This window comes from Trichosurus vulpecula, chromosome 3, assembly GCF_011100635.1.
Source record: "Trichosurus vulpecula isolate mTriVul1 chromosome 3, mTriVul1.pri, whole genome shotgun sequence".
NCBI lineage: Eukaryota > Metazoa > Chordata > Mammalia > Diprotodontia > Phalangeridae > Trichosurus > Trichosurus vulpecula.
The window spans coordinates 13898617-13970705 of NC_050575.1; the positions used below are offsets into that span (position 1 = coordinate 13898617).

The window sequence follows — 72089 nt, forward strand, 5'->3', positions numbered from 1 at the left end:
AGTGACTTTATGAGAAATCAGGATATTATAAAACAGAACCAAAGGAATGAAAAAATGGAAGACAATGTGAAATATCTCCTTGGAAAAACCACTGACCTGGAAAATAGATCGAGGAGAGATAATTTAAAAATAATTGGACTACCTGAAAGCCATGATCAAAAAAAGAGCCTAGATATCATCTTTCAAGAAATTATCAAGGAGAACTGCCCTGATATTCTAGAGCCAGAGGGTAAAATAGAAATTGAAAGAATCCATCGATCGCCTCCTCAAATAGATCCCAAAAAGAAATCTCCTAGGAATATTGTCACCAAATTCCAGAGCTCCCAGATCAAGGAGAAAATACTGCAAGCAGCCAGAAAGAAACAATTTGAGTATTGTGGAAACCCAATCAGAATAACCCAGGATCTGGCAGCTTCTACATTAAGAGATCGAAGGGCCTGGAATGCGATATTCCGGAGGTCAATGGAGCTAGGATTAAAACCTCGAATCACCTACCCAGCAAAACTGAGTATCATGCTCCAAGGCAAAATATGGATTTTCAATAAAATAGAGGACTTTCAAGCTTTCTCAGTGAAAAGACCAGAACTGAATAGAAAATTTGACTTTCAAACATAAGAATCAAGAGAAGCATGAAAAGGTAATCAAGAAACAGAAATTGCAAGGGACTTACTAAAGTTGAACTGTTTTGTTTACATTCCTACATGGAAAGAGGTCATGGATGATTCATGAGACCTCAGTATTAGGGTAGCTGAAGGGAATATGCATATATATATATATATATATATATATATATATGTTTATGTATATATATATAAGTGAATGTGTATGTATGTATATATCTATGTGTATATATATGTGTGACACAGGGTGAGTTGAAGATGAAGGGAAGATATCTAAAAGAAATAACATGAAATTAAGGGATGAGAGAGCATCATACTGAGAGAGGGAGATAGGGAGAGATAGAATGGGGTGGATTATCTCACATAAAGGTGGCAAGAGGAAGCAGTTTTGTGGGAGGAGGGGAGAGGGCAGGTGAGGGGGGAATGAGTGAACCTTGCACTCATCAGATTTAGCCTGAGGAGGGAATACCATACATACTCAGTTGTGTATCTTACCCCACAGGAAAGAAGAGGGAGGAAGATAAAAAAAAATAAAAGGGGGGGGATGATGGAGGGGAGGGCAGATGGGGTGAAGGTAATCAAAAACAAACACTTTGGAAAGGAGACAGGGTCAAGGGAGAAAATTCAATAAAGCGGGATGGGTTGGGAAGGAGCAAAAGGTAGTTAGTCTTTCACAACATGAGTATTGTGGAAGGGTTATACGTAATGATACACATGTGGCCTAGGTTGAATTGCTCGACTTCTTAGGGAGGGTGGGTGGGAAGGGAAGAGGGGAGAGAATTTGGAACTCGAAGGTTTAACATTAGATGTTCAAAAACAAAAAAAAACGTTTTTGCATGCAATTAAAAAATAAGATACACAGGCAATGGGGCGTAGAAATTTATCTTGCCCTACAAGAAAGGAAGGGAAAAGGGGATGAGAGGGGAGGGGGGTGATAGAGGGGAGGGCTGACTGGGGAACAGGGCAACCAGAATATACGCCATCTTGGAGTGGGGGGGAGGGTAGAAATGGGGAGAAAATTTGTAATTCAAACTATTGTGAAAATCAATGCTGAAAACTAAATATGTCAAATAAATAAATTTAAATTAAAAAAAAAAGAGAATATAAGAATAAATACCATGGGTTTATACTTTAAATACCTCCCCTGCCTGCCTCTGTCTTGATAAGTAGGAGGGAAGCAAGAGAGGCAGATATGAAAACTGGGAAGTTTTCCAATTTCTGTGTTAAATGAAATGTTTCTTATCATAGACTGAACTAAGCAACATGAAAAAGCAATATAGTACAGTGACAGTGTGTGTGTATGTATGTGTGTGTATTTGTGTGTGTGTGTGTGTGTGTGTGTGTGTATGTGTATGTAGCACCAGAAGCCCCAAATAAATGCCATATCAGCCAGTGGTTGAATGGAATCCCTGAGACACATGGTACATACTTTCAGATTGCCCCATGTGTATCTCTTACTCACCACTAAAAAGGTGAAGTCATTCATTTATCTGTCAAAATTTAAGTACCTGTTTAATATTCATTGCACTGTTTTGAGTGCTAGGGGGAGACAAGATAAATAAGAAAGTGATTTCTTTTCCTTCCAAGAGCTTAGAATCTGGTAGGGGATGAGACAAGCAGGCAAAAACATATAATACAACCAAGAATAAGGGACCATAAGTTATAACCAAATGTCATGGTGGCCAACTAAAGATTTAATGTTGGAAAAAGCTTTAGATATCCCATAGTCCAACTTCTTCATTTTGAAGAGAAGAAAAACAAGGTACAATAAACAAGATTTGAATGCAGGTCCTTTTCCTCCAGATACAGAGTCAAACTGTTATGAAGAAGGGGAGATTACTTTCACCTTGGGGCTAGAGGGTGAAGGAAGTCTTTACTGAAGATTTCAATGGAATTTTAAAATGGAATTCAAATTAATTTGATAATGGAATATTTAATGGAATTAATGCCCTTGGTACAAGTCAGGGTGGGAGGAGATTCTCTGAGATATATACGTTGTGAAGTGCTTCTGGAGTTCACTGAGGTTTCTATGCTGCTCAAAGAACTTCTGCTTCTGGAAATGAGGAAGGATAAGGATACAGACACTGGGGAAGGAAGTGAGAGTTGGATTGACATACTAACCCATCCTTTGTGGGGCAAAGCATGAAGGGGAGGAGTTTTGGATGATGCTATCTTTACCCTCTAAATCTCCTGGCTGCAGGAGAAGGCATGTTTTAGTTTGATTTGAGGCAGGTAAGGGAGGAGCTGGGGAAGAGTACACCCTAGTCAGTGCTTTGATTCCCTCGAAATTCTATACCCTGGGACAAAGTTTCAGTGGCTTCTCCTTAGTTATGTCTTTGTGTGATCTCTGGGTAGGATCTTGAAACAGGAAAAATTGAGACTTCAACATATTTGAAGGGCTGGGGTGTGTGTGTGTGTGTGTGTGTGTGTGTGTGTGTGTGTGCCTGGCCCAAACCTATCTTTCCAAGCTTATTATGCATTATACTCCTTCCTAAACTTTAAGGTCTAGTCAGACTGGCCTTCTCTGTATTATTCATACTTGCCACTCCATTTTCTATGCCTTTACATAGGTACTGCTTCAGTGCCATCCGCATGAAGCCTTTCCTGTTCCTCCTGGTTGCTAATGCCCCTCTCCCCAATTTACCTTGTATTTATGTTGTATATGCTTTTCAGTGGACACAGTTCTCTCCCCTAATAGAATGTAAGCTTCTTGAAGGCAGGGGCTGATTTACTTTTGTTTTCACATCACCAGCACCTGTCAGACAGCACCGGTGCCATACCCTTTGTCATTGAGTCTCTTTTCACTCATGGCCTACTCTTCATGACCCCATTTGGGTTTTCTTGGCAAAGATGCTGAGTGGTTTGCCATTTCCTTCTGCATATCATTCTTAAAGATGAGGAAACTGAGGCAAACAAGGTTAAGTGACTTGCCCAGAGACACACAGCTAGTAAGTGTCTGAGGCCAGACTTGAGCTCATGAAGAGTTGTCTTCCTGATTCCAAGCCAAGTATTCTATCCACTGTGCCATCTAGCTGGCATACCCTTAGTAGGAGCTTAATAGCTGCTTGTCGATGTTGGAATGATCGATTTCCCCCTTCTATAATATGCTGCTCTTAAAGTATAAGGCAAGACCCCTGCCCTCAAAGGCAGTTTATTGTCTAGTAATATCTAGAAGAAAAAAAAACCAACACAGTCAGCGAGTGCTTCAGGGCTGTCTTTAGCAATATGAATCTGACATTGTAAATGGGTTCAGAGAAGAGGGAAATGAGGAAGTATAACTTGAGCTGGGCCTTGAAGGGCAGATAATGATTAAAATACATAGAGGAGAAGGATAGCATGAAATTATCCTGAAGCAATTTTAAAGAAATATCAACGGACAATGATGGTTTCTTGCTCTGCCAGTCTCTGCATCCACGGACTGCTACTGAATGGCTGAAAAATCTCACTGCTAGATTTTAACCCTCCCAGTCCAACATTAAAAAAATGGTGGCATGAGTGATGGATTGCTCATTAAGTGACCTCACAAGGAGGGGCCCTCCTTATGACAAATCCAGCTTGGCAGGCACTGCTTTTTAATTAATGAAGTCTTCCCATCGTTGTTTACTTCTCCCCAAACATAGAGGGTTTAATAAAAGCTGGGCTGAGTTAAAAATACTTCAGATTGGGATGTGTGGGTGGAGAGGCACAACACACAAACACAAACCTTGGGGAAATGAATTCTGAGCTTTACCAGCTAATTGTATAGAGACCATTTCTAATCTCACAGGGAAATTCTTTCCCACATTTTTTTCTTTTTAATTGTTGGGCAGAATGTATTCCACTATGTGTGGGAAATCTAAGTCAATAGCTTATGAATTCATTTAATCTTGAAAAACCTCCTGGCACCTCCAGCGTGATCATCACCTATACACTCAGCCTGCCTGTATCTTTTAGATATTTCTAGAACAGTGACTTTTAAACTCTTGGTCCCCAATCCCCTCCCTTCCCTATTCATTCATTTCTTCAACATTGATGAAGCATCTTTTACGTGCAAGACAGAAAGAGGGTTGAGATAGAGCCCCATTTAGTGGGCAGAGAAAAGAACTTAAAGTACAAAAACAAACAAATGCATCAAACCTGGGTTTGGATCACAGCCCCTAGCTCTTCTGCTGTTGAATTGTTTCAGTTGTGTTAGACTCTTCATGAGTCCCATCTAGGGTTTTCTTGGCAAAGATCTTGGAATAGTTTGTTATTTTCTTTTCTGGCTCATTTTTGGAGATGAGGAAACTGAAGCAAACAAGGTTAAGTGACTTGGCCAGGGTCATATAGCTAGTAAGTGTCTGAGGTCAGATTCGTACTCAGGTCTTCCTGACTTCAGGCCTGGTACTCTATCTATTGTTCCACCTAGCTGCCAAAGATTAGACAGGAGGGGACTGTCCTTTGGGGGAATGGTTCAACAAATTTTGGCATATGAATGTAATGGAATATTATTGATGAAATTCAGAGGAAACTAGGAAGACCTTTATGAGCTGGTGCGGGAAGAGGTGAGCAGAATTAGGAAAGCAATTTATCCAATGATAACATTACAGAGAAAAGCAGCTTTGAAAGACTTTAGAACTCTGATTAATGCAATGACAAAACCATGAGTCTCAATGAATGAAGATCAAAGCTGCTCACCTACTGACAGAAAACTGATGATAAAAGCAGAAAGAGACATACATTTTCAGACATAGCTATGGTAGCAATTTGTTTTGCTGGCCTACGGAGATACGTATTAAGGGATTTGATATTTGTTTTTGTTTTGTAAAATTTGCTTAATGCATGGGGGAATCATGGGAAAGGACATATGAATAAAATATTTTCCTTGAACAATTTAAAAAAGTTACAAAGCAAAAAATGAAATCTTTCAAACTCTAAACGTTATGTATCCCTGTGAGTCTGTGATTCCAATTTGATGACAATGCTGATGTCATTTAAATGCCAATAAAATGATTTCTGATTCTTATTCTACATATCACATGTAATTTATTAATTCACAGTAGAAACTGACAATCACTGTTGTCTATATTTTCAGTCACGTGGGACTCTTCACAAAGATACTAAAGTGGTTTGCCATTTCCTTCTCCAGCTCACTTTGCAGATGGGGAAACTAAGACAAACAGGGTTAAGTGACTTGCTCAGTGTGACACAGCTAGTAAGCGTCTGAGGCTGGATTTGAACTCAGGAAGACGATTCTTCTTCCTGACTCCAAACCCAGCATTCTATCCACGGTGCCACCTAACTGCCCTTGCTGTCTATGAGCTATCTCCAAACTACCTGAGGAGCACTTGAGAGTCAAAAGTCAGAAGCTGACAGTTGGAAGTTAGAGTACCTGAGAGTAAAGATCAGTTATTGTCTTGAGAACTGGGTTCCAGATAAGTTTGTACAAATCAATTCTGTCTAGGCCTGTTTCCTTACTTGGAAAATGAGGGAGATGGACTCCATGGTCCTTTCAGCTCTGACATTCCATGTCCTATGATTCTAAGGGACTTTCTAACTCTGACCTATGACTCTGTGATTCTAAGGTTTTTAACCTCAGTAATCAATAGTGCTATTATTCTAAGGCCCCTTCTAGCACATTCACTCATTTACAAAATAAATGCAATAATATCCTCCCTACCTGTTTCATGAGTTCATTTTGAGGATCAAATGAGATAATGGATAAGAAAGTGCCTTGCAAAGTTAAAAAAAACTTATGGAGGCAAAAGTGTGATTATCTTTACTTTTATTGACAACTTCTTTATCACAATGTGGTGATACTATTATTAATTCTATTTTAGGAGCAACGGCCTCTAAAAATCGATCAAGAGGACATCAGAATGAAATTCTTTGGTGTCGATGGAGTGGGAGATGAAACTCCTAATTCAGGAAAAAGAGGGCCTTGGAGCTCATGTAGTCAGACTGCTTCACACTACAGAATCATAGAATAAGGGGTTTAGATCCGGAAGGAACCTTCTTTATTTTATAGATATTAAAGTATCTGTTCTTTGAAGGCAGAGACTGTTTTTGCCCTTCTTTTTTTTTTTTTCTCCAGCACTTAGCACAGTCCATGGCACATACAAAGTGCTTAATGAAAAAAAGGCTTCAAAGTTAATCAAGTTAATGAAAGGTTTACTTAGCCATAGTACTGGAAGGATTTTCAGTGACAATATCAGTGGTTATTCATCAGAGCATAGTTTTCCTATGCCATTTTGAATTATAATGTTCGTATGCTGGTCCAAAGCCTCATGGCGGAGCCAACTGTTGTTTTCTAGTTCTTTTGTGCCCAAGAGATCAAGGAAGCCACATCAGTGGCCTGAGCTTTTAGTCCCCTGAGCCAGTGAAGTCTCTCAATACCTTTTAAAGAAAAAACCAGCTAAGCCTACGTAATGGGGGATCGTGGGAAACATTCTTCCTACCACATGAGGTAAAAATGTATCCGCATTAAATTTTATCTTATTAGATTCAGACTAATTTTCAGCCTGTCAAGAACTTTTTGAACCTGGACTCTATCCTGAAATGTACTAGTTATCTTCCTCTTCCCATAGACTCTAATCACCTGCATATCTAATGATAATGTTATCTACTGTTCAACTTAAAAAAAATCATCTGGTCAAGTTCAGACTCATAGAACACTCCACTAGAGACCCCATTTAAGTTGGCATTTATGTATTAATGACTACTTCTTAGATCTGGCTATTCAACTAGTGCTGAATCTACCTAACTGAAGTGTCACCTAGTTCCATCTCTCCTTGTCCACTAGAAGAACCCAGGAGTCTTTGTCAAATACTTTTCTAAAATCTGGATGAATTGTGTCTGTACTTCCAATTTTTTATCTACCAGCCTAGGAATCCTGTTACCAACCTAAATTAGCAGAGTCTGGCAAGGTAATTTTATATACATACATATATATTATTTATATGTGTGTATATATATATATACACACATACACACACAATATACATATGTGTGTATCTATATATGTATGTATATGTATATAAACACATATAAGTATATATGTGTATCTATAGGTATGTATATATATACAAACATACATACATATGTCTTATTGATGTCTTTTGTTTTTGTCCCAGTAATTTCCTAATACTCCATCCACTCTCCTTAGAACCCTCTCCTACAAACAAAACAGTTAACAAGACAGACACATAAAACAGGTGCATCTGACACTTTATTCAACATTGTACATTCATTATCCCATGTCTCTTTACTAAGCCAAAAGTCTTTCGTGATCAACATGTTCTCTGAAACCAAGATGGCACTTGACTTGTTCTTGGTGGCATTATTCTGACTTTTTGTGATAACCACATGCTTTTCTAGATCTTCCTTAACCACTTTTTGGGCAATATGAACTAAAAATTTCCCTGGGATCAAAGTAAAATTCATTTGTTCACAGAATTCACTCTGTTTCCTTCCTTCCTTCCTTCCTTCCTTCCTATCTTCTTTCTTTCTTTCTTTCTTTCTTTCTTTCTTTCTTTCTTTCTTTCTTTCTTTCTTTCTTTCTTTCTTTCTTTCTTTCTTTTTCTTTCTTCCTTCCTTCTTTCCTTCCTTCCCTTCTTTCCTTCCTTCCTTCCTTCTTTCTTTCTTTCTTTTTAACTGTAGACATTTTTTTTCCCACCCTGTGGCTATTTTCCCACTTTTCATGATCTTTTAAACATCATTGATTGTAGCTCAGTAATCATATCCCCTGGGTCTTAAACAACAGGAAGAATTATTAAAAGCTAAATATTAAATGGGAGGATAAAGATCTGGCTCATCTCTGGCACATACTGGCTTTGCAAACCTGAGCAAATCACTTAATCTCTCAGTGCTCCAAGTAACTAAGACTATAAATTACAGAGGTATTGGGAAAGGGAATTTTCTTACCTGGGAGTGTCCTAAGCTAAAAAAAAAATCCCATATCTAGTCCCTATCCCTATCTCTTCCCTCATGTTAATTATGTGTGAAGTCCATTAAACTTGCTTTGCAACTGGCACAGTGAATAGAATGCTGCGCCTGCAGTCAGAAAGATCTGAGCTCAAATCCAGCCTCAGACACTAGCTGTGTGACCCTGGCCAAGTCACTTAACCCTATTTACCTCGGTTTCCTCATCTGTAAAATGATTTGGAGAAGGGGTGGCAAACTACTCCAGTATCTTTGCCAAGAAAAACCTATGTGGGTACCTGAAAAGTCGGACACGACTGAAGAACAAAAATAACTGCAACTATTTATATGTAAATAAATAAATTTCAATATATGAATTATAAATTTTTCAGTTATTTTCTCTGAGTATTCATCAAGATTCTTTATCTCTTCATTCCCATTTACTTATTATCTCATGTTCTGACTTTGCTTTTTACATTTTCCGTCATTTTTTAAATCTTTCTACATTTCTTTAAATTTCTCGTACTTGATAATGTTGATTACTTTATAATATTCTATTATGTGAATGTACCATAGTATATTTAACCATTCTATTGTTGGTTACTTCCAATTTTTTAAGCTACAAATAATACTATGAAAATTTTTGAACCAACAGCTCTGTATGTGTGTGCATATGTTGTGTTTGTGTGTGTGATTTTGCTAACACCCTCAGGCTTACTCCCAGTAATGGAATTATTGGGTCATAAGGTCTAATTATTTTGTGAACTTTTACTGTTTACTGACAGATTTCTCTATCCTGCTAGAGCAGAGTATAAAGTCCAAAAATAGCCTACATGTTTAGAATTACACCAGCAATGAATAAGTATGCCTACTTCTTACAAACCCACCTAGAGTTTCATTGTTTTTAATTGTTTGGGTCTTTTTTTTTTGGAAAATTTTGTGGCTATAAGGCAGTATGTTAGAGTCGTGTTAATCTGTATCACTTTATTAGTGAAACTGAGAGTTATAAAGTGACTATTCCTAAATATATGCTTCCTCCTTTCGCAGACTATCAGTATAGGAAAGACCTCAGAGGCTGTCCAATCCAACCATTATTTGAACAAGAGTCTCTCCCATAACATATCTGACATGTGATCCTCAGCCTTAGCTTGAAGTCCTCCCATGAGACTGAACCCATTCCCTCCCAAGGCAGTCCATTCCACTTTTGGATTGCTCTAATTGCTAGGAAGTTTTTTCTGAAGTTGCACCTAAATTGGCCTTGCAACTTCTACCCTTTACTTTTACTTCTGCCCTCCAGGGCCAAGAAGTCAAATCTATTTCCACATGGTGAGCCTTCATATATTTGAAGACAGCTCTGATGTTCCTAGTGAGTATTCTCTTTTCTAGGCTAAACATAGCAATTCATTCGACAGACATGAACTCAAGAACCTTCACCAACCTTTTTGCCCACCTCTGGATGCTGTCCAACTTACCAATATTCTTTCAAAACTATGGCGCCAGGTCTGACTAGGCCAGAGTAGATGGAACTATCACTGCCCTAGTCCTGGGCACCATGCATCTCTTAATTAAGCAAAACACTATATTTGTTTTCCTGGCTGCAAGGAAATACGATAACATTGTTGACCCATATCAAGCTTTCAATCCAATAATACCCCAAATACTTTTCAAAAGAACTGTCTTCTATTCAGCTTTCATTTGGATATTGATTTTTTGAACCCAAGTGAAAGACTTTACTTCTATCCCCCTTAAATTTAATCTTGTCTGATTTGGTTCACTGATCTAATCTAGAATTTCTTAAACTGTGGGTCATGACCCCATATGGGGTTGTGAAAAATTTGGCAACAGTAAAAAGTTTGTGAATGCACAGTGACAAAAATTTAATTAAAAACCAGATGCGTAAAGGTGTTTCTGGCAGAGCTTGCTGGTATTGCATCATGCAATTTCACTTGCAGCCTTGGCTCTGAACACAAAGCTCAAGTACTTTGTTCTGTGCATGGCATTGCTGGGTCAAAGAGTATGCACATTTTTATAGCCCTTTGGGCATAGTTCCAAATTGCTCTCCAGAATGTCTGGATAAGTTCACAACTCCACCAACAATGTAACAATGTTCCAATTTTCCCACATCCTCTCCAGCATTTATTATTTTCCTGTTTTGCCATGTTAGCCAATCTGACAGGAGAGATGTGGTACCTGACTTGTTTTGATTTGGATTTCTCTATTATTATCTTTTTTCTAAAAGCTCATTGAGCATCCTTTTATTAATATAGAATTTTGCCGGGAATTAGAGTCAAGCTCATTGACCTATAGGCTTTGGACTTCATTTACTTTCTCCTTTTTAAAATATTTTGATACCATTTGTCCTTTCTAATCATGTGGTACTATTTCACCACAGTCTTTGAACTATTATTAACAGTGTCTTAATAATCACATTAGCCAGTTTTTTTTCTCTGACATTCGCATGCTTCACATGTGACAGTTATAATACAGTAAGCAGTCTAAATTGTGCCACCTTTCTTAAGCCTACAGAGTGACAATGTGTCACAGTATTAATTATCCAGCAAGGGAGTGCACTATCTTAGTTGCTTTCCGCAGATGATGTGCCTATCTCTAATGTTTACTACCTTAAGAAACTCTACATAAATCATTTAACCTTCCTGGGCCTCAGTTTCCTTATCTGTAAAATAAAGGCATTAGACTTGATGGTCTCTAAGATCCTTTTAAACTGTAACTCTGATCTATTATCCATGAACCATCAGCCCAATTAACAGTTTCTCTCTGGTACATGCGTATAAAAGATATAGTTCATCTTTACCTTATGACTGTAATTCATCAGATGCAAAAAAGTGCTCTTTTATTATCTCTTTACTTATCTTAATTATCAACTCTTTATTAGTCACTTTTGTTCTGCCTTCTAATCCAAAGGTCATTCTCTTTTTTTCAAAGAAGAGAGAAACAAAAATAAGATTTGAACCATTTGTCAGTTATCATTGTCCCACATTGTGAAGAATGGACCTTTCTCTTTTTTGAGCCTCATTTTCAATAATTAAAAAAAATCCTTAATAATATACTTTTTTATCTTTACCTTTTCTTATCAGTCTTAGGTCAATCCAAACTTTATCACTCCTGAAATTGTCTTACCAGGACTACACAAGTCACAATTTTCTTTACTTCCATCATATGTATCTAAATCTATATAGCTTTTTAGTATATAAAATTAAAGATGAATCTTCTGCGCAGCTGTATGTTTGGGTTTTTTTTAGAGAGATCCTCTTTTTCCTCCTAATTGAAATTGCTTCTTTTTGAGTCTTTTGAATTTAATTCTTTCATCCATCTTGTGCTAGGTTCCCTTGCTATCAGACCTTATCTACCCTTTCTTTGAATAATCTCCACAAATCTGCTTCTCTTAAATATAGGATAAATGTCAGAGTATACCTAACTTTCCTCACTTTATATATCATAATTGCTAACCTGAAATCATCACTTCTCTCCTCCATGATTCCTATGATCTATAGCCACCCAGTCCTCTTTGTTGGTCAGAATCAGATCCAGGATAGCAGTCACTTGGCTCACATAGATATATGAACATTACACACTACAAATAACTGCAAATTTCTACTTGCCCTTCACAATTTCTGGGGGTATTGAGATGAGCTAGTTTGCTTAACTGCTTTTGATTCTTTGACAGGTAATTGATGTCTCCCTGCTACATCTAATAGGGGCTGAAGAAGTGATGTTTATGAAGGGGGAATATTCATTAAGGCAAGTACTGACTTTTAAAAATTCCTCTTTTGGGAAACAGTCCTGCTCAGTAACTGGTTGGCTTCATGTTAATGAGTCCATGGTCACAGTCCACACAGGCAAGTTAGCTTTTCATTGGTCTTTGATTAAAGAGTTTCATGTTATCCTTGTAGACAAGGTGATAGATATAGTTAGATGGATTCAGAGTTGGTTAAATGGTTGACTGAACTGTAATAACTGGTGAATAAATATAAGTTTGGATGGAGGTCTCTATTGGTTAACCTGTCTTTGATGCTGCATTGGCCAACTGTTTTTTTAATCAGTTATTTAGATGTAGGAATGAATAGTGTGTTTGTCAGATCTTCAGATGACATGAAGGACAAAATAATTAGTGTTTTGGATGATACTGGAAGGATACTAAAAGGTCTTGACAGGCTTGAATAATGGATCAATGAAATAGAATTAAATTTAAGGGGAGAAATACATAACATCCTACCTTGGGATTAAAAATTAACTTCAAGAATGCAGGAAAGAACCAGCATGACTAGGTTGTGTGTGTGTGTGTGTGTGTGTGTGTGTGTGTGTGTGTGTGAGACAGAGAGCCAGAAAGAGCCAGAGACAGATAGACAGACAGACAGACAGACACACACACACACACACACACACACACACACATACACAGAAAGAGAAAAAGACAGAAAGAAAGGTGGGGTGGGTAGGAGAAAGACAGAGACCTAAAAATTTTAATAAAATTCTCAAAAATGACTTAAGGATATAACATGGCAATCAAAATAAAATAAAAAGCTAATGCTATCCTGGGTGACATAATTACCAAACTAAGGGAAGTAATAATTATGCTGTACTGTTCCCTGGTCAGGCTACACCCAGCATGTCTTATTCAGTTCAGGGCTAACCAGTGTGTCCAGAAAAGAGTAAGCAAGATAATGAGAAGCCTGGAAAATGTGCCTTGTAAGGAAGAGTTAAAGGAAATGGAGTTAACCTGTAGAAAAGCTGGGGGTGAGGGGTGGGATGGGAAGGTAGGTGGGGCAGTGATAACTACATTTAAATTTGGTCATAGAGAAAAAAAGGGTTAGATTTTGTTTGTTTTGACTCCAAAGGTAACAACTAGGAACAATGGGTGGAAACCTCAGAGAGGTTGAGGTAAAATTAATATAAGGAATCACTTCCTGACAATTAGAACTATCCAAAAATGAACTTTCCCCTCTGTGTCCTGGCCTCTTCCTCAATTTCTCATTTCCTTTCACTTTAGTCCCTTTTATACACTCTATTTTTCACTTAGCCTGGGTCTTTTTGTTGATCCTCATACATGACACCCCATCTCCCAATTCCATGCCTTTTTAGTGGTGGCAGCCTTCAGTGCTCTCCCTTCTCAAATCACCTCACCCATTACCTCCTCTGGCTTCCTTCAAGACTCAAATTGATCCCATTTTCTAAAGGTCTATCCCACTTCCCCCAGCTTCAGGTGCCTTCCACTCTGAGACTACCTGTCATCTATTCTGTTTATATCTGGTTTGTACCTAGTTCGTTAAGTCTCCCCAATTAGAATGTAAGCCTCTTGAAGTCAAGGGTTACTTTTGCTTTTCTTTGTGTCTTCAAGGACTCAGCATGTGATTGGTTCACAAGTGCTTACTGAATAGATATTTATTGACTGACCTCTTTCCTCTTCACATGGCATGGAAGCAGCCCCTAGGGTTGGAGAGAGATTAGATTCACAACCTTATACACCTAGTGGTATTGGGGGAAGATTAGGTGGTTTTTCTTGGCGCCATAGATGCTGGGAATTGCTTGGGGTAACTGATGCTGATAACATTAAATTCCAGACCTAAGAGTAGAGAAGCTTGGTACCCTAACCTCCAATCCCCCACTCTCATGTCCCTAACTCATTTCTCTAATATTTGCTAGGAAGGACACAGTTTAAATAAACTACTAGCCCTCATATCCATGTTGTAATCCTACTTCTTGTCTGTGATATAAAATCTCAGACAGAAAAAAGAAACTATTCCAAGAAGGCTAGAATTTCTGTAATAATCCCCCAAAGCCTTCTTAACCTAAATGTGTGTTGAGTAAATGAAAGAATTATAATGGGGTAGCAAAACTCCAATACATGAAATAATTTGGGAACATATCTCTGGGCCTCAGTTTCCTCATCTGCAAAATAAGAGGATTGGATTAGATGGTCCTAAGTTCTCTTTAAGTTCTAAATATAGGATTCAATTATTTTATGAATTCTAAATGATCACATAATAGCAAAGTGTGAAGTTGAAGGTAATCAAGTATAGGCAAAGGGAAATCAACTGCATTACTGCAGACTTGTGTGGCGATGTGGTTAAAGATCTTTCCTATCCATTCAATGGGCCTCAGGCAGGGCCAGTTAAAAAAAAAAAAAAGATTTGTTTGTAGACAGGCCTACGCCCTTTACTTACATTCTTTGGATGACTGGGCATTAACCCCTTTGGCTCTAAAAATAATATATATACCCAGAAGGTAGCCATAGAACTCAGAATCTGTAGAGAATTCAGAAGTTGGAATTCAGCCCAAGGACAAGGAGCAGGAACTCAGAGTTCACAGAGCTACAGAGAGGGTGCAGAGTGGAGGGTGGAAATCAGGGAGCTGCAGAGACCAGGGAACTGAGGGAGGAAGAGAATGCAGGCAAGCCGACAGGATTCGTGAGTGTTTATTCCAGTAGCGGGGAAGGTTATGGGATGACTTGGTTTCTTGCTACTATACTGTGTTATAATTTCCTTGTTGCTACACTGAGGTAGGCTTACTGGTTTTGGAATATAATTACTGCTATATCAAATTGGAATTATTGGTCTTGGGATTTGATCCTCTGGTGTCTAAACAAATGTTATACTTCTTCTGCCTTCTACCTAGAGAATTTTTGGTATTTTGCAATTCTGAACCATACGGGCATGTTCATGGTCATCCTTGAGATCATGAATCTTGCCTTACTGATACAACCTGTAGCTAAATTTGCAGGCTAGTGGTCTTCAAAGAAAGATTTGTCAGTCCAATAGAAGGGATGGTAGTAAGGACAGACCAAGCATTGTGGATTATGGCTTCTGTTCTAACTAAAATTCAAATCATCTCTAGACTAACACAGTGTAATGAGGGTTTGGGCCATCCTTCTCTCACTCACCAGACACCATTCCCCATCATGCCAGATTCTATTACTTGGCTTCCTTTGTTCTCACTCACCGGCCAGCTTAATTCTTCCATTTGGATTCAGCCACTGTTTAAAAAATCACTTAGATTTATTTCATTTAATAATAGAGCAAGAAGAGTTTGATTAAAATGGCAAGTAATCATTGTTCCACTAAGGATTACATTGACCGGCAAAAATTCCCAGCATCTGTGACCCCAAGAAAAACCACCTAATTTTTTCCCAATCCCAATAAGTATGTAAGGTTGTGAGTCCAATCCCTCCCCAATCCTAGGGGCTGCTTCCAAGAGGAATGGAGGCAATATTATGATCCTCATATTCTGATCAACCTCTCAGAAGGTAGAAGGGAGTAAGTCACCCACTCACGGCAATGGTTCTGGTAGGTAGGGGCACTTTGCATGCCTTAGGTTGTCGCAGGGCCCTTGGCTTCTCCTACTGTACTCATTGCTTTGGCTCAAGAATACAAGAGCCCCAGGGGATCTGGGACTGACTATTCAATTATCATTCTCCCTTTTCAGGAGGGGGCCATGGCTCAGGCTCACATCTTTCTCACTTTAAATATTACTGAACTCCATCTTGGAGTAAGCTAGGTGGTGAAATGGATAGAGTAGTGGGCCTGGAATAAGGAAGACCCATCTTCCGGAGTTCAAATCTGGCCTCAGACACTTACTTGTTGTGTGACCCTGGTCAGGTCTCTAAAGCCTGTTTGCCTTAGTTTCCTCATCTGTAAAAAGAGCTGGAGAAGGAAATGGCAAACTGCTCCAGCATCTTTGCCAAGAAAACCCCAAAGGGGGTCACAAAGACCGAAGGCATGACTGAAAATGACTGAACCACAAAATTCTATCTTAATCCTAGCATCCCTTTATGTACCCTTCCAAGTGCTCCTTTTTAAAACCTGCTTCCCCATGTAGTATCCTAGCCACCCCACTCAGCTAATATCCCAGTCACTCCATTCTTCTCCTGATGCCAGTCCAATCTCTCCCATCAGTGAGGGAAGGGAGGCTGCTTTGGAGTATCCTGATCTTGGCGTATCTCAGAGAAACTTTCTAGATGCTGTGTAATTTCAGAGCTATGGGCTGGTGTTATGGTTGGTCCTTGGCTAGATAACAGAGAAACTTCTACTACCCCAAATTAAATCCAGAACACCTTGAATACTTCCCCAATACTTTCCACAGCTAACAATGAGTGTTGGCCAATTACCTGATTAGATAGCATGGTATGTTGGAAAAGCAATAACAAGCAAACAAAACAAAACACTTAGAGCACTGGGAGCTAGGTACTAAGTATTGCTTTTGTGCTTAATTTGTTTGTGTGACCCTGGGAACCTTTAACCATCTGGGCCTTGTGGGTCATATGAGAATATTATCCTCACTTTGACTACTGCATAAGGTTACTGAGCAGATCAGTTAGCAAAATGGATATGGAAGTATCTTGAAAAGTAAAATGTAGCTCATTAGTCACCCCTTAAGCTTAGTTCCAAATGCTTGCAATTGATACTTGAAGATTTCTGTTCTTTCTTTCTTCCTTCCTTTCTATCTTTCTTTCTTTCTTTCCCTCTCTCTCTTCCTCCCTTCCTTCCTTCCTTCCTTCCTTTCTCTCTCTCTCTCTCTCTTTCTCTCTCTCTCTCTCTCTCTCTCTCTCTCTCTCTCTTTCTTTGTGCATGGGTAACAGGATTTGAATCCAGGTTTTCAGATTCTATAATCAAATCCTGCCAACGATCATTTATTCTCTGTGTAAGCACCAGGTACTATTAGTTAGCAACCATTTCCTCATCTATAAATGGAAGAGACTAAACTACATGGTCTCTGTGGTCCTTCCAATTCTAGATCTATGATCCTATGAACCCAAGTCACTTCTTCTTCTTCAGCCTCATTTACAAATGAGGGTTTGTGCTAGAACGCGATGATTCCTGAGACCCTTGCCATCTCCAGACCTCTGATTCTACAGCGTGATGATTCTGGGAAATCATCCGAAAGGCTATTCCAAGGTGCTGATCCATGTAGGATCTGATCTTTTATCTTCTCTGCAAGGCTTACAAAACTTAACCAGTCTTAACCCAAAATCACTCAGGTCCCAAACTATGCCCTACTTGGTCACTGTTTGGGCCCTAGACTCAGAATGAATGCAAATAACAATTGTTTCTGTTTCAGCCAGAAGCCCTGAGGGTCTTCCTTTCTCTGATTTATTTTTCTTAAGAGGCCATTCTTTGCCTCATTTTTTATTAAACCTTAATCACTGAGTGGGCACTGCCTCAGTCAAACTGAGACTGGTTAAAGACCTTAGCTTGAAAAGGCCAAGATCTCCCACTGCATCCTGGGCCATCTCCAGTTGTACTGTTCCATACCTGGCCCTTGGATCCAGATGGCTCCAGAGGAAAAAGTAAGGCTGGTTGCTTTGCACAGCCCTGCCTCACTTAAATCCAATTCACTTGCATGTCATGGCATTACCTCCCTGATCTCATGGTCCTCTTTGAGAACAAAGGACAAATAGCAAACAAGAATAAAACTTATCACCTTTATCTCTTCTTTTTGAAAGTACAGAATGATCTAGCTACAAGGAACCTCAGAGGGAAGAATAAGGAGGCAACACACCAAAAAACAGCACACAGCCAGAGCAGATATCAGGAAAATTTCACCTCTGGGTAGTTATAGTAACTATCTATAAAAAGAAAAAGAGAAAGAGAAAAAAAACTGATAAATTTCATATGCAACTTTTTGAAACTTAGCAAATTAAGTGCAAAACCAGTGCAAAGAAGATTTTGATAAAGGTGAGGTGGTTTTGAAAAATTAAAACAATACCAGTTGAATGATTAAACAAGGCCATGATCTGTTAAAAAGAGCTAATAACATTGGTAAACCTTTAACCTTATGTTTTACAATTTATTTTATTTTTAATTTGTGAAATAAAGCTAGCATATTCATAACATAGTATAACAAATAGATGATTGCACATGAAACTGCAACTCTACTATGTACAACTTGCCATTCCTTTTAAATATACAACAAAGTTATCATGTACATTTCTCTTTTTCTTCTTTTTCCTTTTTTTCTCTTCCCCCCACACTAGATGGTCACCATTAGACACAAATAGGTATGTGTGTGTATATATATGTACGTATATATGTGTATATATATATATATATATATATACCTACACACACATATACAGATACACATATATACACACATATATACATACATATATACATATATATATATATACATGTGAAATTATTTTATATGTCTGTTTATCAGTTCTTTCTCTGGATGGATATACATGAGTGGTGGTCAAGAAGCAGCATTTTGGTCCACAGAGTTACAGGGGTGGCATGTGGAGCCATAGAGGGGTAGACTGACATGCCCCTTCAAGGAAGAGTGGCAGCATTTATTTGACCACAGTTCTATAACTGTGAGTAGGGAGCAGTGGGGAGGTTCACATATTACAGTAAAGTGGCTCCTAAGTATGTGTCCAGGGAGTAATAAAGTGAAGCATGATGGTGGCATGCCGGAAATAGTGGCTCAGGTGTAGAATTCACCAATCAGGACAACAGGGCCTTCAGTCACATATTCCAGAAATGAAAGAGTTAAAACCTCTCTGTCATGGTGTCTGGTCCAGGTGTCAAGGCAGCTGGCAAGATGATAGCTGGGGAATAGGGAATAAACTGAAGAATGCACAGGGCCTTCCTGAAATAGTGGGCCAGGTGAGACACTAAGCTAATTACAGGAAGATAAATTGAGCAACCTATAAATGAACTCCCATGGGGGACAATTACCCAAAGTGTCAGGTCCAGTAGCTTATACAAGTTAATTCTATCCAACACTTTGAAAAAAATCCATGTGTAATATAAACTGGTTTCAAAAATAGAAAAGAAAGGCACCGTACAAAACAATTTCTATGAGATAAATGTAGTCCTGGTACTCAAACCAAGGAGACATAAAAGAGAGAAAGCGAATAGAGATCAATATGAGGAATGGACATGGGGGCAAAAATATTACATAAAACACTGGCAAAAATTCCAGCAGTGTAGCTAAAATTATTTCTTATAGCCAAGTTATATTTATTACAGAAATGTAAAGATCATTCTACATTAGGAAAACAATTGGTATAATAATGTAATAATCATCGTGTTACCACTAAATCAGTAAGCCTTTATTAAGCAATGACTGTGCATCAAGCTAGAGCAGCTAAATGGCATAGTGGATAGAACTTCAGGCCTGGAGTCAGGAAGATTCATCTTCCTGAGATCGAATCTGGCATCAGACACTTATTGGCTGTGTGATCCTGGCTGAGTCACAACCCTATTTATCTGGGTTTCTTCATCCGTAAATTGAGCGGGAGAAGAAAATGGCAAACTACTCCAGTATCTTTGCCAAGAGAGTCCCAAATGGGGTACCAAAGAGTTGGACGCAACTGAAATGAATGAACAACAACAAGACATATGTCAAGCCCTGTACAAAGTTCTAGGGGTACAAAGATAAGAGTGCAACAATTCTTGCTGTTAGGGATTATTATTCTATTAGGAGAGACAACATGTACACATATAAATACATCCAAAATAGATATTAAGAAGATACCTGTGGAGGGAACACTAGCAAAAAGCAGGATGAGGAAATAGAAGGAAAAAAGAATGGCTAGCATCTCTGTAGCACTTTAAGGGCCGAAAAGTACTATAATATGTTATCTCCTATGATCCTCACAACAACCCCGTGATATAGGTGCTATTATTATCCCCCTTTTACAGGTGAGGAAATGGAGGTATTCAAAGGTTATGTTACTTGTCCAGGGTTGACATCAACTTTGAACATAGCTTTATATTGTTCTCCAGAATGGTAGAGCAGCTTACAACTCCACCAACAGTGTATTTATGGTTCTATTTTTCCACATCCCCTCTAGCACTTATAATTTTCTTTTTCTATCATATTAGCCAATCTCATAAGTATGAAATGGTACCTCAAAGTAATTTTAATTTGCATTTCTCTAATTATTAATGATTTAGAGCATTTTTTCATATGACTATTGATAGTTTTGATTTCTCCTTTGGAAAATGGCCTGTTCCTACTCTTTATACTCCTCTTATATACTCTCTCTATATATACTTTATACTCTTATATACTCCATATATCAGTTGTGAAATGACTCATTTTTTGATAAACTTGGATAGTGGGGCAGCTAAGTGGTGCAGTGAGTAGAGCACCAGCTCTGGAGTCAGGAGGACCTGAGTTCAAATACAGCCTCAGACACTTGACACACTTACTAGCTGTGTGACCTTGGGCAAGTAACTTAACCCCACTTGCCCTGCCTTCCCCCCTCCAAAAAAAAGCATCAATATAAAAAAAAACTTGGATATTATCTACATTCTTAAAGGAAAAGACAAATGAGTTACAGGAAGAATTAGATGGTAAAGCTATAATAATAGGAGATCTTAATTTAACCCTCCCAAATCTAGACTTAAAACAACAACAACAAAAAATGAGAAAGAAGTTAAGGACACGAAGAGAATTTTAGAAAAGTAGGTTAGATAGATCTCTAGAGAATACTGATTGGGAATAGAAAGGAATATTCCTATTTCTCAGGTGTGTATAGCACCTTCACAAAAATTAATCATGTATCAAGGCATGAAAAACTCACAAACAAATGCAGAAAAGAAGAAATATTTAGTGAATCTCATTCTGAATATAATGCAATAAAAATTACATACAATAAAGATTCATTGAAGCAAAGATTAAAAATTAATTGGAAACCAAATAACTTCATTGTAAAGAAAATGTGAGTCAAAGAACAAATTATAGAAATAAGCAATAATTTCATTAAAATAATGATAATGAGACAACATGCCAAAATTTGTGGAATGCAACCAAAGCAGTATTTAGGGGACAATTTATCTTTCTAAACTCTTTCATCAATAAAAGAGAGAAAAAGCAGATCAATAAAGTGAACATGCTACTAAAAAAGAGAAAACTTAGAAACACAACAAATTAAAAAACCAATTAGACAACAAAACAAAAAAATTGAATATCAAAAAGAGATTAACAAAACAAAAAATCCATTAAATCCATAAATAAAAAGTTGTCCTTTGAAAAAAGGATAAGCTAGATAAACCATTAGCTAATTTAATTAAGAAAAAGAAGATAATTAAATTATCAATATCATAAATGAAAAAAGTGAACTCAGAGCAAATTGAAAAGAAATAAAAGCAATTATTGGGTGCTATTTTGTTGAACTACATGGCAATAAAACTAAAAATCTAGCTGACATGGATGGATACTTACAAAATATCCATGTTTATAAGAACTAGAAATAGAATACTTAAATGACCCTATCTTAGACAAAAAGAAATTGAACAAGCTGTAAATGAATTTTCAAAGGGAAAATAATCTAGAAAGGGATGGATGTGTGAATCATATATTGATATGATTTAAGTTTAATACTACACAAACTGTTTGAAAAATAGATAAAGAAGAGATCCTTCCAAATTCTTTCTATGATGCAAATATGGTCTTAATATCTAAACCAGGGAAAGTCAAAACAGAAAAAAAAATCTACCAAAGTTTAGAATGAATTGACAAATGGGGATGGGCTATAAAGAGGAGGGGGAGAACTTAGGGGAATAGGTTACATTAAAGTAATTTAAGCAAAAATAATTCTATAGACAAAAATCATTATAATAGGAAAAGATGATTTTTAAAAAATACTAGAAACACAAATGGGGGAAAATATAAACCTAGATTTCCTCACTTTAAATGTGAATAAAAACCAACCCAATGATGAATAAGATAAATTGAAAAACATTCAGAAATAGAAGCAAGTCAGAGTAGTGGTTAGAGATCTGGTCTGGAGCCAACAAAACCTGTGTTCAAATCCCATTGCAGGTACATACCAGCTCTGTGAACCTGGTAAAATAATTTAATCTCTTAGTGCTCTAGGCAACTGTAAGACTATAAATTACAGAGAATGTACCAAAAATACATTGGCACAGAGTTTCCTCATCTAGTAGGTCCCTAAAGCAATGAAATCACAGGTCCGGTTCCCAAGAAGCTCCCCTGTTTCTTTGTGGAGGTGAGGGACCATGGATGCATATAATACAGACTTTTTCTGTAAGTTACCTTTTCTGAACTTCTTTTTTCCTTCTTTTTCATAAAGGATGGCTTTTTAGAAGGGGGTGGAGGAAGTCTTACAATGCAAAACATAGGTGATATAAAAACATTAATGAAATCTTATTTTAAAGTGGATCATGACAAATTAAAGTGCAAGTGGCCAACTAAGGCTTTTGGTTTTGAGGCAGGTAGGCTGGTGATTGAACTTGGACCCACTAAAACCAAATTGTCAGAAGCCATTGTTTTTATACTAAGAATCAAATGCTTGTTGTTTGTATGCTAAGAATCAAATGCTTGCTTCTGGTGAGACCCTCTCTACACACTGAGACAGTGGCTGTTACAAGCATCAAGGTAAGGCTTCCAAAGAGAAGGCATGCAAAGAGCGTCACCATAGGAACCGATGCCTGAAAATGTGGAGGCACAAACTGCCAAGAAGAGAGATAGACAAGGTGGGGGTTCACACAGTGACTATGTTGATCGCTTTGGTCTAAAAGTAGCGACATACTTGCCAAGTGACAGTCAGAAGGGCTGAGGAGCATTTTTAAAACTCTGAACATCTTTTGTGATTCCTAGTTGGTGGCAACTGGCCACATTTAGATAATAGGGTTGATAGTGAAGAAAAGGTAGAGAGGAAAATAAGTTAGTCAGCTGTGCATTTTAATTTCCCCTGGCTGAAGTGGAGATGCTAATGTAATATTCACTCTGAAATGCTTATGCACAATTATAATCTGGCACAGTGGACAGAATACCTGACCCAGATTCAAGAAGACTCATCTTCCTGAGTTCAAATCTGGCCTCAAGACACTTACTGGCTGTGCAACCCTAGCCAAGTCACTTGACCCCATTTGCCTCAGTTTCCTCATCCATAAAACGAGTTGGAGAAGGAAATGGCAAACCACTCCAGTGTCTTTGCCAAAAAGAAACCCAAACAGGGTAATGAAGAGCTGGACATGACTGAAACAACTGAATTATAACAACACAGTCATAATCATAGAATGTCAGGGCTGTAAGGGCTTTAGAATATTGGGTATAACCCTCCCATTTTTCCAGATGAAAAAAAATGAGGCTTATGGATATTAAGTCATTTGCTCAAGGTCGGAGGCTAGATCAGGAGTGGGGAATCTGAGACCTGGAGGCCACAGGTACAGGATTTGTTCTGTGAAGTTTGGATTCAGTCAAAGAGCTTCACTTGAGGACCTAAATGGCCACATATGGCCTTGAAGCCACAGGTTCCCCACCCGTAGGCTAGATAGTGGTAATACCAAGACTTGAAGCCAATTCTCTCAAAAGTTGGTGCCTTTTTCACTATAACACAAATACAGATTGTGGTCTGAGTGTCTGAGAATGCTTGTCTTACTAACGCCAAAGAAAGCACAATCTTAACTGGGGAGAATCTCTTAGGTCCCTATCCATTGACATTCTATTTTTTTTTGTCTCTTAACATACTACAAAATGAAGAGGTTGCACTTGATGACCTTAACTATCTCTTATAGCCCTAGCGCTATGAATCTATGATTTTATTCTACACTAGTCATTCTGCATTTCTCTGTTTTTGTTCAATTATCACTTTTGAGGAATTTAACTGTTCTCGATCCCATTTTGAAGTACATTCTGATGTATAGAAGGCAGGTAATAACATGAGAAGCTTCAAGTTCATAATAACAACTCTGAGTCATAAAGAAAAGGTTGTGATGCTTGATATCTTAAATTAGTCAGGGATGTATGACAGATTTTAGGAAGGTTTCCTTTAAAATTTCTTCAACATACATGTATACATGCTGTTTAACATGTTATCTTAAGTTATTTGGAAGATTTACTTATGTGGAACAGGACATTTCCCAATGACGCCAGACAAATGAAGTGTCACCATTCTTACATTAAAAATATATTAAGTGGCCAAGGAGTGATGAGGTTTCTGATCTCTTTCTATTTTCCTCTCTCCTTTTCTAATGAGTTTTCCTTTTTAAGACATGCTAACACTTTTCAGAGGATCTCCTAACACTTGGTATCAGCAGCTGGACCAAACAGTGACCTTTAAAAATAATTGGAAAGATGACTGTGTAATTACAGACTTGTGAACTTGACATCAATTACAACTCCAATGCCAAGCAACAAAATGAGAAATCTAATTTTGATTTCTACTGGCAAGAAGCCTGTTTTGCTCCACATCTCATGGAGGTGCAAGCAACATTAAGTTCAGAAAATGAACCAGGCCAGATGAGCCTTCATTCCTCAACTCTAATCCAATCTATTTTTCCTTTCTTGAAGCTTTCAAGGAGGAGCAAGAAAGGGGAGGTAGGATAGGAATCAATGAAAGTGTACATGGCGGGGCAGTAAGGAGAGGCATGTATTTCCTTTGTACCCCAGGGAACTATGTTGTAATGCAGATGGTCTATGATTCTTCCCCATGACGATTGGGATAAATCTATATCCATAAATACTTTTGTTCATATTACTTCATACTCAAGTGGCTTCTCTGATTGAACTGTTGAATGAATGTGCTGTCAAATTGTGAAGCCTAAGTTTACCCAACTGTCCTGCTTTCTTTCCCATTAAGGTGTGTGTGGGGTCACATCCTCCAAGGGAATAAATTTCACTTCCAAATTCAAACTTTGGGCTCTGAAATATATTGTCTTGTGGATATCTCTCTGATGGAGACAGCTCAGGACCCTGAACCCAAGAGCCTTGGGAATAGTAATGCTTTCAGCCCAGTGCCCTCAGCCATCATCCTGGGAAGAAACCCCTGTGGAGATGCAGCCTGGCAACTGCTCCTGCAGGCAGCTACACTTACAGCTACCGAAGACCTACGGGGAAAAGAGTTCTTGTTACCAAAGCTGATGGGGCTGTCAAATGGTTCAACATCAGGAACTGCTACGATTTTATCAGAGGAAATGACATTAAAGAAACATTAGCACCTGCTTTGGTGCTGCAGCCAAGGACCATTGACAGTTTCATTTCACTTGCAGCTGAAATCTGTGGTCTCCCCATTAGGAAGAGTTCCTCCAGAGTAGGGAAGTCTTACGCTTCTCTTTGTATCCCCAGTGCTTATCACCCTGCTTTACACATATTAGTTAGTGCTTAGTAAGTGCTTTATTTATAAACTAAAGACCTTTCGAATATATCTATATACTTCCTATCTGGGCACTTGAAAAAAGGCATTGAGATCAGTTACCCACAGGAGACATGGAATAGATTTTTTTTGAAGTGAGATTTTTTTTTCATTTTTCTCTCAGAATCACATTCAGTAATCCTACCTCTTTCTTTTTTGCTAACTCTTAGTCTGAGGTCTCTTAGAATTGGTATTAAGGAGAGTACAATCTACATACTATCACCTCTTGCTTGGGAACTCACGGAAATTGCTATCATGCAAATACAACATTTCAGATCCTTTCCAGCTCTGACATTGTATGTTCTACAATGCTAGGGCCCCTTCCAGCTCGAATATTCCTTGATGCCTACCCCAAAATACCTCTTACCTATCCCACCTGCCTGGAAGGTGCCTGGAGTTCTCTGTTGGAAACTCATTCCAGTTGCTTTAGCATTGCTTCCTGGGATCCTCTTTCAAAGTAGAAATCTCTCTCTCTCTCTCTCTCTCTCTCTCTCTCTCTCTCTCTCTCTTTCTGTGTGTGTGTGTGTGTGTGTGTGTGTGTGTGTGAGACACATTAAATCCTGATTACCAGTTTTCCCAACATACCTCAGCTGATCAGCTAGTAAAGAGAATGCGACTAGGAGAATGAGACTAGGAGAATGCGAAGGGAAGAATAAGGACCCTGAGGTGCCACTGTGGGCCTGAACTGTGAGAGGGGAAGAGACGAGTATCAGGTGAGATTCCAACAGCAGGAAGAGAACAAAGAATCAAAAGGAAAGATAGGAAAATGCTTACAAATCAAATTTTCCTGGCTCAGCTCCATAAAACTGACTAGGAACACATAAACACTTGTTTTCCGGGCTTCAGGAAACTGGGAGAAGGGAAGAGAACTCCAGGTTAACAGCTAGTAAGGTGTGTACCTGAACACCCTCCAGCTTTCGGTGCCAGATTAGAATCCGTATTCCCAAGCATCCGAAGGAGGTGACTGGGCACCAAGTGCAAAATGAAGAAGATATGGGAGGCAGGAGGGGGCACAGATACTCAAGAAACATATCCCTCCTGGGCTCGCTCCAGGGGCTGGGGCTTCTCTCTGGTTCTCGGGAAGACGATCATTGGAAAGTGGATTTCACACTTGGGTCGAATTCGGACTCTCGTGTTTCGTGCCTGAGACTTCAGACAAATCATTCAACTCTGGGCCTCGGTTCGCTCATCTGTTGGATCATATTAGCCTCTGAGCTCGAAATTTCCGATCTTTTGATTTTTTTAGATAAAAGTATTGGACAAGGAGAGCTTGAAGGTCCTGGGACACTCAATCCAAACTGGGTTATATGACTCTGCCCGCTTCCCCAGGCTGAGGCAGCGCAAACACCCACGAGTCCCGGGACCCAGGGAGGAGAAGGGAGTGTAAGCTGGGGCTGGGCGGGGGCGGCTGCGGCGGCAGGCGGGCCGGCGGGTGCGGCTCCCCCACCTCGCTCTGCTCCACGTTCCTCTCAGTGCAGGCAGACCCGGTCGGCTAGGCTGGGCGCGCCACTGCACCCTGGGGCGGACGCAGAGGGACCCCGGCGATCAAAGGCGGCGAGGAGGAGAGGTTTTAGGCTGACCGAGCTAGAAGCTGAGTGTGTCCTCCCGCAGGGGGGTCCCCGGAGGCTGGACCGCACCAACCCCTGGTTGGGAAAAGCATCTGGGAAAACGCGCGGCCCCTGTTGGCTCTTCGAGGAGGTGGAGTAGTCACACTCATCGGATACTCTCTTTCCCCCTGCAGCCAGTGGCCAAGCCGCCCCTCTGCTGCTGTGATGTTCGCCCCGGGATCCTTGCTGCTGTTGTGCGTTCTTGGGCCATCTTTTTGCTTCTTCTCTGCTCTAGGTAAGGCATCTTCCCCAGCCTTTTTTACTTCCCCTCCTTTAACCCCAGGTTAGATCCCACCCCAGTATTCCTTAGGTGCGGAATCTGCGCGCCCTGAGGGGAAAGTCTCTTTCCTCTGCTTTTTCCCTAAGGACGTGCCCATCCCGCTCCAGTACTCCTTTGGCGCAGTGCTCCTCTTATTTCCTGCTGGTCTGGAGGGCTCCCTTCTGGGAGGGCACTACTGCTCTCCAAGAGAAAGCCTCCAAGGGAGGGATGGGAAAGGGTGAAAGGACTGGGTATTGCCAGGTGGGATGGTGGCTAAGAGGGAGCTCAAGGCCCAGGGCCCAGGGCCTGAAGCTTTGGGACTTGGACAGCTCCCCTGGGACACCAACCCTAAGACACCAAAACTTTACAAACATCTCAGGGTCCTGACATAAAACGTTCTGACCCGGAGCAGAAGGGGGATGCAGTGTAATTGCTACGTCTTTGGGCGAGCCGTATTTAGTATCTATAGCTTAGCATCCTGAGTTCTATCTGAAGGAGCCAGGTTTAGGGTGTTTTCCAAATAGTAGGAGCATATTGCGTGCAGACCACTTATGGATAAAGTGCTTTTCTCACAACAGCATTGTAATCTAGGGCGGCAACGCATAGATTTTGTAGAACTCCATTTGATCTCCATTTTACAGATGAAGAAACTGAGGGTCCCAGAGGCTAGAAAGGATGTGTGGCCTGGGACTGTAACTTAGATTTCCAGGTTCCCAGCTTATTGCTATTGTTGCACAGCTAAGTCATACCAGGGAGCCCATTGTGTAATGCCAGTCACTTAGATCATGGATTTTACACGGACATAATGACATCTGTAGCACCTTCGGGGGCCAATTGAGGATTTTTAAAAGTTATTTAACCTTTTATTTTTTTAATAGCTAAAAAAAAAGGTTTTCTCTGATTCTATTTGGGGACTATACCACCTCTTTAAGACTCAAAGGTAATCTTTCTGTTGCCTTAAGGAGTCCTATCAAGACTCCTCCGATAAAAATGACAGTTCTTTGTCTCTTTTTTGTTTTCTGGAGTTCAAAGGTACTTTCTGTATTCTAGGCCTGGAATGTGAGATTGACTGCCATCCGGACAGAGGAATCTGTGACAAGGACCAGTGTAGGTGAGGAAAAAGGGACTGAGATTTGGGTAGTTATTGGGGACAATATTGGATGTACTGCTAATATTGAAATAACACTCAAAGATTATCTAGGAGGCTCCCCCCCCTTATCTGCCCTCCCCCTACTTCCTGCAATAAGCAGGGCATGATTCTGGGGCAAGCTGCCCATGAAGCCAGTCCACAGAAGCTTGGTGATAAATTTTGTACATACTTACATATGTCTATGTTGTTTTTGATAGATAGCATATTAAGTTCTTGAGGTCAGAGATTGTTTTATTTTTGTCTTTGTATTCCCAGCACTTGGCACAGTGCCTAGCACATAGAAGACACTTAATAAATGCTTGTTGATTGATTGATTAGTGATTGGCAGGTGGATTCACCATTGAGAGTCACCCAGCCCAGTAAAGTGGGGGAGTCCCAAAGCTGCTGCTCTCAAACTGCTCCCTGCCCCCTTTCTGGCAAGGAGGAACGGCAGTTTAATGATTCCAGGCGTGGGCTCATAGTAGACAAAGAGCTATTAGGTATGCACAAGTTCTTCACTTAAAAAATAAAAAGCTTTTCTCTTTTGGCATTTTGCCTTGAGTTAGACTGGAGATTTTAAGCTTCTTATGGGTTGAAAGTTCTTTTCCCCCACCCCCACCCCCACCCTCAATGCCTCATTTTAGCGTCGATGTGACCCTTGGATTTTGAAGGCTATGCCCACAGAATTGAAGCTTGAGTTGGTCTTTTCAAGCTGAATAGTAAGGGCTTCTGGCAGAAGTATGCATCTGTCCTCTAAGGACCAGCCTAGTAGAGAGGCTCATCACCATAAAATTGGGCACCAGGTGATGAATATTTTAGTGGGACAAACCCATCAAGGGAGTAATGGGATTCTTACCTATCTAGCTAGAGGCAGCGCCCACACTCATTAAAATCACTGGTTCCTGAAGTATTTAAATTTTTTGAGAATATGCCTTTTTTTCTTTTAAAAGTTTTTCATTGATTTTTTTGCCTCCTTAATTTATGTGCTTCTGCCTTCCTCTAACAATGGAGTTATTCCTTGTAACAATGATTTAAAAAAGAAATACACTTGAGCAAAAATAAGCAATATGTCAATCCAAAATGACAATCTGGGTGATATTCCATACCCATAGCTCTCCACCTCTGCAAAGAGGGGGGAGGTGCATTTTCTCACATTTTTTCTACAGAGGAATTTGATCATTTTAATGACACAGCTAGTCAGTTGTAGTTTTTGTTCTTCCTACTTACATTGTTGTAGTCATCATGCAGGTTGTGTTGCTGGTTCTGTTTACTTCACTCTGTGTAAGTTCATATATTTTTGTTATGCTTATCTAAGTTGTCCATATTCATCTTTTCCTGTGGCCCAACAATGTTCCATTTGATTCATGTATCATTTTTAACCATTCCTCAATTAACAGGCTTCTACTTTTTCCAGTTTTTCTACCCAAAAAGCATTGTTATGAATATTTCTATGTATATGGGAAATTTATTTTTGGCTTTGGCTTCCTGAGGATATATGCCTACCAGTGATTTCTGGGTCAATGGGTGTGGAAATTTTAGTAACTTAAAAAAAATCAAAATTCCAGACTGCTTTCCAGAATGGCTGGAACAAGAATGTGACATTTTTTGAAGAGCAGGACTATATTTCCCCTTCTCCTTTAATGCTTTTTGCTTTCAAAATGGAAGTTGTATTCATTTTACTTAAAAATTAAAATGTATTAGAGGGAACAGTGACTTGGGAGGCTTACGGGTAACGCCAATATAAGAATGAGTCAGGAGTCAAAGAGGAGAGGTCATAAAGTAAGAAGACAGGCATGTTTTGAGAGGGGATATTGAGAGGACCAGGGAGAGGAGAAGGAAGCTGCCCTTGGACAGACCTAGAACAGAGTACCAGGTGATGGGCAACTTTATTTATCTTCCACTTTTCCCCTCATGGCTGGGACTTGTGCCAGTTTTCTAGCCTCACTATCTCTCGGGATCCCAATTTAACTTCATCAATCAACAAGCATTTATTAAACATTTTCTGTCTCAGGCACTGTGGTAAGTAATTGCTATGATTTCAGATGCAAAAATGGGGCAGCCCTGACCTCAAGAAGCTTATATTCCACCTGCAGTGACAATTAGGGATTCTGATCCTCAGTGTTTTTCTTTTTCCCCTATGTTTCTATGATCTGAATAGGTCTCCTCATTTTCTTTCCTTTCTGTTTTTTACCAGTGATCTCTTCTATTTTTTTTCTTCCTAATTCCTGAGCTTGGTGGAATTTTAGCTTAATTACATCAGGTAATTAATGACTAATTTTGCTGCCACCTAAGTAAGCCCTGGACTCTTGCAGATGTCGACCTGGTTGGCAGGGACCCCTGTGCAATGAGTGTGTGCCCTTTCCTGGCTGTCTACATGGAAGTTGTTCCCTGCCCTGGCAATGTATCTGTGAGGACGGCTGGATCGGAAGTCTCTGTGACATAGGTTTGTGAATACAGTACTTTACTTTTTCATCTTGATAAAAGCAGCAGCCTATAGGCCCTAGATAGTGATTTAATGGACAAATACGCCATCTACTGATCCAAATGGGCTAATAGTTTAGTAGGAGATGACCCACCTCTCCCCCTGTGCATAGAGGCTTTGCTCAACACCACTATGTGCCCAGGACTGTGCTGGATATCCTGGAAAAGACAAGAGCAGTGTTAGAAACAACAGTCCCTTCTCTTTGGGGGTGCTGTTATTGTGGTGGGTGAGGCAGATTTGATGTACAGGGAAGATAGCTCAATGAAAATATGAAGGCATGTTCAGGTGGGTGAGGTACATAAGCATCAAAGGGCAGGGAAGGAAGGAGGAGATGGTGGCGATTCAAAGATATCAGAGAACACTCCATGGGGAAACAGATGGGGCTTGGGTCAGTTTAGGTACTTGTCAGCAGCTACAGAAAAAGCTTCAGAGGAGGCAAAGGTGACTGCATTAGATGTAGCTCCCTAGGTAACTAGGTGGGACAGTGGAGAGTGTTAGACTTGCAGTCGGGAAGATCTGATTTCATATTCCTGCCTCAAACACTTACTAGCTATGTGACCTGGGCATGTCACTTGACTGCTGTCTGCCTCAGTTTCCTCCACTGTAAAGTAGGGGTAATAATAGCACCTACCTCACAGGGTTGCTTTGAGATGAGATGATATTTGCAAACAGCTTAGCACAGTACGTGGCACTTAGTCATCATTTAATATACGTTTGCTCCCTCTCCTTCTTTCTCTTACTTTACTGCCTGTGTGAGTTTGGGTAAGTCACTCAATCTCTTCAGTGAAGAGGTTGGTCTTCATGAACTTAATTAAATGTTACCTTCTCCCTGATGCCCTTCCTATTTCATTTGAAGTGGTCCTTCCCTCCTTATAACTTTGTAACTCATTTATGCACTTAGCATGTTGTGTTTTGTATTATACTTATAGGTATTGTCCCTCCCTCCTCTAATAGACTAAGTTTAATGAGGGGTAGGACTATATCTGGCTCATCTTTGTATCCCCCTCTAGCCCTTTTCATGTAGTAGGCACCTGATAAATGTTGTCCTATTTTCACTTTCACCTTAAATTTCATTTTCCCATACCTTATCTGTTGTGCATTTTCTAAGATGATGGTCTTCTCTATTTGGCCAACCTGAGTATTAAACATGGTCAAACTAATTTTGAACTGAAATAGTGTCACAACTGCTGAAAGGCTGCTGCAGGTAATCAATCAAAAATGTTTATTATATACCTACTGTGTCTTCGTCCTATACATGAGAGGTATCTAGGAAGTGTGAGGTGGGGAAAAAAGATTAATTAATTAATGTTGCTTTTTGTTGTCGATGATCAGTCATGTCTGACTCTCTGTGACCCCATTTGGGGTTTTCTTGGCGAAGATACTGGAGTGGTTTGCCATTTCCTTCTTCAGCTCATTTTATGAACAGGAAACTGAGGCAAGCAGGGTTAAGTGACTTGACCAAGGTCATACAGCTAGTGTCTGAGGCCAGACTCAAGTCTTCCAGGCCCAATGCTCTGTCCACTGCACCACCTAGCTGCCTGTCTATAAACTTCTCAGGGGATGTTAAGTTCTAAAATGGGAGTTAGTTACCCTGTTCCCCAAGGCAATGAGAGACACTATTAGCACAATCACTCTATGCCTTGGTTTTCCTATCTATAAAATAAAGAGATTGGAGTAGATACTTTCTTTTTAAAAACATTTATTTTTAGTTTTCAACATTCATTTTTATAAGATTTTGAGTTCTAAATTTTCTCTCCCTCCTTCCCCTTCCCCCTCCCTAAGATGGTGTGCAATCTGATATAGGCCATACATGTACAATCAATTATATTAAATATATTTCTATATTAGTCATGTTGTAAAGAAGAATTATAACCAAAGGGAAAAACCACAAGAGAGAAGAAACATAAAAAGAGAAAATGGTGTGCTTTGGCCTGTATTCAGACTCCGTAGTTCTTTCTCTAGATATGAGTGGCATTTTCCATCATGAGTCTTTTGGAATTGTCTTAGATCCTTGCATTGCTGAGAAGAGCTGAATCTATCAAAGCTGGTCATCGCACAATGTTACTGTTGCTATGTACAATGTTCTCCTGGTTCTGCTCATTTCACTCAGCGTCAGTTTATGCAAGTCTCTCCAGGTTTTTCCGAAGTCTGCCTGCTCATCATTTCTTATGGAACAATAGAATGGAATAGATAATTTCTAAAATTCTTTTTTCCCTCTCCTATGTTCTATAAGAGACATCAACTAATGCGTAGACATGTTCCCAAGGCAACCAGGGTGATGAATAGTGGTCTATAAAGAGCCACGAACCTACAAATTGGCTCTTAGTAAACTATCCAAAGAATCAACTGAATTTATGTTCCCAAGACATTGAGTGCTGGAGTTAGAAGGGACCTTCCGAAGTCATGTCAGAGCTGGAAAGGATGCTAGAATTATAGGAAAGGGAAGGAACAAGCATGTATTAAAAGTCTGCTATGTGCCAGGCACTGTGCTAAGCATTTCACAAATATTATCTCATTTGATCCTTACAACAACCATGCAACAAAGGTCTTATGATTATCCCCATGTTATAGTCAAGGAAACTGGAGGCAAGCAGAGGTTAAGCGTCCTGCCCATGGTCACCCAGCTAGTGAGTATCTGAGGCAGTATTTGACTACCCAAGTCTTCATGACTTCACACCCAGCTCTATCCACTGAGCCACCTAGCTGCCATAGAAAGTCAGCACTAGGACAGACCTCAAAATAGTAGAAAATAGCTAGAAGAATAAAAATAGCTCCCATTTTAATAGTGCTTTAAGATTTTCAAAGTATTTTCCCCACAACTCTGTAAAGTAGATGGTACATGTATTACTGTATTCATTTTACAGATAAGGAAACCAAAGCTTAGAGGGGTGAGATGACTTTTGCAAAATCACAGGGCCAGTGAGCTACACAGGGGAGATTAAATCCCAGCATTCTTTCTATTGTACCAGAGATGGAGTAGATCTTAGAAAATAAAATGCCAAAACTGGAAAGGACCTTGAAAATCCTCTAATCTAGATTTTCTAGCATTTCCAATTTTCTAGATTTTTCTAGGCGTAGAAACTGAAACCCAGAGAGAGGAATGCCTTTCATTGTGTTAGGAGGAGAGCAATGACTAGCATAAAGGTTTCCTGAATTCAGAATCCGGAGCACTTTTCATTCATGCAGCTGCATCAAGTGACTGGTTTCCCGTTGCTGGCTCTAGGCAAGGGAGGACCAGGAAAGGCTTCATCCAAAAACACGATGGTACCTGAGCAATGTTTTTGTTCATGCCTGTTTCTCGCAGAGGACCAATGACACCGTGAGGGTAATTGCTCATGAATTGGATTTCAGTGAGGCAGAGCCGAGCCTCATTCTCTTCTCCAGAGTCATCAGAGTCCAGAGCTGCTTCTTGAAGGAAGAGAGGGACTCTTTGAGGCAGAATTGAAGAGGGAGGGGTGAGGAACTTTCTAGCATAAATACAGAAGATGGAGTGCCATGTGTTAGGAGTATCGTTCTTAGGAACTCGATGGTTTAGTAAATCATAGGGTCATAGATACAGAGTTGGAAGTGATCTTAGAAGCCAAGTCCAACCCCTTTATTTTCCACATGAGGACATTGAGGTCATAAGTATCCAATACAGAAATCAAACCAGGTTTTCCTGACTCCAAGGCCAGGATCAAGATACAATGTTGCCTCTCAAATCCAGTCTTTAACAAAGTTTTCCATAAGGATGAAGGATTGCTCTTGTCAAGGTGATTGTTTTAGAGCTGGTCTATGATTCTCTAATTATTCTACCATTAATTAATTCCTTTGGATATGGGAGTTTGAAAATGAGCTGTGCTCTTGGTGACTCAGATCTTTCCAGAATGAAAATAGCAGCTGAAGTTGGTATACTAGATTAAGTTGCCATGGTTGTGTTGGAAGTTAAATTAAAATTCTGTTAAGGTCTGCATATGCAATTAATATCCATTTCCTTGAAGACATTTTGTTGATGACCACATCAGCAAATGTTTCCCAAATAACATTTTCACAATAAAACAAACGAAGAGTGTTTTCTTCTTTCCTTTTTTTTGGTGTGGTGGTGGGGGGGGGAGGTTGAAGTAAAGGTTGTCTTTGTGGTCCCTTTCTAGTCTGGGATTCTATGAGTATAATACTCTATGACAGGGATGGGGAACCTGTGGCCTTCTAGGTCCTTGGGTGCTGCCTTTTGACTGAATCCAAGTTTTACAGAACAAATCCTTATATTAAGGGGACTTGTTCTGTGAAGTTTGGAGTCAGTCAAAGACCTACAGTGCCACATATGGCCTCGAGGTTCCTTACTCCTGCTCTCAGACTATGAGTCTAAATATTTCTAGACTGAGTAGGGTGTGGTGGGAAGAGATCTGGGTTTCGGGTCAGAAGACTGGGGTTCGAATACCAATTCTGTGACCGTGGATAAGTCCCTGAACCTCTTTTGGCCTCAGTTTCTTCATCCATATAATTAATAGGTTGGAATCAATGATGTGAGAGATTCCTTACTACTGTGAATTTGTCATCCTTTGATTTATGATTCTAGCACCAAATAAAAGCTATCCATTTGATTTGCTATGGCTTGTGATAATCATTTGAATCAAACATTTGTTTTATAAGTAATTAAGACAAACTCAGTTCATCTTAGGAGTTTAGTCACAGGCCACTTTTGTCTTGTACCACCCTTTCCTTAAGGTTTTTGTTTTTAATTAGCCTGGCTACTCTCATAAGCAGCACTAAATATACAACAGATTCTCTTTTGTTCTCTGTACCTCTCAGTCAGCTGTGTGACTATAAACAGATGAACCACTGCAGACAGATCTTGTCAAAGATTTGGCTCTTAAATTCAGAGCAGCCTATGACACCTCAGACAACCTCTCTACTTCATCCCTGAGTAGGTTCCTTCTGTGCTCACTCTCCCTTGCCCCAGCTTTTCTGCTTTTTCTGCTTCTTCTCCCACCAGAGTGTAAACTCTTTGAGGCCAGGGACTCTATTTTTGTTTGCTTGTACTTTAATTTCCAGTGCTTAGCACAGCACCTGACATATACTAAACACTTCATAAGTGTTCTTGTGTTGTTGCTTTTCTTTGTCCTTTGTTTTTGAAGAAGACCAGTGACATCATGAGGTCATGTCTTGACTTGAGCATGAATTGGATTTAAGTGAGGTAGAGCTGCAGAAAGTAGTCAGCCTCACTTACTCTTCCTGAGTCATCACAGTCCAGTGGCAAAATAAAATTTACTGCATCAATTGTCTATCTATCTATCTATCTATCCATCCATCCATCAGTCATCTGTTTTCACTGACATTATCTTTCATATACGCATGAAAATGTCATCAAGATTTTATTTTATGGCAACAAGAAATCAGGGATATGGTTTCTGCAGTTTATGTCTTCTTTCCTTCCTTCCTTCTCTCTCTCTCTCTCTTTGTTTGTCTCTTTCTGTGTCTGATTCTCTCTCACCTTCCCTTCTTCCCTCCCTCCTTCCTCCCTTTCTTCCTTCCTCCCTTCCTCCCTCCCTCCTTTCCTTTCCTTCCTTCTTCCTTCCTTCCTTCCTCCCTCCCTCCCTTCCTTCCTTTCTTTTTCTTTCTTTCTTTCTTTCTTTCTTTCTTTCTTTCTTTCTTTCTTTCTCTCTCTCTATTTCTCTCTCTCTCTCTGTCTTTCTCCCTTCCTCCCTTCCTCCTTTCCTCCCTCCCTCCATCCATCCCTCCTTCAGTCCCTCTCTCCCTCCCTCCCTCTCTTTCTCTTTTTTTCTTTCTCTTTCTTTCTTTCTTCCTTTTTTCTTCCTTCCTTCCTTTCTTTTTTCTTTCTTTCTATGTCTTTCTTTCTTTCTTTTTCTTCCTTTTTTCTTCCTTCCTTCCTTCCTTCCTTCCTTCCTTCCTTCCTTCCTCCCTCCCTCCCTCCCTTCCTTCTTTCCTTTCTTTTTTCTTTCTTTCTTTCTTTCTCTTTCTCTCTCTCTCCTCCCTCCCTCTCTCTATCTCTTTCTTTCTTTCTTTCTTGTGGGAAGAGGTAAAAGCGTCATTTCCAAGCTTGTACATCTTTTGTGATATGTATTTTGAGCACTGACCTTTTAAAAATTTTTAAATTTTTTTTAAAACCCTTTAAAAGTGTGTTCTTTTGTGCATATTTCTTCTCTGTACACTTAGGTCTACCTGTTCTTCATAACATTAGCACTGCTTTGCACAATGTACTGGGTGCAAGAATGAATTGAGTCCAAATGTTGTGGCTCCTGTCTTGTTGAAGAATAGACCACTATAAAAATGCTGGTGCATCTGTTTTGTTTTGTGTTTATTTGTGGTCCACACGAATGGATAGCTGTTCTCAGAATAATCTAGTTTAGTTCTATCTTAGCTCAGCTCAGCTTTCCACAGGCCCACTTTCTCCCTAACAGCCTTTTGAGGTTAGAGGAGGTAATATTGTTTATAGTCTTCCACTTTTCTCCATTGTGGTGCTTTGCAAATAAGCTTGTACTTTAAATTCACATCGCTTTTGGTTACCACATCCCTGCTCCACAAGGAGATTAAGTGTCTATCACTGTTAAGGTGTTTTAGGAGCTCTTTCTGCCTCTTTATTTTAGCAATCATTCTTGCATTAATTAAACTTCCTTTGGAAATGTTAATAAAATAAAGTTTTTCCTTTGATCCACTTGCCAGTTTTCAGAGGCAGCTTACTTTCTATATTCACACACAGTCCCTTCATCTCATTTTTATTCTTTCTTCTATTTTGGCATTTACTTTGACCTTTGCTCCAATGAGTAGATAATCTGACTGAACAGAGCCTGCTGATACTGCAATGACTGCTATATTTGTAGCTAGCTGCTTCTGGTCTCTTAAAATACAGTTTATTGACTTAAGGAACTGTTTGGCTGGCTAGAGCAAAATGAAACCTTAAAGGCTTTCCACAGACAAAGTGCCAGAACTATACAAGATTCGAAGACAGACGTGACAACAGAGATTACTCTATTCACCAATTTGCTGAGCATAGCTATCATGCAAGGTGTCAGACAGAGAGCTATTTTTCTGCCAAAGGTGTTCCCTAGTTTTATGGAAGAAATCCTGTGGAAAGTCCAAAAGAAAGAAGGATTTTCTATTTATGCCAAGGTTCTGCAAATGACCCTGTTCCCAGCTGACCTTGTGCTAATTGAGTTGAGCCTCAGAACGTGACAAACTTTCCTTAGTAAAATACACAGTAATGTCATCTATGATAGGAAAAGGCCTGTAGCCCAGATTGTGACATGCAGTCTATAGGTGGCATGCCAATTTGGCCCATCAATATGCATTTCAGGAACTGCAGATGGATAATGAATAATGAAGTGGGCCAAGAACTGAGCAGAAAGAAACCAGACTGGGTCCCATTTGGGAAATTGCACAGCATTCTGAATGGTCCCAAGCTGCTCCCTGGCATAGAAATCTGCCTTTTTAACACTAATATGTGCTCTTCTCTCGGTGACCCAAAGGACAACACAGACACGTGTGTGTGTGCGTGTGTGTGTGTGTGTGTGTGTGTGTGTGTGAATAGGTTGTACTATGTTATCAACCAAGAACTGTATACAAGAAATAGTGCAAGAAATATCATCAAAGGGATGTATGATTAGAAGGGGAGAGAGGTACCTATCCATGAAGCAAGAGTGAGGTACTGGCAGATAGTCTGTGTGACCCAATGATAATCACAGAAGAGTGAGGGACCTGAAAGATGACTCCCAAACCAAATTGCTCAGACTGTACTATGGAGGCTTTAAGGATTGCACAGGATTGGCAGTCATGGGTAGATCACATGATTAGAAAGTGATCAATTTAGAGCTAGAAAGAACCTTAGAGCTAACCTCCCAATTTTACAGATGAGGAAACTGAGGGACAGAGCGGTTAAGTGATATGCCTAAGATCCCATAGGTAATAGGTGCCTAACATGGGATCTGAACCCAGGTCTTCCTCATGCCACATCCAACATTCTTTCCACTGTCCATATCACCTCTGGGCTGTGATCTTTACTATTGGTGGGGTTACATAAAGTATGGAAGTGTTATACACAGGGACTTAATAAAATATGACTATTCTGTATAAGGTAAAATTTACAAAGGTCTCACTTGGATTCCATATAGGGGAACTAATTACTAATGTTTTAAGGATCTCATTAGAAGACATTTTTTTTTTTTCTGCAAAAGGTGGTCCCATAGCATGTTTCAGAATTAAGAAATCACAGAATTTTTGAGTTGTAATGTATCTTGGGTCCTATCCAATGCCTAGCACAATGCCTGCCATGGAATAGGGGCAGAAATGCTTGTTGAATGATTTATTGATTGACTATCTAGTCCAAACTATGATCAAAAAGGTTTTTTGACAACATACACAACTAGTCATTCAACCTTTGCTTTAAGACTTTCATAAATCTCCAGGGAAATTCATAATAATGCTATCCATACTAGAAAAATTCATATTACATGAGGAAGAACCTACTACCTTTTCAGGCAGACTATTGTACTTTTTAATATCTTTACTTGTTAGAAAGTTTTTTGAACAATGACGCCTAATATTTAGTTTTTTTTGAAACTGCTACCTGTTGCTTCTATTTTTATCACCTTCAGACAATAGAACAAGTTTAATCCCTCTTCCATGTGATGGCCTTTTAAAAGCATGAATACAGTGATCCTGGCCTTCTTGAGTCACTTCCTATCCAGGCTAAACACCCACAGTTCCTTCAACTGATTTTCATATGGTATATGGCCCCTTGTCATCCTGATGGTCCTCTTGGAGGTACTCTCTAGCTTATCAATGCCCTTTCAAAAATGTGGTCCCCAGGACCAAAGACAATACTGCAAATGGGGTTTGACCAAGCCAAGTAGAGTGGGACTGTTATCTCTATTTCTAGAAGGTATACCTCTTTTAATTCAGTACAAGGTTATTGTTGTTATTGTTTGGTTGTTTTCAGTCTTGTTCAACTCCTTGTGACTCAATTTGGGGTTTTCTAAGCAAAGATCTTGGAGTGGTTTGCCATTTCCTTCTCCAGATCATTTTACAAATGAGGAAACTGAGGACAACAGGGTTAAGTGACTTGCTCAGGGTCAGCTAGTAAGTGTCTGAGGCCAGATTTGAACTCAGGAAGATGAGTCTTCTTGACTCTAGGTCTGATGCCCTATCCACTGCACTACCTGCCCCAGTGCAAGCCTGCATGAGTTTTTTTTTTCTTTTTTTGCTGGCCATAGCACACTGTTGACTCATATTGAATTTGCAATCCACTAAACTTCCTAAATCTTTTTTTAGATGAACTGCTATTTAGCCATGCCTGCCCCATTTTGTATTTAGGAAGTTGATTTCTTGAACCCAAATGCAGGACTACATTTTTCCATGCTAAATTTCATCATATTAGATGGAACCCATTTTTCTATCCTGTTGACATCTTTTTGGATACTATTATCTAGCATGTAAGCTATGTCATCATTAAATCTGATGTTTCATCTATGGCTTTGTCCAAGTCATTGAGAAAAATATTAAAGGGCCAAACACCAATCCCTGGGGCACTTAACAGGAGAATACCTTCTACATTGTCGTGGAAACTTTCATGGTAACTTCTTGAGTCTGAATCAATCTATAGCTATCATTATATCAAACATATTAAATCATTAATTAAAATAAGTAATAAAGTTGTAATTTTCAATTAAATAATTAAAAGTTAATATATAAATTAAATTTATAATTTGCCTACAGTGTGGTAGACACCATGTTAATTATAAGGAATTCAAACATACAAATAAAAGTCTCTGCCCTATGTATACTTAAAAGAATAGACAAAATAGTTACAAGGTTATTTGGGAAGGCAGGGATTTGCAGCTGGGAAGACCAGGAAAGGTCTTATGTGGTGTGTCAGCTGAACTTTAAAGGAAATTAGGAATTCAAAGAGGTAGAGATGAGGAGAGAGTTCATTCCAGTCATGGGGAACATCCAATACAGAGGCATGGAGAAAGGAGGTAGAAAGTCGTGTATAAGGAAGGCCAGTGTGGCTGGGCCATAGACTTAAAGAAGGGGAATGATGTATTATAATAAGCTTGAGAATAGCTAGGTTGGAGCCTAGTTGTGAAAGCCACTAAATGCCAGAAGATTTTTGTATTGATAGAACAAAGAGAGGACCATCGGAGTTTCTTGAGTTGGAGGGTCACAGATCAGATCTAGAGTTAGGAATATCACTCTGGAAAATTTGAAATGATTATTAATTAAATTAAATTATAAATTATTCATCAAACTAATGGAGATTTGATAAGGTCACTAAGAAAATTAGAAAGAGAAGAGAGAAGAACTCACAGTTACAAGGTGGGATATAGTTGCTGATCCAGCAGAGAAGACTTAGAAAGAATAGTTAGATACACAGGAAGCAAAAGAAGATAGAATAGTATAACTAAAAAAATCCAAAGAACAAAAATAGATAGAAGATATAGCAGTAGTTAGAAATTTTGGAGGCAAATCAAAAGGGAACGGTGTCAAAAATGTAAAAAAGAGGATGGTCAAATGCTGCAAAGAGATCAAGAAGGATGAGAATTGAAAATAGGCCACCAGATTTGGCAAGGAGATCATTGGTAACTTTGGAAAGAGTGATGAAATTAGAAGCCAGATTTCAAGGGTCTGAGAAAATGAGTGAGAAGAGAGAAAGTGGGGTGGGGGTACGAAATGAATGTAAGAAGCTTTTCCCAGAGTTTGGCTGTGAAATGAGACATAGACAATAGTGCGAAGAGATTTTATGGCCTTAAAAACTTATTATTTATAGAAGACCCTGGACACGTTTCTAGGCAGCAGGGAAAGAGTCTGTGGATGGGAAATGATGGAAGATTAGAGAGAGAGAAAGGATTATTATGGGAGCAATCTTCTGGAGGAAACTGGAAGGAATAGGATCAAGGGTATATGTAGAAGAATTGGCCTTGGTTAGGAGAAGGGCCATCTATTCATCAGAGCCAGGGATAAAGGAAAAGAGACTGGGATATCCCAAAGGGGTTTGAAACAGAATAGGGGAGAAAAGGGAGCTTATTTGGATGGTCTCTATTTGTGAGGAGAGGTCCTCTGTTGAGATGAGGGGAGGAATGGCATGGGAGTCTTGAGAAAAGAAGAGGTTCGGAACGGCAGCTTTAATGACTGTGTTGGAGGGTCAATTAGGGAATCATAAAGCAATTTCCTTGCTACACTGAGGGCTCAGTTGAGATAAGAATAATATATATTAACTAATACTATTAAAAGAGATTGGCCTAGACATCCACAATGGAAAACATTGAAGGGGGAACACCTGTTATCCAGATGGTGACACAGCCAAGACCACATGTGAAATAGTGTTCAGTTCAGAGAGCTGCATTTCAGGTAAGGTGTTTTAAAGCCTACAGTAGATCTGTCTTCTGGGTAGCAATTTGCATGTTAAGAGGATTAGAGGTCATGCTCCACAAGGTTGTTATATGGCTATAAATCATATTATGCAGGATTGTAGAACCTCACAGTTGGAAGGGAACTTGGAGGCAATTTATTTCGACCTGTCTATGAGCAAGAACCTCCTTTACATTACACTCAGCAAGTGGTCATCCCACCTCTGCTCAAAGACCTCCAATGATGGGAAACTCAGTAGCAAAAGAAATAGATCCTTCCATTTTCAGAAAGCCCTGGTTGTTACAAAATCATTCCTTACTTTGAACCCTAATCAGCCTCTCAGCAGCTTCTCCTCATTGCTCCAGAGCCAAGCAGAATGTCAAATTCCTCATTCTCATGATGGCCCTTCAAATAAATGCAAAAATCAGTCCCCTCTCCCATCTTCTTTTCTCTTCTACAGGCATAATATCTTTAGTCCCTTCAAACAGTCAATCACTTAATCAACAGACATTTGTTTAATTGTCTATTATAGACCAGGCAACCTGCTAGGTCCTGGGGCTGCAAAATACAACGGTGACTCCGTTTTCCGTGAATATAAGAAAGGCTATAATGCATCAGCAGCATGAGTCCAGGGTACAGAGTAGCACAAAAGGCATCATCAGGTGTACAAATGACCTTAAAAAGAGATCTACTGAGAATCAGGGACAGCAGGGGCAGTGCTATGAATGAAATTCGGAAAACACAACAAAACGGAACAAATAAAAGAAATGGAGGTGTTTGGCATTATGAGTAAGTCCTATTCAATGGATTTATCAGAAGACGAGGATAAAAATTGCGCAGGATGAGAAGGTATGATTAGACTTCAATCTGCTCATGTGGAGGGAGTGTCTTGCTGATTGAATTATTCCTGAAACAGTTTTGTTGTTCAGTCCTTTCAGTTGTTTCCAACTCTTTGATCCAATGTGGGGTTTTCTTGGCAGAGATATTGGAATGGCTTGCCATTTCCTCATTTTACAGATGAGAAACTGAGGCAAACAGGATTAAGTGACTTACCCAGAGACACACAGCTAGTAAGTGTCTGAGGCCAGATTGAACTCAGGATGATAAGTCTTCCTGACTCCAGGCTTGGCATTCCAGCCACTGTACTGCCTAGCTGCCCATGTGTTTAACATTTAAACAGAGATATGGCATGATGGAGAAAGGGAAGGTGGTCAAAAGTTCAGTAGCCTAAACTGAAAGTTTACTGGGTTTTAGGAGGCTGACCTCAGATTGGGTTACGTCAGCTCTCTGGGAGGCACATTTGTTTGTTTATTTATTTATACATCTGTCTATCTATCTATCTATCTATCTATCTATCTATCTATCTATCTATCTGTCTGTCTGTCCTGTCTGTCTGTTTGTTTGTCTGTCTGTCTACCTACTTACCTATCTATCTATCTCCTACAAGAAGAATTTCTGGAGCCATTGTTTCAGGAACTCAGAGGCCAGCAAGATAAGACAATTTCTATACTATGAAATTGCTCCAGGGGGTTAGTTTGGGTTAAAAATTGGGGAATGTAGGGAACAGAAGGCAGCAAATTATTTCAAGGACCCTCTGAAGATGCACACATTATCTCAAGATCCTCTATCAGTACAATTTCAACCACTACAACTTTTAGAACCAGCCTTTGGTTGTTGGGTGAGTGAGCTTCTCCCTGTCCCCTCCCTGCTGTATGTTCACCCTATAGCCGATTTGATGCTCATCTGTTTCATTTCCACAGGGGGTAATCCCAGCTAGACAACACAGAGCAACAGGATTAACTGACCATAAACAGGACCTGGATACTGGAGCCTGGAAGGCTGATTCCCACAGAGAGATGGATAAATAGTCATTATATTTTCTTGTGTTGAGCATGCAATTACTCAACCTGCCATTCAACTGTGCCTTTATTGATCATTTTGCTTCCTTTTTGAGAAATAGATGCTTGTGGGGAGATGCAATCGTGGAAGTGTGGAAGTAGACTGCCTGGTAAACTATAGCTTTCCCTTTGCCAGCAGGACTTGAAAAGACAAATAAAACCTGCAGGCAAAACTGGTCACACTGAGAGGATTGTTTCCCATATCCTTGTTCCTCGGTTGTTAATGTCTCACCTCTCCTGTCAGTGTTACTCTGTAATGTGATATATTTTGTATTGACCTTTCTTGATAGGTGTTGTCTCTGCCCTGTCTCCCCTGACTGAATTTAAAAGAGATGCAAGTTCTCTGTTGTTATGCTTAAGAAATGCTAGTTGAATGAATATCTTTCAGGGACCTTCATATGCACTTATAGTGTTCCTATTCACACTGTCGCACATCCTCAGCTTAACCGACATGGAGTCTCCTCTTCTGACTCAAATGATTCCTTGTCTTAAACTAGACATCTCTGTCTCTGTCTCTCTGTTTCTCTCTCTCTCTCTCTCTCTCTCTCTCTCTCTCTCTCTCTCTCTCTGTCTTTCTCTGTCTCTGTCTCTCTGTCTCTGTCTCTCTATTTCTGTTTCTGTCTCTGTCTCTCTATCTCTGTTTCTGTCTCTGTCTCTCTATCTCTGTTACTGTCTCTCTCTGTCTCTGTCTCTATCTCTGTCTCAGTCTCTGTCTCCCTCTCTCCCTCCCTCATCTCCTTCCCTCCAGTTTGTAGGGTCACCGCTTCTGCTTTACACCTCCACACAAATAGCTGGGACTCACAAGCTGCCAGCCCTCCTGCAGATATGAAGAATTGACTTTATTTTCTAAAAGAATTTTCTTATTTCTATGGATACCTTTGTTGTTGCACTTTTTCTCCAGTATTTCCGTCTTTGCCCTCAACCTGGTGAGGGATTCCTTGTGACAAAGATTAAGAAAAGAAAGATTAATTAATGAGAGAAAATTAAAAATTAGTTCAGCAGAGCTAACACATCAACCATATTGACAGTGTGGGGCAGTATTGTTCATCCACATTCAGACCTCCAGAAAAAGGGGGATCTTCATTTTCCCAACTGTCCTCCAGGGCCACACTTGTTCGTTATACTTGGCATTGTTATTGTTGAGCCATTTTAGTCGTGTCTGACTCTTCATGACACTATTTGGGGTTTTCTTGACAGAGATATTGGAGTGCTTTGCCATTTCCTTCTCCGGATCAGATCATTTTACAAATGAGGAAATTGAGGCAAACAGGGTTAAGCGACTTGCCCAGGGTCATGTAGCTAGTAGGTGTCTGAGGCCAGATTTGAACTTAGGAAGAGGAGTCTTCCTGACTCCAGGCCCGGCGTCCTATCCACTGTGCCATGTAGCTGCTGTCATTATAATAACATAGAATTCATTCGTGTGTGTGTGTGTGTGTGTGTGTGTGTGTATGTGTGTGTGTGTTGGCGTGCACAAACATGCTTTCCATTTCTATTGTTGTCATTATGTATATTGTTTCTTAATTGTGTTTACTTCAGTTTGCATCAGTTTGTATCTTGGCATGCCTTTCTGAGTTCTTTATATTCACTGTTTCTTAATGGTTCAGTGATATTCCTTTATTCATGTACCCACAGTTGTTTAGTCATTCCCAAATTGATGGGCACCATTTTTATTTCTAGTTCTTTGATATCACGCAAAAAAGTTTTACCTTGGATATGTGAGCATAAATGGAACCATTCTTTCTGTCTTTGACCTCTCGGGGGTGTGGATGTCTGGGTTAATGGGTCTAGTCATTTTATTTACTTTTTCTAAAAAAAGTCTGTATTCCAAATTATTTTCCAGGACAGTTGAACCAATCCTCAGCACTCTCGATAGTATACTAGTGCTTGTCTCCCTGCAGCCCCTCCTTCCTACACTGACTCTCAATAAATAAACATTTATTAAGACCCTACTATGTGTCATGCACTGCTAAGTGATTCTTTCCATCTTTTGTCATCTTTGCCTCTTTGTTGTTTGTGTTGTCTTGTGCGTTTCTCCTCTTATTAGTGATTTGGAGTAATGTGTGTGATTGTCAGTAGTTTGCTGTTCCTCTTTTGAAAACTGTGCATAGTCTTTTACCATTTTGTTATTGGGGAATGGTTAAATTGACTTCCACATACTCAGCTGTTTTCTCTCCCTATCACTCACACTGACTTCTCTGCACCAGTTCAATCATTCTGACTGCTATGGCAGCTCAGTCCACACTCCTTCCTTTACCACGCCTACTGACAAGTTTTTTTTTTTACCACCATTCTTCCCATGAGCACCGGCAATGAGCCATTTCTTAATTGCAGCTCTGTGCCATGCTCTAGCCTTGGGCAAAATCTATTTCCCCTTTCCTAGCATTTTCAGACTTATCAGAAATAATACATTTGAATCTGATGAATCATATGATGGTAGAGCTGAGAGGGACCCAGATTTTATTTAGTTTAGTCTTCTCACTTTACAGATGAAGAAAACGAGACCCAGAGAAGAGCGGTAAGTGACTTTCACTGATTGCTCAGTGATTTCATGGCACAGTTGGGACCAGAACCAAGGTGATACATTCGAAGAATGTCAAACCTTAGAGTTTATCTAGTTCAACTCTTTTATTGAATAGTGGAGGAAACTGAGGCCCAGATAAGGAAAATGACTTGTCTATAGTTATAACAGATTATAAATGTTACAGTCGGAATTCAAATACAAGTCTTCCAGTCTAGGGCTCTTTCCATCCCACAAGGCTAAATGTATAATTTATAATATTTATTAATTGAATGTTTCTGAATGCCAGGCTACCTTATGGTATTTTTGTGTGGGTGTGGGTGGGAGGGTTGGGCTAAATTTGTGATTTCATTGGTTCATAGGTAGCTCCATAAGTTGTTGTGGGCCTGGAGTTTTAGAGGGGTAGAGTAACTGTGGTAAGTACATTGGTCAAGTTTTGAAAAGCCAATGAGTCTTTTGCACTCAAGGACCAATGAGGCAGAGAGAGTATCTAGAGTGTGTGTATGAGAAAAACACTGTGAGAAAATACAGGAAAGTGAAAGAGAAAATACAAGGAAATTAAAGAGGAAAAGGAAATATAAGATCATTACAGTGGAGAGAGAGAGAAAATTAATATAAGAGCTAAATAGCAGTGAAATGTTAATTGCCAGTTCAAGACTACCTGCATCAGATAAGGTATCACATGGGAAGACCAAATGGATGGGATAGATTATAGAAAGTCAGAAGAAGGGGAAATCATTGTGAGCTGGATTTAGCAGCAAAGGTTTCGTGGAGGGGGTAGCTGGACCTTGGGTCAGAGCAGCACCAAATCTCAGTGATGGTTGGGTCCTTATAAGTCATCTAGTCCAACCCTTACTTATATCAGGAATCCTAACGAGAAAGGAAGAGAGAATTTAGATTGGGAGGAAGAAGAGTGAGCACGGCCTTCCAGACTAGTAGAATGATCTGAGCACGCATTAGAATGCAGGATAATGGAATATATTTTGAAGATGGTATATAGACTACTTTGGCTGGGGTAGAAGGTGGGACAGTTTTATCGATCTGGTTATCCAAAAAAAAATCTTTACTCGGATGTCTATTTTCAAGCCTTCTTTTCTGCAGGTAGAAATCCTGACCACTATGAATGGTTAACTGATATATTGGTTTATACTTAGTTTGGTCTCCCCAGCCCTTCTTCTGTTCTAGCTTCTACTGTTTTTCCTTTAAGACTAATGGCTTCCACTTGAACCCTGTTCTTTGTGGATCTCTTTCTGTTCTCCCAGACTCACTGCCTCCTTGTTTGGGGCCCAATTCCTTTGATTGGTACAACACAAACCAGAAGGCCATTGTTTTAGATAAGCCTTGGACAAGGATACAAAGGAATGACTGGGAGTGGGGGAAGCTCCATAATAAGTGCCCAGCTATTCCACATGAGTATAAATGAACAGCAAGATGGTGGAGCAGAGTTTCTGGGTGGGGAAATTTGCTAGATGGGGGAGAATTATAATGAATGTGTTGTATATATTCCTTTAGATCTCCAGTTGTGTGCTGCCAAACCCTGCCACAAGAATGGGACGTGCATTGGTTCTGAGGAAGGTGGCTCTAGCTGTTCTTGTGTCCCTGGCTCTTCAGGAAGAAACTGTCATTTTAAGGAAGGACCTTGTGTTATTAATGGGTAAATCTTCACTTCCAGCAATTTACCATTGTCTTTATTTTCTATGTAATTTTTATTTCTCATTTTACAAAGATCTTTTCAGTTAAAGAAAAACCCTTTGAGGGGGTGGAAATTTCTGTCCTTGGGGACCCCAAAGTATTCTTTTCTTTTCTGCAGTAGCATAGACTAGGTCAGAGGGTATTTAGAGTCACAGAGTTCTAGAACGTCAGAGCTTAAAGAGAGTTAATTATCATATAACATAGAACATAAGGACAAAAGGGACTTTGGAATGTCAGAGCTTGAAGAGAACTTAGAATATGAATGTTATGGATCACAACAATCTTAGGATCATAGAAAATAGAATGTCAGAGCCAGAAGGGGCCTTAGCACTACAGAACATAGAATGTCAGAGTCTGAAGGGGAGCTAGAACCACAAAATATATAATGTCAGAGCCAGAAGGGGATTTAGAGCAGTGGTTCTTAAATTGGGATCTATAGATCCCCAAGTTCCATGTATGGATTTCAAGGGATCCAAGGGTTTGGATGGGAAAAGATTACATCTATCAATATAACTGGTTTTCTTTATAATCCTACTTTATTTTATTCATTAAAATCATTAATCTGAGAAGGCATCTATTGGCTTTATCAAAGTACCAGAAAGGTTCATGGTGCACAGGGTTAAGAACCCCAGCTCTAGAGACTACAACATAGACTGTTATAGCAAGAAGGGGCCTTAGAATCATGGATCATAAACTCTTAGAACTAGAAAGATTCTTGGCATCATAGAACATAGAGTGTTAATAGAGGACGTCGGGACTGTGGAATTTTTGAGATGGAAGTTTCCTCATAATCACAGAATGACACATTTTAGAGTGAGATCTTCTAGGTGAACCCTCCATTTTACAGACAACAAATGAGGCCCAGAGAGGCCTCATTGTCAAAGGTCACATTGGTAGTTAGTGGAAAGTTGGTGCTAGCATCCAGGTATCCTGACTCCAGGTCTACTGTTATTTCCAATTCACAGTGCTGCTGAGCAACGTCCAATTTACTTAAAATAAACAAACAAAAATCCAGGTGCATCTCGCTTTGCTACAGCACAGCCCAAAGTAATTTGATATTAATATTCTTGAGATGCTTTGAAACTCTGATGTGTATGAATACAAATAAATCAGGGCCAGTGAACCAAGGCATATTTCTCAGTTATTTGCATAATATTGCAAAGGTAAAGAAATAAGAGAAGACATTTAAACAACCCTTAGCTGCCACTTAAAATATAAGAAATGGGTTTTGTAGACTATAGTTTTGTCAGACTAGTTAGTGCCATGAAAGGGCTAAGACTAGCGATGTTTATTTAAATTCTTTAGCTTTTAGGTGGTAATGTGCTAGACTAAAAGGGATAAATTGTAGGGGATAAATTGTGCTCAGCTCCAGGTGCCATGTTTTAGGAAGGACATTGACCAAATTGAGTGAATGCAGAGGACAGATGACAGGATGGGCAGGGGAGGAGTGGGGGACCTGCGGCTTCAAGGCCATATGTAGCCCCCTAGGGCCTCAAGTGTGGCCCTTTGACTGAATCCAGACAAATTGTTCTGTGAATTTTGGATTCAGTCAAAGGGCTGCACTTGAAGACCTAGAGGGCCACATGTGGCCTCAAGGTCACAGGTTCCCCATGTCAGGTCAGGGGATTGAATATCATGCTAGATAATTGTTGGTCAAAGGACCTAGGGTATTTAACTTGGAGAAGAAAATTCTGGGGGTGGGTGCATGATAGCATATAAAAGAGGGATAAGTCAATTTCCAGTTTTGTTATGATGCAGTACTGGCATGTGATGTATGTGCACACCTGTAGTTTGTCATCTAGGTGGTGCAATGGATAGAATATTGGGCGTGGAATGAGGAAGATTCATCTCCCTGAGTTCAAATCTGGATTCAGATACTTACTAGCTGTGTGACCCTGGGCAAGTCTTAACCTCTGTTTGCCTCAGTTTCCTCATCTATAAAATGATTTGGAGAAGTAAATGGCAAACCACTCCTGTATCTTTGCCCAGAAAACTCCAGATGGGGTCCCAAAGAGTCAGACACGACTAAAACAACTGAACGACAACAACAGTTTATCAGCTGTGTTGGTCAGTATCATTGTTGTGATGAGCTTCATGTGGATGACAGTGGGATGAGTAACACTCTTTCTTGGTTTGTGTCCTCAAGTAGACAGGATATATCAGAACAAATCAGAAATGATAACACCCCATCTGCTGGTAAATGCTTACGGGCAGATGGTGTTGCCTAATTAAACTGACTAGCTAAAGTGAGCAAACTCTGAATGTATGTGAAATGAACTCAAACGACGAATGCTTTTATTAGATGCCAGTACCACACCATAACCGAACTGGAATCAGATCTTACTGGCTCTAGGCAAGGGCTTCATATTGTTTTTTGTCAGTGATTTCCTCAGCTCCAGGTTGCACTACAATATTGTAGATCATTGTAAGGTAATTGTAAGAAATTATTTCATTCCTGAACCCAGATTAAATCAAAGAAGATTGAAACGTTAGGAGTTATTTAATATCAAAAGAGGAAAAGGCTGAAGAGCCTGAAAGACATTGAAAATGCTACCTAATAATGAAATGGATGGCTAATAGAATTCTGGTGACTTGAATGACTTTGAATGCGTATACTTAGAATGGAATTTTGAAAAGATTTAAGAACCGAAGAGACGTTAGAGGTCATGTAGTCCAACCCCATCATTTTAAAGGTGAAGGCAAGAAAAGTTAAATGAATTGCCCAAGGTTTTACAGAGATTGCAAGTGAACGAAGCAGGTCGCCTGAGACCAAATCCAGTTCTTTTTCCACTGTACCATGGTATGTCACTAATAGAATAACTATACTAAAACAGAATAATTTTAATTATATTCAGTCATCATCATGAACAGACACATAAGTTACAGTTGTTACCATGTTTGTTGTATGTGTTGTTCGTCCTTCATTTTCAAAGAGTACCAGTAACATGTCAGGTTAAATCTTCACTTGCATATGAATTGGATTTAAGTGAAGCAGAGGTACACAAAGTCACCAGCCTCACTCTTTCTTCCTGAGTCATCAAAGTCCAGTGGCAGAACAAAAGTAAAGGTGGCCTGGAGTTGATGAGATCACCAAGTGAGAGAGTTTACAGAGAAAAGGGAAGGGGGTTCCAGAACAGAATTTGAGGGTACATCCATAGTTACTGGGTATGATCTAGATGAAGATCCAGCAAAGGAGACTAAGAAGAAGCAGTCAGATAGGTAGGAAGAAAAGCAGGAGAAAGCAATCCCTCAAAACCCCAGAAATGTACAGTGTAGAGGAGGATTTTGGGAAAGGAAGAGCTCCCCATTGATGGTGTTTTTGATAGGGCTAGGAAAAAGGCATTCATGTGTCCTAGGCTATGTTCAAAAAGTGCTTTCTCCTTGTTGTCTTCTCTGCAGACTGTGGGATTGGAACAATGCCTTTACTGTCAGACTTGGGCGATGAGTTGGTTAGTTTTGCTGAATTGTTTCTTTTTTTCTTTTCTGTTACAAGGGAAGGCTCATTTGATTGAGGATGGAGAGGAATCTATATGGCTATGAAGGTGATGTAAAAGCAAAAAGCATCAATCAAATTATTTTTAAATGAGGAAAGAAAAAACAGATTGGATGAAATAAAAAAGAAAATTGGACTTCCAAGCTCTGTCTTCCAAATGGAAGCACGGATGCAATTTAAATCTTCCCATACCTTCATTCCTGAACCCTAGAGATAGCATTTAAAGTACATCTATTAAAAGTCATATTTGAAAGTGGTCCTTTGCCCTTACATGTTAATTCCTAGGAAGATGCCCATTTCCCATTCTCACCTCTGTTTATAGATGGATAATTTTATGAGTAAGTTGAGCTCTGTATAGACTGATGGTATTAACACAAGGGGCATAGAAGGTAAGAAGATCAGTGGTCCTGAGAAGGGCATCAGCTTCTCTCTCACCCTGGAGCATTCTGCAACCAGTACAGAAAAGCAGAGAAAAGAGAGCCTTTACTCTTTGACTGGTCCCCATAACTCTGTCATTAAATAGTAAGCAAGCACAAGGGAAGAGTAAGGCTGGACCTTCTGGGAAGTAGGACGTTAGTCAATCAACATGCATTTATTAATCACTTGCTTTGTGCAAGGCACCGTTCTAGGAGCGTCAGATACAAAGACCAAAGTGAGACAGTAGTGCCACTATCAAGAATTTAACCTGTTGACAGGATGCAACATGTTCACAGATAAGTGAATGATGGATACATGCCAAAATATTAGCAATTGGTTATATACTCACATGTATATACAGTGATTTCAGGGGTAGCAGTGCTGACAACGGGAAAAAATGAAAGGCCTCTTGAAAGATGGAGAACTAGATCTGAGGAGGGGGTGAGAAAAGAGAGCATCGCAGGCATAAGAAAAAGCCTATATAACGTCATGGAGGTGAGAAATAGATTGATTTGTAGAAGGAACATCAAGTAAGATATTTGGACTGGAATCGAGGGCAAATGATTTGTAATCATCCTGGAAGCTTATATTTTAATGGTTGGGGACATAGGACAGGTACAGAAATTTCTATGCTAAAAGTTAGAATAATATGATTATGATGAATCAGTGTACACTCTTTCTATCCCTGATACTTAGCCTGACACATAGTAGGTACTTCATAAATGCTAGTTGACTGACTATAGAAACGTGAGTTGTTATATCTCCAGTTGTCTCCCAGCTATCCCTGCTTTCCCCCCTCCCCCTCTGTGCTGGGTAGATGACAGTCTGTGAATGAGGGGAATAGGCACATTCTATCCACTCGGTTCAAATTTAGACAGCAATCCTGGCTCCATCACTGACGAGCTAGCTGTGTGTCTACTTCCCCTTCCTTGTCCTCAATTTCCTTATCTGTAAGTTGGGGATGGGAATAGTTGTTTCATCTCCTTACTTGGTTGCTGTTTTGTAATGTATTTTGTAAGATTTTAAGTGGCGTAGAAACGTGAGTTATTTTAATTATTAATGTATATTTTGTAAAAGCTATGCTTAGAAGTAGTGGGAGGGGCAGCTTGATTATATTTTAGCTAGAGGGAGAAAGAAGGACCTTTAAAAAGATATACATACATTTACACACATATAAAAACATGTGCATATACATATGTGTACAGACAATATATACATATACGCACATATATGTATATACATATGTATACTCACACAATATACATGCACGTACATGCATACACATATATATATTTCTCTTTTAACCGGTATGAACTAGTCTGTCAAGATATAGCCTAAGATGCTTGAAATTCCTTGAGAGGACTATTCTTATGCACAGAAATTATTCATCTTCTACATAGCAACAATTCTCTTGTCCTATTTGTGCATAGTTCCTTTCTTTCCCAGAGCCTGAAGGACTAAATAGATAACAAAGGCAGGATGCCTTTAAGAACAGTTATATTAAATGCTATGTGGGCTCCCTTAGGGAAAACAACTTCATTTTAAAACAGCACATTTCTCTCACTGGATCTTCTCTTTAATAAGTCACCCCAAAGAGACCCAGTCTCACGTGGATTCACATAGAGAGCATTTTAAAATTCTTTTTTTTTTTGGCCTGTAATTCCCCAAGAGCCCTAGTGATGTGTTCACTAGTGCATGGTAATGACAAGTTCTCTCCCCACCCCCAAAGGGATAGGTTCTGGACTGTGGACTCTCTGCACCTTAGAGCCTTTGAGATTTGCCTAGAGCATTGAGAAGCAAAGTGACTTATCTGGGCAAAAACAAAAAATGAAAACCAACGCCATCCCTACCACCACACCCACATACCAATACCAACACTACTACCACCGCCACCACCACCACTTGGTAAATTGTGGCCATAATATATTGGTTCAGTCCAACACATATTTATTAAATATCTACTAGAGGAGGCTAGATGGCACCATAGCGCGTAGAGTGCTGGGCCTGAAGTCAGGAAGACTCGATTTCCTGGGTTCAAATCTGAAGTCGGACATTTACTAGATATATGATCTTAGCCAAGCTCTTTACCATGTTTTTCTCAGTTTCCTGATCTGTAAAATGAGCTGGAAAAGGAAATGGCAAACCGCTCCAGTATCTTTGCCAAGAAAACCCCAAATAGGACTGCAAAGAGTTGGACATGACGGAAAATGACTGAATAAAATGAAGTTTGCTGTCTTCAGTCCTCAAGATACAAAGACGAGTAATTAAAAAGCAATGTGGTATAGATGAAGAAGCACCAGACTGTGATAGTTAAGACTTGAGCTCAGATCCTGACATTTGTTAACTATGTGAATGTGGATAAGTCAATTTTAGCACTGTGTCAGTTTCTTCACCTGAAAAATGGGGATAATACAACATTACCTCACAGGGATGTAACCATAAGGTGTTGTAAAAATATAGATGGTTATTATACTTCAATGAATGTATGCTTTCTGTTAAAAACAGTGGAAAGAGGGTTGGGTTTGGTTGGACTTGGGTACAGATCCTGATTCTGACACTCACCAAATGGGTAACCATGGAAAAATCGCTTAAAGGAATTGTAGCTCGGTGAGGTTGTCTGTAAAATAGGGAGAGTGATCACTACGCTACCTGGCTCAGAATGTTAATAGAAGTATTAAATATGCGTAAATGTTTATAAAAATGCCTTGCAACGATTAAAGTACCATACAGGTCAACTCCTTCCCCCACTATAGCTTGCGGTTAAGTTAGGATTATGACATAATCCCTACCCTCAAGAAGCTTATATTTTAATGGTTGAGGACATATGACAGGTACAGAAATTTTTATGTTAAAAGTTAGAATAATATGATAGGGTCATCGGAGTAGCAGCTAAAACGCGATGAAGAATTTGGGGAGAGAGGTAAATAATTAGGGATCAGGAGAGGCTACCCTGGGCAGGTGGCTTTTGAATTTGAATTTGAAGAAAGGCAAGGGGACTTTGGCAGACAGGACTGTGGGAGGACCAGTCTTGTCTAAAAGCAGCTGGCTTCTGTGATAAAATTCTAACTAAGCCAGGCTAATGCTGGCTGTTTGTCATTCTTCTCTGCAGCCCTATCTATCACAAGAAAAAAGGGAAACACACAGAGAGATGGGGGGGAGGAAGTGTGGGGGAGAGAGAGAGACAGAGAGAGACAGAGAGAGGACAAAGAGAGACAGAGAGACAGAAAGAGACACAGACACACACACACACAGACGGAGACATACAGATAGAGAGACAGAGACAGAAAGAGACACAGAGAGAGACACAGACACACACGCTCACAGAGAAAGAGAGACGCAGAGACACAGAGAGACACAGAGAGAGATAGAGACAGAGAGAGCGCATTACTAGAATGAGGGGGGCAGCCACACTTTTGTAATCAGTTTCATTGTACAGCTGCTCAGAATTCCACTGTTCTTGTCTTTCTTTTGGCGTCTCAAGAGATCCAAGAGAGTAGAAAGGACTGGTTGTGGAGGAGGTTGGCTTATGCTGCCATACTGTCAGAATTTGGAGCTGCAATTATCATTCCAGTCTTTAGGTCTGGTGGCCAGAGTTTCTGGGTTTGAATTCTGACTCTGATACTGTCTCCTTGTGTGTTCTTAGGCAAGCCATTCCCCATCCCTGTGCCATCCATAAAATGATGGTTGGATATTCTCTTAGGTCCCTTATGACTCGTGTCTGTGATCACTGCCCACACTGAGCCCAAGTTCTGTTCTGCCCACCCATCTTCCAAAGCTCAAACAACAAAAGCTCAAGCCTACCACAGATATGCTCTAGGCATATCCCCACTCCATTTCCTCAGAGAGAAGTAGCTAAACACTGAAGAGGCTGAACATATTCAGTTTCTCTCAGGCCCCAGGCACATGCCTAAGTTTACTGCGGTCAGTTATGTACTGTATCTTTTATTATGGTAAGAAAATGGGGAGAGAGAAAAAACAATGCCCATCACAATGGTGTAGTGGCATAGAAGGAATACTGAGAGCTGGGGGACCTGGATTCTAGTCCTAGTTGTGCTGCTCATTTTCTGGGCAACCTTAGAACAAGTTGGTTATCCCTCTGAGCCTCATTGCTTTCATCTGTTAAATGTAGGCAATACTACCTGCCTCAGTTCCCTCCTTCTTTGCAGAAGTAGTGGAATATGGAAGGGGTATGTTAGAGCCATCTCAATCTGCTCTGGAAAGCCAATTGTTAAATCTTCAAAGTGAGCATTTAAACCTCAGAAATCAGCAAATGCTACAAATCATGACTTGACGTATAGTTTTATTGATTGTCTAGATTTAAGAAAATGAGAGAGAAAATGGTAATGATACAAGTCAAACTTAAATTTTTTTCCTCAATAGAGCTGGTTGTTAAACATTTACTAGCATACCCTTGACTATGAGTATGGAACCCTGCATATGACATCAGATGTCTTTAGATCTATTGTTAAAGTTTGCTGGGCTGTTTTTCCTTTTTCTTATTTTATTCTTTATTATAAGTGATGGCTTTCTGGAAGAGTAAGGGCTGAGGAATATATTGGTAAATGTAGGTAATATAAAGACAAAAGATGTCAACATTAAAACAGAACCCTAAATAAATCATGTCAAATTCCCTTCTCCTCCCCTCCACCCAATATCTGCCCTATAAGCCTCTGGGGGGACATTTTCTTTGTGTTCTCTCAACAGGCAGTCAGAAAAACTAATGGCTCTTAGGTTGCATTAATAAAAGTATAATATTCAGAATGAGGAAGATGACGCACCCCTTGTCTTCTGTTCTGTCTTGAGCTGCCCCTTTTTGAGCACCACGTTTTCAGAAAGGACACAAATAAGCCAGAGTTTGTTCAGGAAAATGTGACCAGGCCATATGATAATAGAAGGAATTGGAGATACTTAGAATGGAGAAGACATTGCAGACGTTGTCTGCAAATATTTAAAGGGCTCTCATGAAAAAGGAGGATTAGATTTATTGGCTTGGCCTCAGTGGACAGAACCAGGAATAATGGGTAGATGTTGCAGAGAGGCAGATTTAAGCTTGATATAAGGACAACTTTCTCACACACACAGAGAACTGGCCTGCTTCTGGTGGGTAGTGAGCTCCCCCTTTCCTGGAGGTTTTCAAAAAGGCTAAAATGCTACTTGTGAGGAATTGTTACAGAGGGAATTATTGGAATTATAAAGGGCTGAATGCCTTCTAATTCTGACATTCTATGATTCTGTGACAGAGGAGTCTCTGAAAAATGAAAAGAACCATTTGTTACTGTTACTAAATCATTTCAGACTCTTTGTGACCCAATTATTTTTTTTGTAAAGATAGCTGGAGTGGTTTGCTATTTCCTTCTCCAGCTCATTTTACAAATGAGGAAACTGAGGCAAACAGGGTTAAGTGACTTGTCCAGGGTCAAACAGCTAGTAAGAAGCTTGGATTAGATTTGAACGCAGATCTTCCTGACTTCAGGCCAGGCACTCTATCCACCACGCCATCTAGCTGCCCTGAAAAGAATGATGCTAGCCTTCTATGAGATTGTTATCAAAATATACCAGCAATTCTGCTGCAGGTTTACTTTTCTTTACATGTTGTAGCTTCCTGTCTCACCTGTTCACCTTGTGCCCTAGTTCTCCCTGCCAAAATGGAGGAGCTTGCATTGATGACAATGGCCTCGCCTCCTACACCTCCTGCTTGTGCCCGGAGGGGTTCTCTGGCCATTTCTGTGAACTGGACATGAACAGCTGTGCCCCGAATCCATGTGAGAACGGAGGCGTGTGCACTGACATCGGTGGAGACTTCCGTTGTCGTTGCCCGCTGGGGTTCATGGATAAGACCTGTAGCCGGCGTGTGGGGGACCGCTGTGCCAGTGGCCCCTGTGAGCACGGGGGTACCTGTGTGCCTCATGCCAGAGGAGGCTTTGAATGCCTCTGTCGACCAGAATTCTCCGGGCCCACTTGTAACCATGGCCACCCAGGAGCCAAGACCAAGAGGGGTCCTGGGCTACCTGACCAACTTCCTCCTGAGACTCAGGGCAGGATTGCCACCCATCAACCCAACCATAGAATGCTGAAGATCACCATGAGGGAGCTGACTAAGAACAGTAAACCTCTGCTTAATGAAAGCCAGGCCATCTGCTTCACCATCCTGGGGGTTCTGACGTGCCTAGTTGTCCTGGGCACTGTCAGCATTGTGTTCTTCAACAAGTGTGAGGTGTGGCTCTCCAATGCCAAGTATAGCCGTCTCCTTCGTAAAAAAAAGAACTTGCTTCTCAGGTACAGCAATGGTGATGAACACACCATTAATATCATCTTACCTGAGAAGATGAATCTGAAATCCTACAGTAAGTGCCTGAATGAGATATGAGCACACAGTGCTGCCCTCACCCAGGCCTTCCTCTATGGAACCTGCTAGGACATGTGGTTTATTTTAAAGCTTGTGATTGACCTTACTATCTTGTGTGCTGTGTGGTTAGGAGAATAGCTCTATATCTGTGTGTGCACTGTATTTATGCTGCCAGGGAAACTTCCAGACCCAAACAGAGATGCTCAGAGAGCAATTTGATTCCAGCAGCAGGACCGTCACTGGGATTGTGCAAGTTTTCAGTCTTTCCTTTCTGAATGAAAAAGAAATGATACCGTGGCCAGGACCCTGGGAATCATGGCTCTGCCAGTTACTGCCTGTGTCATCTCAAACAAATTGCTTCCTTTCTCCGAGCTTCAGTTCCTTCATCTTTAAAATAAAGGAAATTGGATTAGATGATGTGTATGATCTCTTCCAGCTCACAACCCTACTCATGGCTCTTTTACATGCTTTCCAGTTCACCATTCAGTTGATTGGCTAGCAAAGTAGATCTCTTAACTCAGAATGAAGAATTACTTCATAAGCTCAAATACTTCACTGACGAGAGTATGCATAACTGATAACTTTATTCTGGGCATTTGTTTTTTTTCCATGCTCATTATTTCAACAATGAAAGTGTGTGTGATCAAAATGTAGAACAGGGATATGTATAAAAGTGCATTTGGAAGCCTAGCATAATGGACAGATCAACCTTGAGCTCAGAAGATCTTGGTTCTCCTTTCCGATCTGCAGTAACTTTCATGAACCAGATCATTTTTGGGGGGCCTTTATCTCTTCATCTGAAAATTTAAAGAACTTAAATTCAAAAATACTCAAACTATAAAATCCCATAATTTTGTGATTTTTCCTTAAATGGAGGAAAGTATCTCCTATGACAATGGATTTAGTCCACCTGAGACTTACATATAACTCTTATCAATTGTATAAATCCTTCATATTTTTAAGAAAATGAATAACACTACACTCGACATAAGTATGGCCTTCTCCTTAGAAACAAATTATTCTGTTTGTACCAGAACATGAAAATTTTGTCAGCAAGTGCTTCAGCAGACACGTTATTCAGAAAATAAAGTGTGAGAACTGATAGCTATTCATATCTACATCCATATCATCCCACCGGTTTATTGGTTCCTTAGAAAGACTATGTTGAGTGAAATCATGTCATGGGGGCAGTGAGTTCCATGGGCTCAAATATTAAGATGAATGATTGTCTGAACAATGTCATAGCATACTTTTGTAACCACATAAAGGAGGTATGATTATAACACATAAATGCTAGTTTTACTAAGTGGTAATCATTGGAACAAACTGTGCTAAGATCTCAATGGACAGACTAAAGAGGTCTTGAAAATTGGCCCCACAGATGACATATTGAGTACCTGAAGAAAACGCATACAGGAAATCTGCGGGTTTTACCAATTCCACTAAGGTCCTTCTAGAATTTGATGACTGGCATCAGTGACATTGTTTTCGGGGTTATTGTGACCTTTTTTCTATTTCTTGTTGTGTAACAGATCATATGGGAAAACTCATGTGTTGTATTTGTCTTGCCAAGCAAATTTTGAGTCCAAATGTGAAAGTTTAAAGGACACTTCCACTGGACAAGATGACCATTTATTTGTTTGAGAAAAATCAATTCCTGATTTGTTCAGAAATAACTGATTTTACTTTTAAATACCCCTTTTTTAAACTAAAAGAGAATGTTTCATTGGCATCCTTTTGGATCTCCCACTTGGGACTCGTAATCAGATATAAATATTTCATTTCCAAGACAAGTTTGAATATGAAGATTTAGATTCACGATAGCCCTGTGCCCTGTTGAATTTTCTTCACTCACTTTTTTTCTAAGTTTAATGATCTCAGTAGTTCAAGTCTCCTTTATCTAAAAATTCATGGAATATATGAAGAAGTAGGCATAGTGAAAGGGGTGGTTCAGGAGTCAGGAGGTCTGAATTCTAAGCCCAGTATTGCACCAACAAGTTCTATAACCTTGGATGAGGCATGCCAGCTTTACAGAGCTGAATTGAATGCCCTACCTGTCAGATACAGGGCTTGGATTACATTGCTTTAGCTGTAAAATCCTATGATTTTAGAAAAATACATACCACGATAAAGGAGTCAGCACATCTCGAAATTCTACTTCAGTGTTCTCGTTTGGATTCAGCCTGCCTGCATTTTCCAGAGGGTGGAACAATGCCACTTCTCTCTCTTTAGTGACGAATTATTTCACCTTTATCAAAATTTGAGATTGAGGCTTCAGCAGAAAAAATTATTTAAAAAAATGGGGCTATTCCTCCAAAAGGCCCATCATCATACAAATATACCTCAGTAGGAAGAATAGAGGGTTTCCTGAAAGATTGACTTTACAGAAAACAAAATGTAGCCCTTAAAGAATAATCATAATAATTAGAGTGTGCCAAGGATTGCAGGCTACTTTTCTCACAACAGCCCTCAAAGGATTATTATATTTATTTTGCAGATGAGGAAACTGAGGCTCAGTATAACCTGCCCCAGGTCCCATAAATAAATGTTGGAGGCAGAATTCCAACCAAGGTTTCCTGTTCACCACCACTCTTGGGTATTAAATATGCTATCTAGTCTGAATGTAAACTGAGGTTTTACTAAGGTACTCATTCGGCAGCTAGGTCGTGCGGTGAATAGAGTGCCAGAGCTACAGTCAGGAAAACTCTTCATGAGTTCAAATCTGGCCTCAGACACTTCCTAGCTGTGTGACCCTGGGAAAGTCACTTAACTTTGTTTGCCTTGGTTTCCTCACCTGTAAAATGAGCTGGAGAAGAAAATGGCAAACCATCCCAGTATCTTTACCAAGAAAGCCCCAAAGGGGGTCACAAAGAGTAGGACGTGACTGAAAAATGAAACAAGGTTCTCAGGATTTACTTGTGTTATACATTGCTGAAGTATTTTTTCCAGTCATTGTCACAATAACCTTATTAGAATATTTTATATCAACTGTAGTTAAGATTATATCCATCTATGTCTCTGTCCGATTATGTTTGTGGCACTGAAACAAGTTTCCAATCCAAATGGAAAAGCTAAGCTGCATCTCAAAAGAATTTACTGCATCTTTTAAAAAGGGTCTTAGCATTTTTTAAATAAGATGAAATATTCCATGGGTACCCTTTTATGATCTCCTGTTACTGACTGACTGGCAACATAGCTCCAAGTATTCCCAAAGTTAAGGTTCTTTCCTAAAAAGGTTCTGCAAATACTAAGCCTCTCATCTGCACTGATGCCTGCTTTCTCTGTGCCCACTTTTCCTTCTTGCTCACACAATAGAATATTCAAGTCAATTATCATGAAGACTACATGTCACTAAAGTCTAGGAGAGTAGACTATGGAGCCCTGAGATTCAGAACATCTAAGTTTTCATCCTGTCCCTGAACTGACCAACTTTGTGATCTTAACTAAGTCAGTAAATTTCTGGAAGCATCAGAGTCCTTGACTGTCAAAAGGGGCTTGGATTAGATGACCCTCTGACCCTAAAACAAGGGAGAGGAACCTGCAGCCTCGAGGCCACATGTGGCCTTCTAGGTCCTCAAGTGTGGCCCTTTGATTGAATTCAACATATGGGACTCTCCACATAGAAGGTAGAAGAAGAAAACCATTTATTCAGACACAAGAGAACCAGATCCCAAAAGCAATACGCCCAATCCATCACAGCAGCAAAGAATTCAATACACAACATCACAGCATGGAGCCTGACTATCCCAAAACCATCCACCCCCTGCTGGGGCTTTCCCACAAACAAGCAAACCTACAGACACCACATGTCTGTTCTTTCCCTCAGCTCTAACTGTCCTAACTGCTCTCTCAGCATTTCCCATGACACAATTTCCTTTTCCTCTCAGCAAGCTCCTCCCACCAAAAGTCAATTCAATCAAAGGGTCAAACTTAAGGACCTAGAAGGCCACGTGTGGCCTCGAGGCCTCAGGTTTCCCACCCCTGCCTAAAATCTGATTTCTGTGAGGGACCATTATATTGCATGAGTGGAAGAATTTGGTTCATCTTTGCCATTCAGATTAGACTTTCTTGACTCTTCCAACATGAAGGATGTCACCAGGACACTCACTTTGGTGGCAAATAAATGTTTCAGTCAGAGTAATCCAGGAGGCCTCAATAGGAGCATATTTCAGAAAATAATGCCCATGTCCCCATAGAGGCCCATCACCATAAAAACCTGCCTCGAGAGGTAGAATTGATTGCACTGAAGCATTATCTCCAAAGCAAACTTGAGCTGACTCTCCAAATTAGATATCCAGGCAACATTTCAGAGTTTTACTAACCTTGCCTTGAGTTAAGCAGGGTGAGTCACTTATGCTTTTTATTGTAATTGTTACTACATTTTTGTTATGTGGTTAAGATATCTAAGCATCCATGTATTTATGTTACTAAATAAATTTCTGAACATGGCAGAAAAAAAAGCTATTGTCACTCAAAATAGTGCATTAGACCAGTTAATTTGATTTATTTTTTCAAAAGGACACATTTTTCTTTAAAAAATTAATAGTGATACTAACTAATATTTATATTGTGCCTACTGTGTTTCAGGTACTGTGCTAAATGCTTTATTTGCAAACATTATATCATTTGACCCTGAAACCAACTCTGGGAGGTAGATGCTATTGTCACACCCATTTTACAGTTGAAGAAACTGAGGCAGGTAGAGGGTAATGACTTGCCCAAGATCACACAGCTAGTAAGCATCTGAGCATATGAACTCAGGTTTTCCTGATTCCAGGCCCAGTGCCCTACCTGTTGTGACACTTAACTGCCTGTTTTTACAATGAAAGGTTCCACTCATGCTCTTACTAGCCCTACTGGCAAAGCAGCAGCAATCATATGCCCATAATAAAGATTTGCACCAGGAAATGTCCTTTGTGAGCAAAAAGAAGTCACTTGATTTCATGGATGTTCATAAGCACCATTAAATTGTCTCCAGGTCCTCGTTGCTAAACACCCACCATCTCCAGAATTTCTCTTTATGCTCTGGGTATCCACAGAATGGATCTAGACTTGGAAGAGACCCATGAAGCCATATCATTTAACCCCCTTGTTTTACAGATGAGGAAACAGGGGCCCAGGGAGGGTAAGTGATTTGCCCACAGGCAGTAAGTGTCAGAGGTGGGATATAGACCCAGCTCCTCTGGGTCCTTCTGTGATCTTGCTCTTTCACTGCCTACTTAAGAGGATGGCAGGAGGGTAATTGGAAACCTGGCATAGTAGGACAGGGAACCCAGGGCTCTGGATTCCTAGATTCTCATCCCAAGTCTGAACTCATCAGCCACTGATACCTTGGTTGAGAAATTTAACCTCATCCTCATCCATCAATGGACTGATTGGTTTCATAAGATCATAGCTTGAGAGATGGCAAGAGCCTTAGAGGCCATCTGCCCCAACCCTTTCTTTTGAAAGATGAAGAAACTAAGGTCCATGAGGAACTTGACCTTTGAACTCAGAAATTCTATAATTCTGTAGTATTTCACACCAGAGAAGAATCCAGTCTGTTCTTGACTCACCTCTGGCCGTTGTCACTTTGATTAAGCCCTTCTGTATTCCCCAAAGCTGGGAGATGGCTCTCCTTCCTCTTAGTGACAGTTCATTCCATTGCTGTGAAGAATGTGTGAATGGGGGTAGCAACTGGCTCAGTAGGAGGATCATTCAAAATATAACACAGAAATACATTTTCATGGACACTTAATGTATGCCACTACAGGACAAAAAATATGGGCCCTCCTGAAAATTTTTCTCACTGTCACACTGAAACTGACCTCCTCGTTAGGTGTCTGAAATGTGAGAATCTTACTGACTTCCTGAACATCCTTCTAAAATTTAGTGGGAAAAGTTATTTTTTTCCTAATGGTTGCAGGGTTTCTATATTTTGTGCTGAGTGGAGTTAAGATTCTAGTAACTAGGAGCCAATGGGGTGTTATGGGTAGAGAGCTGGCCTCAGGGACAGGAAAACCTTGATTCAAGTCCCACTTCTGACACATACTGACTAATCCTGAATCTAATCCTAAACACTCATTTAGTTTATCAGTGCTCCCAGGCAACCTTTTAAGACTACACAAATTGGAGCAGCTAGGTGGTGCAGTGGATAGAGTACTGGCCCTGGAGCCAGAAGGACCAGCATTCAAATACGACCTCAGACACCTGCTAACTGGGTGACCCTGGCAAGTCACATAAAACCTATTGTCCTCCCTTCCCTGAATAAAAAAAAAGACTATACAAATTGGGGCAGCTAGGTGGCACAGTGGATAGAGCACCGGCCCTGGAGCCAGGAGGACCAGCCTTCAAATATGACCTCAGACACTTAATAACTGGGTAACCCTGGCAAGTCACATAAACCCTATTGTCCTCCCTCCCCCGAATAAAAAAGACTATACAAATTGCAGAGCAGGTGCGCATAGACAGAGGGATTTTCCTCTATCATTGTAATAACAAAAATGCCAGGAACATCTAGCATTCATAATAAACCTAGAAGGACTACTAATTTGAATATGTTTTTCTTTTTGAAAGGAAGTATATATTTGAACTAAAAAGAAAGTTTCCATTGAGCCATTTTGAGTTCTTTGAATCAATGTTGGCCAGTTAATTGATTAACATTTGTTAAGTGCCTACTATGTGCCAACCATTGCACTAAGTTCTGGGGATACAAAAGGAGGAAAAAGACACTCCCTGCCCTCAAAGAGATCATAATTTAACAGGGGAGACAACATATAAACAAATATACAAAGTAAGCTATCTACAGGATAAATAGAAAATAATAAACAGAGGGAAGGTGATAAAATTAAAGGGGTTGGGGGAAGCTTCTTGTAGAAGGTGGAATTTTAGTTGGGATTGAAAGGAAGCTGGGAAGATCGATGAGCAGAGTGGAGGAGGCAGAGCATTCCAAGCATGGGGTCAGCTCAGAATGGCCAGAGCCCAGAGATGGAGGGTCTTGTTCATGGAACACCCAGGAGCCCAGTGTCACTGGATCAAAGAGTATGTGGTGGGAGTATGGCATAAGAAGATTGGAAAAGTTACAAAGGACTTTGAACAATACAGAATTTTGTATTTGATCCTGGAGGTGATAGGGAACCACTGGAGTTTATTGAGGTGAGGGTGTGTGTGTGTGTGTGTGTGTGTGTGTGTGTGTGTGTGTGTGTGTGTGTGTGATGATCAGACCTGTATTTAAGGAAAATCATGTTAGTGACTGGACAGAGGAGGGATTGGAATGGGGAGAGCCTTGAGGCAGACTGACCCACCAGCAGGCTATTGCAATAATCCAGGTGTGAGGTGATGATGGCCTGAAGTAGAATGGTGGCTGTGTCAAAGGCGAGAAGAAAACCTATAGGAGAGGTGTAGCAAAGCTGGAATTGACAGGCCTTGGAAACAGATTAACTATGGGGGGGTGAGTTATAGTGAGGAGTCAAGGATGACTCCTAGGTTGAAAGCCTGAGAGACTGGGAGCATTGTAATTGGGTGAGTAGGAGGTAGAGAGTTTAGGGGATGAGTTAATGAGTTCCATTTTGGACATGTTGAGTTTCAGATGTCTGCTGGACATCCAGTTTGAGATGTCTGAAATGTAGCTGGAGATGCAAGATTGGAGGTCAGGGGAAAGGTTGGGGTAGGATGTGTAGATTTGAGAATCATCAGTAAGGACAAGGGATCTTGGAAATCTGGAATGAAGGGTTTACTTGTCAAGAAATTCTTGGTAAGGTGTTTGAGAATCAATTCTAAACTCCACTGAAGAATAGGTGTCCTCAGAAATTTACTGTTTAAATGAAGTTAAATGCTTGGTTTTCCCAATATGTATAATTCATGTCTTCCTGCTATAAACATGTTCAGGAAGCATCCAGGGAATGGAAGTGGTGTCAGCATATGATAGAAATGGCAGCCTAGGCCACAGGAGAATTAGGAGTCCATGGGAGGGCTTCGCTAGCAAGGAGCTATACAACATCAGCGATTATGAATCTCTCTGGGCCTCAGTTTCATTATTTGTAAAATAAGGAGCTTGGTTGGACCCAATGACCTTCCAACTCTAAAATCCTGTGATATATGTCAAGAGGGTCCTTCCTTAGCATCTTAATTAACCCCTGCCATTTATTTTTCACTAAGCAAAGGACATCATTGGGCCAGCTTCCCTTATGTGCTAATTTTCTCAGTTTGTGAACAGTATTTTAATTGGAGACTAGACCAGCATTACAAAAGGAAAAAAATGGACATATTTTCAGAGGCCTGTGGGGATAAACACATGTTGACTCTGCAGCAAACTTAAGCTGAGATCCTAAAATAAATCATATGAATGAAATCTGGGGATCCCCTTAATCCTTCCAGATTTTTGTGAGGCATATTATCCAAGAATCTCAAAGTTTTAAAGGGACCTCAGATAACCGTTTATCTGAGTTCAGTCTTTACCTCCACAAAAATTCCCTCTGTGGCATAGCTGACAAGTGACCAATCAACCTCTGCTTTTGAAGAGCCCCAGCAATAGGCAGTGCACCACCCTCCCTATTTTTAAATTATTTTTATTTTTAGTTTACAACATTCAGTTCCACTGGGTTCCACAATTTCTCTCCTTCCTTCTCCTCCCCTCTTCCCCCCAACATGGCATGTAATCCAGTGTAGGTTCTATATTTACCTCCACATTAACTTATTTACATAATAGTCCAGTTGTAAAGAAGAATTATAACCAATGGAATGAATCATGAGAATGGAGAAACGAAACCAAAAAAGAAGAGAAAAAAAAGAGAGCAAATAGTTTGCTTCAATCTGCATTCAGTCTCCATAATTCTTTCTCTGGATGTGCGTAGCTTTTTCCACCATGAACCTTTTGGGGCTGTCTTTGAAGCACCGCCTCCCTATTGACTGTATTTTGCTCCCCAGTGTTTACCACAGTGCCTGGCATATAGTGGGTGTTTAATAAATGTCTATTAATTGACTCGTTAGACCGCTCACTCCACTCTTGAATAGTTCTGATTATTCAAAAGTTTTTCTTTATATCCAGATGAAATCTGTCTCTCTTCTGTCCACAGAATCTGGGTCTGTGCTCTAAACCAAGTAGAGCAAGCCTTTTCTATGTAACAACTTTTAAAGTAGAGCTTCTAAACATCCCTCCTTCCTGCTCTCTCCCCATCTTTTTTTATCCCAAGTTCCTTCAATCTTGAATGACATATCCTTTGACTGAATATTTGTGGCATCATCATGCTATGGTTTGTATTGAATGTGGTTAAGATTAAACAACCTAACATTTTATTTTTTTGGAGTTGGGTTGCTGTCTAAAGTTTTGATCTCAAATGAGAAATCATTTGTTGATCCAAGTAATCTATGAGAAGAATAAATTTAACGTAAAATAAAGATTATTGTTCCTTTTTAGGTGGACAGGAATTTTTCTATTGGTACTTTTTTGATCCCCTGTTCGGGTGATTTATAACAAAGCAGTCACTGTAATCATGAATAAAGTTTTGTTTTCTAAGAAATGCTTTGAAAAAAAAGAGATGCTTTGAAAAAAATGTTTTATAAGTACTAACAATTACTTAGCTTCACTGATGCTCTTAGGATCCCCTTAAACTTATTTCACACACTCAGACAATTAAAGAATATCAGAGCTAGGAAGAGACCTTTGAGACCATCTGCTTCAATGCTCTCGTTTTAGCACAAGGAAATTAAGGCCTATTGCAGTCAATTGGCTTGCTTGAGGTCACATAGCTAGTAAGTGGAACAGTTGGGATTGAATCCAAGACTTCTTAATACAAATTCTCCTTCCATTATACCACTGGTCCAAGATTTCACAATATTAATGTTCACAAGTGTATGCATGGAGTGCAGGTAGGGCAGCCTAGTATAGTGGAAGGTATGTCTTTATTCTTAGAAGACCTTAATTCTTTCCCCAACTCTACACCAGTTGCCATTAATCCTGAGGATAGGGTGGGGGTGAGACTCAATTGGTTTCTTCATCTCTCAAATGGTGGCTTAGAATTAAATGATCTTCTGACTCAAATAATGAATCCATGCATAAATTTCAATCTGATCATTGAGATGAAGACTTCTTGCATTTTTGCAATGTAAAGAACTCTATAACTTCTCCTTCCTCTTAATGAGATATCACTGAGTTTGTACCAGAAGCGTGTGCCTCTGGTGGAAGCTGCATAGTATGGTGGAACAAATACTGACTTTGGGTTCAAATCCTGTGTCTGCCACCCATTACCCCTTAGACAGGTCATTTATTCTCTCTGGTCTTCATTTTCTTCCTTGTGTAAAATGAGGGTCATGGATGAGGTGACCTCCAAGTTTCTTTCCATCTCTAGGTCTATGATTCTATGGTCATTACAAGAAAAAAACATGGACATCCCTTTGTAGGGCCATTTTATAGAGTGCTAGGCCTTCAGTCAGGAAGACCTGAGTTCAAACCTGGCCTCAGACACTTCCTAAATGTGTGACCCTGGTCAAGTCACATAACCCTGCTCGCTTCAGTTTCCCCATCTGTAAAATGAACTGAAGAAGAAAATAGCAAACCACTCTAGAATCTTTGCGAAGAAAACTCCAAATGAGGCCATGGAGAGTTGGACCTGATGGAAATGACTGAACAACAGCCACCTCAATAGAAAAGATCTTTCAGGTCTTCCTCGAAGGTTGGGTGTCAATCAATGGACTGAGGCCCTAAATCCCAAATGAAAAGTGTGGTTTGTTAGCCTTGCCAAGGCACTTACAGCCCACTGTCACAAGTTGTTACTTAGTTATTTTTTTCAGTTTGCAGTTACCTTACTGCTCTATTTCATATTGCATGTGGCTAAGATTATATATAAACAAATATAGGTGTCTGTTTGTGTGTATCTTGTATTTATACTACTGAGGAAACTTTCACGTCCAAAGAGGAGAACCCAGAGAACAGTACAGGCAGGATTTGGATTAAGATAATTTGAATTTTTTTTAAAAGAAAAGTATATCCACCCATTATATGCAGTCAGCAGAAACTTGCCACCATGGTCCTCTTGGACTCTCCCAACAGTGTGACAGCCTAACAAAATAGCTCTTGTCGACTCAGAAGGAAAACTTACTTTGCAAGAAGCTCTTTGTAAACTTGGATGCCCTCATCGATTACTGATGTCCCAGTGCCACCTTAAACACGATTCCTCATTCTGTCCCACGTGTTCACCAGGGCAAGAATTAAAGTCCTCATGATTTAAACCTCCAAGGAAAGGAGATGGACAGAGCAAAGGAGGCAGTGCTGCCTATTGGGAAGACTGACCTAGCGTGTGTTAGAACCAAATTCTCATCTTATTTCTAGTATTAGATTATCATAGGACCTTGGGGGAGGTCACTTTAAGCATTCTCTGTCTCAATTTGTCCATCTTTCAGATAAGGAGATATATTCCATGACTTTTTAACTCTTAAAAACCTATGTTTTTTTGGGGGGGGGGGAAGGAAAGCCATGTTCTGTGACCAAGAAGGATTTGTTCCTTTTTTGATTTATAAGTAGTCCCTGTCATATGGCTCTGCCAGTCAGACTACACCTCATTTATTTTTCAGTGTTACAAATTCCACCAGCTGCCAGCCTCATTGGGAAAGATTAGTCATTTTTTAAAATCACATTTTGAGATTTGGTGAAGCATCCGACCCTGTAGGGTCTTTATGAAGAGAGAAGTTGCACATAGAATCATGAAACAACAGAAGTAACTCTCACATACAGAATAGAGTTATTTTTTACAAGATGGTTCCATTGCAAAATTAATTTGGTGCCTCATTTCACCTCCCTTTGCTTCAGTTTCCTAATCTGAAAAGTGTGAGAGTTTAACTATACGATTTTCAAGATTCCTGCTAGCTCTAAATTCGTCCTTTGCCAAAATTGTGCCAGAAAGAAAATGAAGAGGCAGATTGGTACAACTTAAATATAACTAGCTCTAAATCAGACATCTAGGTCTAAATTCCACCCTTGATATTTATTATTCATGTGACTTTAGGCACGTCATTTAACTCTCCTGGGCCTCAGTTTCTTCATCTGTAAAAAGAAGACTAGATAGTTTCCGAGATCTCTTCCAGCTCTCAATCTGGTAACCAATGATCCTATATTATTAATGCCACTGAGGTCCTCCCTGGATCTAAGCCAATAGCTTCAGACTCAAAAAGAAATGGATCCCTGCTGGCCACATATTGACTCAGAAAGCACAAATTAGCATTATCTATAATCTATATTATGTTGTATTTTTATTTATTTTGTTCAATATTTCTCAATTGCATTTTCATCTGGTTTGGGCTAGGGAGTTTTCCTGCCCTTGAGTTTGGCATCTATGGAGAAGACTGTGGCCCTTATGGCTCATCCCTATACTTGTAGCTTATATCATTACTACATTTTTCATTGAGAGTCTAAAGATACAGATCTATATGATAGAGCTGAGTTGCTGAGTCAAGTTTTGAATCCAAACATGGGACACCCATTCAAAAATCCAAAACACAATGTGATCAGAATTCTTTTTTTTTCTTAAAGAACTATCTAGTTTTCCGAAGGAAATTTTCCTTTAACACTCTTTGAACCTCTCCTATTTGAGTGGCTATTTAGAAAAAAATAGCTCTTGTGAAGTAGTTGTGGATGTTTATCTTAATAAATACCTTTTAATTAGCCTAGGGTTAATTACAATCTCTTGTCATTGTCTCTTGTGTCAGATTACACATCCTTTATTCCTTCTTGTATCAACACTGCAAAGATGCTTAATTCTGTTTGGTGTGAGTGCTCCTTCCACTGACAGGATTACAAATCCTTACTCATTTTATTAGGTGGTTTAATGAATTGTGATAGAAGAAAATATCTTCAGATTCTACATCAGGCTGATCCTCTGAAAACATTGTCAGGCCCATAATTAAAGCCTTTTCAGTTTGGTAGAATCTGTCAAAGCTTGTGTTCCACGTACATAGAGCCTTCAAATATCACCTGAAAACCTTTGAGAAAGGACTTTGGTGAAGCCTTGGGAGTTCAAGAACCATGAGCTATATGAATTCACATTAAAGCTATGATCTATACGAGTATTAGGCACCACAATGAAAGGTTCCCATTAAAGCCACGAACTATGCGAGTGTTAGGTACCACAATGAAAGATTCCCATTAAAGCCATGAACTATATGAATATTAGGCACCACAATGAAAGACAGTTTCATTTCACAACATAGAAGAATCTTGTCAGTTCTAGGCCTTTGGTTGACTCCTTATTTCATTCACTCATTTGTTCCATTATTGACATCACTCCATTCCATCAACTATGTATGAAGTGCTTAC

General features: G+C 39.8%; 1 protein-coding gene across 1 annotated transcript; it reads left to right on the forward strand.

Moving 5' to 3' along the window:
- The first annotated feature begins 27086 nt into the window (after nt 1-27086).
- On the forward strand, nt 27087-59219 carry DLK1 (delta like non-canonical Notch ligand 1). Its single transcript, XM_036748339.1, has 5 exons — nt 27087-27465; nt 28540-28600; nt 30931-31061; nt 48369-48510; nt 58090-59219. Exons 1-5 carry the CDS (start codon nt 27396-27398, stop codon nt 58823-58825), a joined length of 1140 nt encoding a protein of 379 aa, XP_036604234.1. The 5' UTR covers nt 27087-27395; the 3' UTR covers nt 58826-59219.
- Nucleotides 59220-72089: the final 12870 nt, after the last annotated feature.

What these genes read in the sequence shown, in the direction of transcription:
- DLK1 (XM_036748339.1), top strand. Translation starts at nt 27,396, where the DNA reads ATGTTCGCCCCGGGATCCTTGCTGCTGTTGTGCGTTCTTGGGCCATCT. An exon ending in TTGCTTCTTCTCTGCTCTAG is followed by an intron (nt 27,466 to 28,539) that starts GTAAGGCATCTT and finishes TCTGTATTCTAG; the next exon opens with GCCTGGAATGTGAGATTGAC. An exon ending in GGACCTTGTGTTATTAATGG is followed by an intron (nt 48,511 to 58,089) that starts GTAAATCTTCAC and finishes CTTGTGCCCTAG; the next exon opens with TTCTCCCTGCCAAAATGGAG.